The sequence below is a fragment of the Heterodontus francisci genome, chromosome 34 (genome assembly GCF_036365525.1).
Source record: "Heterodontus francisci isolate sHetFra1 chromosome 34, sHetFra1.hap1, whole genome shotgun sequence".
Lineage (NCBI taxonomy): Eukaryota > Metazoa > Chordata > Chondrichthyes > Heterodontiformes > Heterodontidae > Heterodontus > Heterodontus francisci.
In genome coordinates, this window is record NC_090404.1 from 40,106,016 (window position 1) to 40,178,104 (window position 72,089).

Genomic DNA, 72,089 nt, shown 5'->3' on the forward strand with positions numbered 1-72,089 from the left:
CCGCCCAATCACGAGGTAACTACTTTATAGCTCAACTTACCTTCCCGGCTGCCCCCTGGCTCGTGCTCTCACCACTCCCACTGCACAAATACCACAAAATGAAATACTTCACATTTGTTCTGGTAAATATACCACAGTCTAAGAAGCAATAATAAATTTCACCAAGGTAATGATTACTTCATGGTTAAAGTACCGTGTGCAGTTTTAGGCACTTCTATAGATACGATATTACAGAGATAGACAGCAGGCAAAGTAGATACATTAGATCAGTCCCTGGAATGGGAACTAATTCTTTATCAAGGAGGTTTTTTTTTCCAGTGGAGCAGAAAAGTCTAAGAGGAGATTTACAGAACATTTTACAATCATGAACGATTTTGTTAGCGTCAAGGGCGCAATCTATTTCCTATGCTTTGGGATTCAATAACAAGGGATCATCAATTTAAGATCATTATTACGTGAGACAGGAGAGAGGTTAGGAGAAATTTTGTGCAGATGGTTGTTGGAACATGCTTTTTACAGGAGATTTTATTGTGTCAGAGACCAGTCCATGCTTTATGGGGAAACATGACTCCTATTAGACAGAGTGGAAGGAACAGGCTACGGGGAAGAGCTGGATTGGCTTGTGATTAATATGCAGTTTGAGGAAGACAGTAGGACGGTGGATATGTTTTGAGTTAATACAGGACTATGGAGAGAGAGGGTACTTGCACTCGTTTGGAATTGATACAGGTCTGGTGGAGAAAACGCGAAAGTATAGTTAGTTTTGGACTGCTAACGAACTATGAGGCGTGAGCAGGGAAATGGGATCAATTTGTGATTCATAGTTCCGTACGGGGAGAGTGTGAGATAGAGGGATTAGTTTGGGATTGTGATATAGCTATGGGGAAGAGAGCTGGCCAGTGGGATTAGTTTTGGATTGATACACGGTAATGCAAACAGCGCGGCACAGTGGAATGAGTTTTGCATTGATACAGAGCTATGTGAAAGAGAGCAAGCAGTCAAATTAATTTTGGATTGCATGACTGTGGAGAAAACGGTGTATTGGTGTTAATTTGAGATTTAGGAAAAGCAATGAGGAAATAAATTGTATGTGGGATTAGTTTGCAATTGATGCCAATCTATGGAGAGAGAATGAGGCAGTAGGATTTTATGATTAATAATGGACTACGGGGGGAGCTAGAAATGATGTAGGTTTAGTTTGGATTTATTCAGAAATACTTGACGAGAGCAGGTCAGTGGGATTAGTATGCAATTGATGTAGAGCCATGCGGAGAGCGCTGTGCTGTGAGATTAGTATCAGATTGATATCAAACTATGGTGTAAAGGTGTGACTGTGGGACTCGTTTGTTATTAATACGTAGCTACAGGAGGGTGCAGAGCATGTGAATATATTTAGTTTTGGATTGATACAGGACAACGGAGAGAACAAGTCAGTGCGATGAGTACAGGATTGATAGAGGGCTGTGGGGTTAATTTTGGTCTGGATTGTTGCATAAGGACATAGGAGCAGAAGTAAGCTATTCAGCCCATCAAGCCTGTGCTGCTATTTACTGAGATCATGGATGATTTGCATCTTAATTCCATCCATCCACTTTGGCTCAATTTGTTTTGCAAAGTTTTGCATAAATGAATATATCTACCGATTTCAGATTTCAAATTATTAATTGAGTGAGCATCTTTTTTTTGTGGGAGAGAATTCTACACTTCTAACACGCTTTGTGTGAAGTGTTTTCTCACCTCTCTTCTGAATGACCTGTCTCTGAATTTTAAGATCCTGTCCCGTGTCGGAGACGCTCCTTCTGATGGAAATAGTTTTCTTCTACAACACTACCACTTCCTTTCAAAATACCAAAAAAAATCGCCACGTAAACTTTTATATTCAAGAGATTAAACACCTGATTTATTTAATTTCTTCATATAATGTAATCCTTGGAGCGTTGGTAAACGTTCTTGTGAATTTGTGCTTTACATCTTCAAAGGTCAGTATATTCTTTCTAAGTTGTGGTGCCAACGTCTGTACGCAGTGTTCCAGATGTATTGTAAACAGGGATTTATAACGCTGTAACAAAAAGTCCTATCCTTTATTTTCTAGCCCTCTAGTTAAAATATATATCATCCCATTAGCTTTTATGATTATTTTTGTACGTGACTACTATATGTAAGTGGACTGTGCATGCGAACCTTTAAAACTCAATAGACCTGCAATATTCCGAGATAAATAGGACTCAAATCTATCCGTCTTTGTTTGGAAATGAATGAACTCCCAGGTGCCTGTGTTGAACCCCATCTGCCACAGTTTCACTCTCTCACTGAACTTATCAATGTCTATATGTAACTGTATGCTCCTGTCTACACCACGTACTATATCACCAAACTTGGTGTCATCGTAAAACTTCCATATATGACTCTCACTTGTTTTATCCACATCATTAATAAATATAATGAACAGTTGAGGCCCCAGACAGAGACTTGTGGGATCTCATTGTCAGTTCTTTCCAATGAGAGGTGATACCCAGTGTCCCTACTTTCTGTGCTCCGCTTCCTAACTAACCTCCTAACCACATCGCCTTCCATTCCCTGTGCTTTATTTTGTATCCAACAGTCTCTTATGTGCAAGCTTATCAAATGTCTTATGGAAGTTGATAGTAACTACAATCCATAGCTGTTCTCCTGTTAATACTTTAATTCTTATAATTAGGTTCGTTATATATCGCCTACCTTTCACAGGCTTTTTTCTAATCAGCTCAAATTTCTCTATGACCTCAATCACTCTCCGAAATTATAGATGCGAATACCTTCCCACAATAGGTCTCTTTCTCTCACCTTTCAAAAATAATGGACATTATTTGCAATTTTCCAATTTAAATGGACAATTCCTGAATCAAGAGAGTTTTGGAAGGTTATAGTTGAAGCACCTATAATAATTTAAAACCATGGGATTAAAAACCATTCGGTCCTTGGGGATTTGTCAGTCTTTAACACTTTTTTGGGGAAACACTTTCAACTTGCTTACGTTAAATTTCATGAGTCCCATTCCCTTATTTATTATTAATGTCCCTGGAATGTCAGTTATATTATCCTTTTCCTGTTCTGTGAGGCTGTAAAAGGCAATTATTCAACAGGTATGCACTACCCTTATTTTCAGTTGCAATATTTATCCTGTTTTTTGAAACGCCCACATTTTTCACTGAAGAAATGTATGCAGTGTGGCTTTCAGGATTGCTACTATGACAATTGTTTTTCTTGTTTGTTGATAGCTCATAAGTCCTAAGTTAGGTACGAGCCAAAACAAAGCAAGGACACTAAAACCGAAACGATTCTCTAACAATGTAGAAAAAAAACATTTTCCAGGTCCCTTGGAAAAAATATGGATGTGTGCTTAAGGTTTATAATGTACTGAAGTTACTCAAAAGTAGACAAGAGATTACTGGAAAAGGAACAGGTGCAGTTTGATAAGCACAATGAATTCAATAGCCACCTTTCCTTTGTATGACAGACAAAAGCAATGCATGCTTACATTCAAGTGAATCCTACCTGTTAACAACACTTTGCTTGGAAATTGCTTTCATGCTGAAATTTTTTTTAAAAAGCAATTGAATCATCGACTGACTTCCACTACTCAATTGAACAATAAGAAGATTGATTATAGTAACATTGTGATATATAAGAGATCGAGACTTGATTATTGGGGGTCTAATTTGGAAACTTGACGACTAGGTGAAACTTGACAACATGGTAAATAGTGAGCATGGTGGTAGCAGACTTGAGTAGTGCCGAGACAGATTGGTGAAAGGAGCAGGTGCATGGGAGATGCAGTTTAATGCAGATAAATGTGAAGTTCTACAGTTTCGGAGTAGCCACATGGAGAGGCAGTAGAATCTGAATGTTGCTATTTTGAGAGGGGTGCAGGATCAGATGTACAAAGAACAAAGAACAGTACAGCACAGGAACAGGCCATTCGGCCCTCCAAGCCTGCGCTGATCTTGATGCCTGCCTAAACTAAAACCTTCTGCACTTCCAGGGCCCATATCCCTCGTTTCCCTTCCTATTCATATATTTGTCAAGATGTCTCTTAAACATCGCTATCGTATCTGTTTCCACCACCTCCCCTGGCAGCAGGTTCCAGGCACTCACCACCCTCTGTGGAAAGAGCTTGCCTCGCACATCCTGTCTAAACTTTGCCCCTCTCACCTTAAACCTATGTCCCCTAGTAACTGACTCTTCCACCCTGGGAAAAAGCTTCTGAATATCCACTCTGTCCATGCCGCTCATAACTTTGTAAACCTCTATCATGTTGCCCCTCCACCTCCGTCGTTCCAGTGAAAACAATCCGGGTTTCTCCAACCTCTCCTCATAGCTAATGCCATCCAGACCAGGCACCATCCTGGTAAACCTCCTCTGTACCGTCTCCAAAGCCTCCACGTCCTTCTGGTAGTGTGGCGATCAGAATTGCACGCAATATTCTAAGTGTGGCCTAACTAAGGTTCTGCACAGCTGCAACATGACTTGCCTATTTTTATACTCTATGCCCCGACCGATTAAGGCAAGCATGCCGTATGCCTTCTTGACTACCTTATCCACCTGCGTTGCCATTTTCAGTGACCTGTGGACCTGTACGCCCAGATCTCTCTGTCTGTCAATACTCCTAAGGGTTCTGCCATTTACTGTATACCTCCCACCTGCATTAGACCTTCCAAAATGCATTACCTCACATTTGTCTGGATTAAACTCCATCTGCCATTTCTCTACCCTAGTCGCCAACCGATCTATATTCTGCTGTATCCTCTGACAATCCTCATCATTATCCGCAACTCCACCAACCTTTGTGTCATCCGCAAACTTACTAATCAGACCAGCTACATTTTCCTCCAAATCATTTATATATACTACAAACAGCAAAGGTCCCAGCACTGATCCCTGCGGAATACCACTAGTCACATCCCTCCATTCAGAAAAACACCAAGCCACTGTTACCCTCTGTCTTCTATGAACGAGCCAGTTCTGTTACCATCTCGTCAGCTCATCTCTGATCCCGTGTGACTTCACCTTTTGCACCAGTCTGCCATGCGGGACCTTGTCAAAGGCTTTACTAAAGTCCATATAGATGACATCCACTGCCCATCCTTCATCAATCATCTTCGTCACTTCCTCAAAAAACTCAATCAAATTAGTAAGACACGACCTCCCCTTCACAAAACCATTCTGTGTCTCGGTAATAAGCTCTTTAGTTTCCAAATGGGAGTAAATCCTGTCCCGAATAATCCTCTCTAATAGTTTCCCTACCACTGACGAAAGGCTCACCGGCCTATAATTTCCTGGATTATCCTTGCCACCCTTCTTAAACAAAGGCACAACATTGGCTATTCTCCAGTCTTCTGGAACCTCACCTGTAGCCAATAGGGATGCAAAGATTTCTGTCAAGGCCCCAGCAATTTCTTCCCTTGCCTCCCTCAGTATTCTAGGGTAGATCCCATCAGGCCCTGGGGACTTATCTAGCTTAATGCTTTGCAAGACACCCAACACCTCTTCCTTTTTGATAATGATATGACTGAGACTCTCTGCACTCCCTTCCCTGGGCTCATCATCCACCAAGTCCTTCTCTTTGGTGAATACTGATGCAAAGTACTCATTTAGCACCTCGCCCATTTTCTTTGGCTCCATGCATAGATTCCCATCTCTGTCCTTGAGCGGATTACCCTCTTGCTCTTTATATATGTATAAAAAGCCTTCGGATTTTCCTTAATCCTGTTTACCAATGACTTTTCATGACCCCTTTTCGCCCTCCTAACTCCTTGCTTAAGTTCCTTCCTACTTTCTTTATATTCCTCAAGTGCTTCATCTGTTCCTAGCCTTCCAGCCCTTACAAATGTTTCCTTTTTCTTTTTGACTAGGCTCACAATATCCCGTGTTATCCAAGCTTCCCAAAACTTGCCAAACTTGTCTTTCTTCCTCACAGCAACACGCGGGTCCTGGATTCTAATCAGCTGACGTTTGAAAGACTCCCACATGTCAGATGTTGATTTACCCTCACACAGCCGCTCCCAATCGAAATTCTTCAGTTCCTGCCTAATATTGTTATAATTAGCCTTCCCCCAATTTAGCACCTTCACCCGAGGACTACTCTTATCCTTATCCACTAGCACCTTAAAACTTGTGGAATTATGGTCACTGCTCCAGAAATGCTCCCCCACTGAAACTTTGACCACCTGGCCGGGCTCATTCCCCAATACCAGATCCAGAATGGCCCCATCCCTCGTTGGACTGTGCATATAGTGTTTCAAGAAGCCCTCCTGGATGCTCCTCACAAATTCTGCCCCATCCAAGCCCCTAGCACTAAGTGAGTCCAGTCAATATTGGCGAAGTTAAAATCACCCACCACCACAACTCTGTTCCCTTTACATCTTTCCAAAATCTGTCTACATATCTGCTCCTCTACCTCCTGCTGGCTGTTGGGAGGCCTGTAGTAAACCCCCAACATCGTGACTGCACCCTGCATATTGCTGAGCTCCACCCATATTGCCTCGCTGCATGACCCCTCTGAGGTGTCCACCCGCAGTACAGCTGTGATATTCTCCTTAACCAGTCATGCAACTCCCCCACCCCTTTTACATCCCTCTCTATCCCGCCTGAAACTTCTAAAGCCTGGAACATCTAGATGCCAATCCTGCCCTTCCCTCAACCAGGTCTCTGTAATAGCAACATCATATTTCCAAGTACTAATCCAAGCTGTAAGTTCATCTGCCTTACCCGTTATTCTTCTCGCATTGAAACAAATGCACTTCAGACCACCAGTCCCGCTGTGCTCAGCAACATCTCCCTGCCTGCTCTTCCTCTTAGTCCGACTGGCCTTATTTACTATGTCCTCCTCATTTACTTCACTCGCTGTCCTACTGCTCTGGTTCCCACCCCCCTGCCACACTAGTTTAAACCCTCCCGAATGACGCTAGCAAACCTTGCAGCCAGGATATTAGTGCCCCTCCAGTTTAGATGCAACCCGTCCTTCTTGTACAGGTCCCATCTATCCCTGAAGAGAGCCCAATGGTCCAGATATCTGAAACCCTCCCTTCTGCACCAGCTGCTCAGCCACGTATTTAGCTACACTATCTTCCTATTTCTAGCCTCACTGGCACGTGGCACAGGGAGTAATCCAGAGATCTCAACCCTAGAGGTTCTGTTTTTAAACTTACTACCTAACTCCCTGAACTCCCCCTGCAGGACCTCATCACTCTTCCTGCCTATGTCATTGGTACCGATGTGTACCACAACCTCTGGCTGTTCACCCTCCCCCTTCAGAATGCCCCCTTTCCGTTCAGAGGCATCCTTGACCCTGGCACCAGGGAGGCAACATACCGTCCTGGTGTCTCTTTCACGTCCACAGAAGCGCCTAAGTGTGCCCCTGACTATAGAGTCCGCTTTTACTATTGCTCTTCTGCGCTTTGTCCCTCCCTGCTGAACAACAGTGCCAGCCGTGGTGCCACTGCTCTGGCTGCTGCTGTTTTCCCCTGATAGGCCATCCCCCCAACAGTATCCAAAACGGTATACTTGTTAGACAGGGGGATAGCCAGAGGGGATACCTGCACTGACTGCCTGCCCCTTCTAGCGGTCACCCATCTATCTGCCTGCACTTTGGGTGTAACCACTTCTCTAAAACTCCTGTTTATGACGCTTTCCACCACCTGCATGCTCCTAAGTGCATCCAGTTGCCGCTCCAACCGATCCATGCGGTCTGTGCGGAGCTGCAACTGAGTACACTTCCTGCAGATGTGGTCGCCCAGAACGCTGGAATCGTCACGGACTTCCCACATCTCACAGGTGAAGCATTTCACCCCTCTAACTGGCATTTCTAACCCTAATTAGTTAATTAATAAAAAATAAATAAATATTTATTAAATCCTTACTAAATTATGATACACTTAACTATATGGTCCCTAGTGCTAGATTTCTACAATGAATACAAAATGCAAACTAAATACAGTGATCTCCTCCCTCTGGTGTCGTTACTCTACTTATTAATTAGTTAATTAGTGTTTAAATCAATTTTTATCAGTTTTATTTTCAAATTCTATCCTATCTATGCCTCTCATGATTTTATATACCTCTATCACGTCCCCTCTCAGCCTTCTTCGCTCCAGGGAAAACAGACCCAGCCTATCTAATCTCTCTTTATAACTCAAGCCCTCGGTATACACATTTACAAATCTTTGTAGGCGGCAGGCAATGTTGGCAAAGTGGTTAAGAAAGTGAATAGGATACTTGGCATTGTTAATATAGATATTGAAATCAGAAACAAGGCAATCATATTACACGTTTCTAAATATTTAGTTAGGCCTCAGCTGGCGTATTGAGTACAATTCTCCGCATGGCACTGTTGGTAGGATGTCAAGGCCTTGGAGAGAGTAGAGAGGAGGTTTACCAGGATGATGCCAGGGATGAGGGAGTTTAGTTATGTGGGGAAATTGTAAAAGCTGTGATTGTTCACCGAGAGAGGAGAAGATTAAGGGGAGATGTAATATAGATATCCAAAATTATGAAGGTTTTGATCGAGCACATAGCGAAAAACTCCTTTCACCATCAAGAGGTTCAGTAGTCAAAAGTCATAACATCAATGTCAAAGGAGTACAGAAAAGATGTGATTAAGCTGGAGAGGGTGCAAAAAAGATTCACAAGGATGTTGCCTGGTTTGGAGGGCTTGCGTTATAAAGAGAGATTAGATAGGCTGGGTCTGTTTTCCCTGGAGCGAAGAAGACTGAGAGGGGACGTGATAGAGGTATATAAAATCATGAGAGGCATAGATAGGGTAGATAGCCAGAGTCTGTTTCCCATGGTAGGGGTGACTAAAGCTGGAGGGCATAGATTTAAGGTGAGAGGGAGGAGGGTTAAAGGGGATCAAAGGAGTAGATTTTTCACACAAAGAATAGTGGGTATCTGGAATGAGCTGCCTGAGGAGGTGGTGGAGGCAGGAACAGTAGCAACATTTAAGAGGCATCTGGACAGGTACTTGAATGAGCAAGGCACAGAGGGATATGGAATTAATGCAGGCAGGTGAGATTAGTATAGACCGGCATTATGGTCTGCATGGACGCGTTGAGCTGAAGGGCCTGTTTCTGTGCTGTACGACTCTTTGACTCAATGACTGTAAAAGGGGGACTGAGAAGAAATTTCTTCGTACTGAGGGTTAAGGTCTGGAATGCCCGACCTGAAAGAGTAGTGGAAGCAAATTCCACAAGAAAGTTAAAAGGCAATTGGGCATGTACTTGAAGATGACTAATTTTTAGGGTTAGGGAGACAAAGCTGGAATGTGGGATTCCACCGGACGACTGTTTCTAATCTGGTATAGGCATGAAGGGCCGAAAGGCCGAAACTGTGCTGTAATTTCTATTATTCGAGGATTCTATTCTACCGTTGACTACTCCTCTTCTTCTGATATAATTGTTAAACCTTTCTGTGTGCATATCTGTAACCCTCACAACTTTCTTTTGTATTCGCTTCCTGTTGTTCTGTTTTTTTTCTTCCTTTTCAGTTCTTTATATCTCGCCCAGTCCCCTTGAATTTTATTGTTCTTTTCATCTTGCAGGCTCTTTATCGGATTGATATAGGGCATTGATGGAAGATTGGTCAGCAGGAGAAGTTTTGGATTGATACAGGGATATGGGGTGAAAGTGAGGAGTTCAGTTACAGTTGGATTGCTACAGGGCAACGAGAAAGTAACCGGTCATTGGGAGAAGATTGGTATTGATGCAGGGCTCTGGGGAAAGCATAATTCAGTGGGATTAGTTTGGGATTGATGTGGGAATTTGGGGTGAATGTGGCACAGTGTGGCTCATGCCAAATTGATACAGGGCTGTTAGAAAATCGCGCGACCGTGGGAGCAGTTTGAGATTGATATAGGGCTTGGGGAGAGAGTGAGGCAATGAGAGTGATTTGGAGTATGGAGGGGACGGAAAGTGGCTTTATTTTGGGATTGTTATTGGGCTATAGGGGTTGCGGTGCCATAGGATTTGTTTATAAATGGCGACGAGCTCTTAGGAAGATCGTGGTTAGTAAGAATTGTTCTATATTGACACAGGACTATGGAGTGAGAGCATAGAAGTGATATTGGTATGGGATCGATACAGAGCCACAGTGGCAACGCATCCAGTTTTGGATATACAGAGGGCTAAAGGGATGCAGCGTGCCTCTGTTATTTGTTTAGGATTGACACAGAAATATGGCAAGATGGTGACAGCAAATTTAGTTTAACTTTGATAGAGGACTATGAGGCGAGAGAAGGTCAGTGGAATTGGCTTAGGATTGATTCCAGGCTTTGAGGAGAATGTAGGCAGTGTGATACATACTGGATTGTGGACAGTAAGCAGTGCAGTGGGGTTAGGTTAGGCCTCCCATTGGGCTATGGAAAGAGAGAGAGAGAGAGTGGTTATAAGATTAGTTTTTGGTTGAAACATGGCAATGGGAGAGATCTTGGTAATCTGTTTAGTTTGGTTCAGAACGGGACTATGGGTTTCTGTGTTGTTGATGCTGGACCATGAAGAAAGAATAGATCGTGGGATAGGATTGTGATTAATGCAGGATAATAGGGAGAGAGCGAGGCAGTGGCAATAGTTTGGGGAATGATACAGGACTATGCTAAATACTGGGACAGTGGGAACAGTAACAGGATGGTACAGGGCTATACAGTAAGTGCAGGGCACTTAGTATAATTTTGGATTCATGCAACGTTATGGGGAGAGGGTGGGGTAGGGGGATTGGTTTGGATTGATACAGATCTATAGTTATAACGGGGGGGCAGTGAATGTAGTTGAAGATAGGTGCAGGGCTATAATATAGTAAGAGTGGGGCACTGAGTCTGGTTCTAGATTCATACAGGACTATGGGGAAAGTTTGGGGCAGTGGGATTAATTTGGACTGATACAGGCCTATCGGGTAAGACCGGGGCAGTGGATTTAGTTTAGAATTGGTACGAGTCTATTGGGAGAATGCATGTCAGTGGAATAGAATGGGATTTGGTACCGAACTATGGAGTAAAACTGCGGCAGGGTGATTAGTTTCGGATTGTTGCAGAGCTGTGGAAGAGAGATAGCCTGCAGGATTAGTTTTGAGTTGATACATAGGGACATTGGAACAAGAGTCATTCAGCCTCTCGATCCCTTTCCACACTTCAATGAGATACTGGCTGATATATAACTAAACTCTGCACACCTGCCTTGGTTACATATCCTTTTATAACATCGCTAGAAAAAAAAATCAATCGGTTTCTGTATAAAATTATTAATTGAGCGAGCATGCGTTGTTGCTTGTGCGAGGGAGTTCCACACTTCTACTATATCTTGCATAAAGAAGTGTTTCCTAACTGCTCCTCTGAACAGATAGTGAATAGAGGAGGCTCCACCACAAATAACTGTGCAGAACCACTATCACTTCCCTACGTTGCATGTGCAGACATGTTATCTCTACTTTCTGTCTTCTACAACCTAACTAAGCTCCGAAACAGGTCAATAATTTCCCTTCAATTCCATGCACATTAACTTTAGCTCACAGTCGTTCTTGAGGAACTTATCAAATACATTGTGGAAGTCCATATAAGTAACATTCATAGACACGCCCTTACCCAATCCTTTAGTTGTTTCTTCAAATTTCAATTAGGCTCGTTAAACATGACTTATCTTTTGCAAATCCGTATTAGCTCCTTAGAATCAGTTTAACCTCCTTTGAGTTCTCAGTCACTCTTTCCTTCATTATAGAATACAGTAACTTCCCCACAGTAGATATTAAATGCAAAGATCTATAATTTACTGGTTTATCGCTCGCTCATATTCTGAAATAATAATTAAGCTTCAATTGCCCTACCTAAGGGAACAATTCTTCAATCGAGATAGCTTTGGAATTTTATGACCAACGAATTTTCAATTGTACCATCTTGACCTCCAGGTCTTGGAACTTGAGCAGCAGCTAGCGACACTGCGGTGCATTTGCAAGGATGAGAGCTACCTGTATAGCACGTTGATAGATCTTGTCACCCCGCAGCTTAAGAATATGCAGGAAGACAGTGAATGGGTGATCACCAGGCAGTCAAAAATAAGGAGGCAAGTGGTACAGGCGTCCCCTTACTGCATCTCACTCTCCAACAGCTATTCCGTTCTTAATATTGAGGAAAGTGATGCTTCACCTGGGGACTGCAGCCAGAGCCAGGTCCATGGCACCTCGGGTAGCTCAGCTGCACCGGGGTGGGGTGGTGGGGGTTACAGGAAAGACTGGAAGAGCTACAGTGATAGGTGCTGCAATAGCCAGAGGATCAAGCAGACGTTTCTGTGGACGCAGACATGAATGCAGGATGGTGTGCTGCCTCCCTGGTGCCAGGGTCAAGGATGCCACTGAGCAGCTGCATAGCATCGTGAAGGAGAAGGGTGAACAGCCAGCAGTCGTGGTCCATATCGGAACCAACGACATAGGTAGAAAGAGGGATGTGGTCCTGCAGTCAGAATTTAGGGAGCTAGGTAAGAAATTAGCAAGCAGGACCTCAAAAGTGGTATGCTCCAGATTACTCCCAGTGCCACACGCAAGTGAGTATAGAAATAGAAGGGTAAGACAAATTAATGCGTGACTGGAAAGATGGTGCATGAGGGAGGGCTTCAGATTCCTGGGATATTGGGACCGGCTCTAGGGGAGATGTACAGGCTGGATGGACTGCACCTGAACAGAGCCTGGACTGAGTTCCTTGTGGGACGATTTGCTAGTGCTGTTGGGGAGGGATTAAACTAGTTTGGCAGAGAGAAGGGGACATGAGGGTAGACTCAGTTTTGACCAAATCGGAAATGAAAATGGAAAGCAGAAAATAAATGGATGAGTCGGGAAGACAGTGGAAGCAAAGGTTAGAAAATAAGAATAAAGAGTTTGGCAGTGCTCAAGGGTATCCATTTCAATGCAAGGAGTATAGCAAATAAATCAGATAAACTGAGGGCAAATATAAACACGTGGCTACAGAAACGTGGCTTAAGGAGAGACAGGAATGGCAGCTCAATGTTCCTGGTTACAGGGTTTTCAGACACAACAGGGAGGGAGATAAGAAAGGAGAGGGAGGGTCAATTTTGGAAAAATAATCTATTACAGCTGTGAGAAGGGATGATGTGTTGGAAGATTCATCAGATGAGGCCATATGGATTGAACTAAGGAACGAAACTGGGCAATCACACTGCTGGGACTGTATTAAAGACCTCTAAACATTCAAAGGGAGATAGAAGAGCAGATATGTAGGCAAACCTCTGATACACGAACAATAGAGCAGTAATAGTTGTGGATTTTAACTACCCCAATATTAACTGCGATAGTTTTAATGTGAAAGGAATTGAGGGAGCAGAATTCTTGATGTGATTCAGGAGAGTCTTTTTGCCCAGTATGTAGCAAGTCCAACAAGAGAGAGTGCAGTTTTAGATTTAGTTTTAGGAAATGAAGATGGGCAAGTGGAAGGAGTGACAGTGGGAGAGCATTTTGGTGGTAGTGATCATAATTCAGTCAATTTTAACATTATTAGGGAAAAGGATAGGGATAGAACAGGAGTTAGACTTCTCAAAGTGAGAGGGGAAAAGTTTAGGGGGGTTATGCGTGGAAAGTTCTTTACACAGAGGGTGGTGGGTGCCTGGAATGCGTTGCCAGCAGAGGTGGTAGACGCGGGCATGATAGCGTCTTTTAAGATGTATCTAGACAGATACATGAATGGGCAGGAAACAAGGAGATACAGACCCTTAGAAAATAGGTGACATGTTTAGATAGAGGATCTGGATCGGCGCAGGCTTGGAGGGCCGAAGGGCCTGTTCCTGTGCTGTAATTTTCTTTGTTCTTTGTTCAATTGGGGCAAAGCCAATTTTACGAAACTGAGGAGTGATTTAGAGAAAATCGACTGGAAAAACCTACTTGGAACTAAATCAGTGTCAGATCAGTGCAAAGCATTCAAAGAGGAAAGTCAAGGGGTTCAGAGTAAACATGTTCCCACAAAGAAAAAGGGTAAGGCGGCCAAACCTAGAGCCCCATGGATATCAAGGGTCCTACAGGGTTAAGGCAAAAAAGGAAAACTTAAGTCCGACACTGAGAACGCAATACGAAGGAAGCTGAGAGGAGTATAGAAAGTGGGGAGGTGAAATCAAAAAGGAAATTAGGAAAGCAAAGAAAGGGCATGAAATAATATTGGCAAGCAAAATCAAGGTGCACCCAAAGATGTTTTATCAATACATTAAGAGGAAGAGGATAACTAAGGAGAGAGTGGGGCCCATTAAAGACCAACATGGCAACCTATGTATAAGGGTGGAAGATGTTGGTATTCTTATTAATGAATACTTTGCGTCTGTCTTCACAAAAGAGGGGATAATGCAGATATTGTAGTTAAGGAAGAGGGATGTGAAGTATTGGATGTGATAAAAGTAGGGAAAGAGGAAGTATTCATGGGATTAGCATCCTTGAAAGTGTAGACCCAGTAAAAACACTATAGCAAAAACACATAAGAAATTCGTTAAAAACAAAAGGGCTAGTCACACAACAATGAACAGTGTGTTGAAGCACAGGGAGGATGAGTAGAAAGGGGCACATCACACAGATAGCTGAGGAATCGTAGATAGCATAGAAAAGGTATTGAGGAGGATCCCAGAAACTGTCCTTGAACGTAGCAGACATAGGGAGTCATCGTGGACACCAGATATGATTAAACTCACAACAGACAATGGGAAACTGAAGTTTTGAACAGGTTCTCACTGAGCCAAATAAGGAATTATCATTATGTCATTATACCAGACCGCAATGAGTAAGTTAGAGGGGCCGGTCTTAGAAACAAGATTTAATCCCTGTCTGAAACTGAGGAAGGTACGAGAACCCCCGGGGAAGAACACTCGAGAAGATATCCTGAGCCAGGGGCTGAGAGAACAGAAGAGCAGCTACAAGTCCGAGACTGTTCATCCTGTGTCTTGACGGGTAGTATACTGTGCAAGTAGTGAGAGCTTGTACTTTGATGAGTTTTGATACTGTACAAGTAGTGAAAGCTTGTACTTGATGATTTAGTGTGTGAATAAAATATCGATATACCTTTCACCAATCGGATTCCGCAGATTCTTTAAAGGTAGAGTGCGTGTTAGGCACAACAAAAGTTGAAAAATCACTGGGGCCGGATATAATGCACCCAAAGCTGTTAAAGAAGCAAGAGAGGTTTGGCAGACGGTCTGACCATCATTTTCCAATCCTCACTGGATACAATGGGATACCAGATAATTGGAGAACTGCTAAGGTTGTATCTCTGTTTAAAAATGGAGTGAGGGATAGACTGAATAATTACAGGCCAGTTAGTCTAACCTCAGTAGTGAACAATTTTTTGGATAACCTGTCACTTAGAAAGGCATAGGATAATCAAGGATAGTCAGCATGGAGTTGTTAAGGGAAGATATTGTCTTTTTTGATCGAATTTTTTCAAGACATAACAAGGAAGAATGATAAGCGTAGTACAGTTGATGTGGTCTAACATGGATTTTAGCAAGGCGTTTGACAAGGTCCCACATGGCAGATTGGTTATAAAAAACATGGGATCCAGGGAAATGCAGCAAGGTGGATGCAAAATTGGCTCAGTGGCAGGAACCAAAGGGTAATATTTGACGGGTGTTTTAGCGCCTGGTGGGCTGTTTCCAGTGGCGTTCCGCAGTGTTCAGTATTGGATCCCCTGCTTTTTGTGGTATGCAGTAACTATTTGGACGTAAATATAGGGGTCATGATCACGAAGTTTGGAGATGAAACAAAGATTGGCCGATAGATAGATAGCGAGGAAGCTGTTGGCTGCAGGAAGATATTGACGGTCTGGTCAGATGGGCAGAAAAGTGGCAAATGGAAATCAAACTGGAGAAGTGTGAGGTGATGCATTTGGGCAGGTCAACCAAGGCAAAGGAACACACGATTAATGGGAAAATACTGAGAAGTGTAGTGGAAGTGGGAACTTAACGTGACTGTCCACAGATCCCTGAAGGTAGCAAGACTGGTCGATAGGGTGGTTAAGAAGGCATATGGAATCCTTTCCTTTTTTTAGCCGAGGTATAGAATATAAGATCAGGGAGGTTATGCTGGAACTGTATAACTCATTGATTAGGCCACTACTTGAGCACAGGGGCGGCACAGTGGCGCAGTGGTTAGCACCACAGCCTCACAGCTCCAGGGACACGGGTTCAATTCCAGGTACTGCCTGTGAGGAGTTTGCAAGTTCTCCCTGTGTCTGCGTGGGTTTCCTCCGGGTGCTCCGGTTTCCTCCCACATGCCAAAGACTTGCAGGTTGATAGGTTAATTGGCCATTATAAATTGCCCCTTGTATAGGTAGGTGGTAGGGAAATATATAGGGACAGGTGGGGATGTGGTAGGAATATGGGCTTAGTGTAGGATTAGTATAAATGGGTGGTTGATGGTCGGCACTGACTCGGTGGGCCGAAGGGCCTGTTTCAGTGCTGTATCTCTAAAACTAAAAAAAAACTAAAAAAACTCAAGTGCCGTAATCGGCAGGGCTTCAGATCAAATGCTGGAAGGTGGGTTTAATATGGGTGGATCGTTCTTCGGCCAGCACAGACACGATGGGCCAAGTGGCCTCTTTCTGTGCCTTAAACTTTCTATGATTCTACGATTCTCTTCTGCCTTTTAAGAATCATGTGTTGGAAACAATCAGGTCTTTCGAGCCATATTGTTTTTCAAATACTGTTTGCTTGCTTACGTTAACTTTAGTGACTTCTAGCCCATGATTCATTATTAATGCTCCTGGAATGTCAAGACTGCGAGAAAGATTGGAACGGTGGATCAGTTTGTGATTTATACAGGACTATGGGGAGAGAGTAGGGCAGCACGATTAGTGATGGATACAAACATACGAATTAGGAGCAGGAGTAGGCCACTCGACCCCTCGAGCCTGCTTTGCCATTCGATAGGTTCATGGCTGAACTGATTGCTCCACATTTCCACCTTCCCCCGATAACCATCCACCCCCTTGCTTATCAAGAATCTTACAAATATTCAAAGACTTTGCTTCCAGTACCTTTTGCGGAAGATAATTCCAAAGACTCACGACCCTCTGATTGAGCGTGGCAGTCAGATTAGTATGGGGTTGATACCAAACTATGGGAAAAGAACATGACAGTGGGATTAGCGTGTCATTGTTGCAGATCTAAGGGGTAGAGTGTGGTCATATTTTTCGTTTTAGATTCATTCATGGCTATGGGGCGAGAGATGGGCAGTGGATTACTTTGGGATTATTACAGAGCTGCAGGTAGAGAACTGGGGGTGGGATTTGTTTTTGATAGATGCTGCAATGGGAATTGCGTGGATTAGTGGGATTATTTTAGGAATGAGAACAAGCGGCATTCAGTTTGGAGTTGATACAAGACTACGAGGAGAGTCAGGGCCTGTGGGAGTACCTTTGGATTGATAAAGCACAATGGAAAGAGAATGGACCAATAGCGTTAGTTCTGGGTTTAAACACGACTATGGGGATTACGTAAAACAGGGAGATTCGTTGTAGATTCAAACAGCACAAGGGAAGAGAGTGGAAAGGTGCAATTAGATTGTATTTGGTGCAGGGTTATAGATAAGGATCGGGGAGATATAACATTTTGGGATTGTTATATGTCTCTGGAGAAAGTGGAGTAGTGGGATTATTTTAGGAATTTAACAGGGCTATGGGGATAGATTGGGGCTGTAGCTTTAGCTTTGAATTTACATAGGTCGATGGAGAGCGGCTGGAGCAGTGCAAATAGTTTGGTATTAACATCAGGCCATGAGATGAGAGCCGGATGGTGGGTTTAGCATTTAATATATGGCCATGGTAAGACAGCGGGTAATGGGGGTAATTTTCAGTTGAAACAGGGCTATGGGAGAGTATGAGGCCGTGCTTTTTTACATTGATATCGAGCTGCAGGCATGGAGTAATGCAGTGGGATTGGTGGGTTTCGATTAGTATTGATTCAGGGCTGGGAGAGAGTGAGGCAGTGGGATTAATTTGTGATTGTTGCCGGAATATGGAGAGGGAGTGAGGCCTTGGGTTTAGTTTGGGGTTGTTACAGGGCTAAAGGGAGACAGCAGACCAGTGGGATTGTATTGGAATTGTCACAGGCTATGGGAGAGAGCGGGGCAGTGGGACATATTTGGGATTAATGCAGGGCTATGGGGAGGGAGCAGGGCAGAGTGTAATGCACAAATATTTTTCGTTGTAGAGAATAACAGAAATAACACTTCTGGGCACCGTTGTGTTTCAGTGCTGGTTAGTGCTAATTAATGACTTCTCAGTCAGTTTCCTGTGAGTAGCCATGGAAACCGTTGACCGCCGCTATCAGCAGCAGACAGATTTCCTGGGCTTTCGACGGCTTTCTCAAAATCTCAGTATCAAAAAGGAAACGATAAAACATTCTCGGCAATTCCTTGGCATTTAACGGTCACAATGAGAACAACAACAGCGGGTCAATAAAAGGTTTCATAAAATCTGTCCTGAGGAATGTGGATGATGTGAACATAACTATGTATTATTACAAGATAGGTGGACTATATTCATTCCGATTGCGCTGTGCTATCCCCAATACAGTCTGATGCTGCATCTGGTACAGTCTGACTTTCCCTTTCCTAACTCATTGCTCCCTGGTCTAGTTGACTATCTTTACTCAGCATGGATTGTACTCTACACTGGGGAGAACAAAGGCACATCAGGCCACTGCTCGGCCCAACACATTCCTTCTGTCTGAAAATGTCACCCTGACTAACTGACTGTACCCTATATTAGTGGAGTCACAAAGACAGGCGTGTTCAAGATTGGAGTCTCATCATAATATTCAATTCAACCCACAGGGCAGGAGATCACACACTGCCTAAACTTTAAAGGAATTTATTTATTTGTGATTTAATAATCCAGATGATTTCTTCCCATTAGAAGGCACAATGTGTTTTTTTTACAGTTCCTCGAATCAATGCTACATCTTTTATAATCAAAAACAATTATTTTTATTATTATTGGTAATATTATTATAATATTTCCTATTATTGGTGCACAACACCAACCCAGGTCACAACAGGGAGGAACCGTAGCTCCACGGGCAATTTTATCTGCTTTAAACTTTACAAAGTAACATTTCATAATTAGCAGCAGTCAGACTGTGATTATCTATCCAGTGCACAAACATATGGAAGTTTTTTTTTTTTACCGTGTTTCTTGTTTTTCAGGACCGTAGTCATGGATCACTCACGGTTGCCCCACCTTTCCTGAGTGAATGGAGTGACGGTAGAACCTTTGGCTGGTGAAGACAAGCTGCTCTTTGTTTCCACCTGCTGGCACTGCCCTGTGATTCCAGTTGGAACAGATTGAAGCGCCTCGGCGGCTCTGACTGCGGTGCAGTAATCCAGAGGCCCAGACCAATGCCCGAGGCAATGGGCTCAAATCCCAGCACGGCAGTTGGCGGAATTTAAATTCAATTAATTAATAAATTCAGTTAATTAATTTAAAAAATTTGAATTGAAAGCGAGTCTCAGTAATAGTACCATGAAACTATCATCGATTGTCATAAAAACCCGTTTACTTCACTAATGTTCTTTCGGGTAGGAAATCTGCTGTTCTTACCTAGTCTGGCCTACATATAACTCCAGACCCACAACAATGTGGTTGACTCTTAACTGTCCTCTGAAATGGCCTAGCAACCCACTCAGATGTCAAGGGCAATTAGGGATGGGCAACAAATGGCGGCACAGTGGCGCAGTGGTTAGCACCGCAGTCTCACAGCTCCAGCGACCCGGGTTCAATACTGGGTACTGCATGTGTGGAGTTTGCAAGTTCTCCCTGTGTCTGCGTGGGTTTTCTCCGGGTGCTCCGGTTTCCTCCCACAAGCCAAAAGACTTGCAGGTTGGTAGGTAAATTGGCCATTATAAATTGCCACTAGTATAGATAGGTGGTAGGGAAATGTAGGGACAGGTGCGGATGTGGTAGGAATATGGGATTAGTGTAGGATTAGTATAAATGGGTGCTTGATGGTCGGCACAGACTCGGTGGGCCGAAGGGCCTGTTTCAGTGCTGTATCTCTAAATCATAGTAAGTTTATGGCACAGAAAGAGGTCACTTGTCCCATGCTGTCCTTTCCAACGACACCCATTTCCTATAAAAGAATATCACCAATCAGGAGGGAAGAATAGGCAATTCCTGAGTCCCTGACTCTTTGAGGCTTGTGAAAACGTCCCCCAGCAGGGTAAGATACCTTTAGCCAAAGACGAAAAGCAATAAGGGGACATTTGATAGGAACACACGCTATTACACTATTTACAGCACAGAAACAGGCCATCTGAGCCAACAAGTCGATGCCGGTGTTTATGCTCCCAAAGAGCTTCATCCTACTTCATCTCAGCCTTTCAACATATCCTTCTATTCCTTTCTCCCTCCTGTAATTGTCTAGCTTCCTCTGAAATTCACCTGTGTTATTCACCTTAATTACCCCTTGTGGTAGCAAGTTCCACATTCTCACCAATCTCTGAGTGTAGAGGTTCTCCTGAACTTGCTATTGGCTTCCACACACGTGGAACATTTTCTTTATTTCTACTTTCTCAAACCCCTCATAATAGGTCACCTCACATCATTCTCTTTACTAAAAAAAGTGTCCCACCCTTTTCATATTTGGTGTAAGATGGTGGTGAGTTTTAACAGTTGCCTTCAGTAACAGTAGAATAGAGGAAGAAAAATAAATACATAATCTGATGCAATGACTTCCAGGGCATATTGTAAAGTCAACGTGTACGACGTAGGAAATGGATTCTAACGAGGAGAAAGAGCTTTGCACCCAAATAGCAACTTGTCACGACCTCTGCACATCCCTGTACCTTCGCTGTGTCCACTTCTGTCATGACCATCATGCGGATTAAAACAAATTAGTTAGATGTTGTTCTCTATGATGATGGAAATCTCAGGAGTGACTTGAACCATCTATTCAGCAGCTTAGATTGAAAAGATTGGAAATCACATCGAATTTCATTGCTGCTAACAACGGAAAGTCTCTGCTATTTTTGAGAATGGCAATTTTATGCAGACTCCTCGTGCTGTTAGTTACCGAGTTGTCCACTACAATGTTTTGCTGCACAGAATTAAGCGACCGAGTTTTGCTCTGATCCTCTGGTTGTGGGACCACATAGCTGTGTTTCTTGCTGCTTTTTGTCTTTAACATGCAGGTAACATTGTTCGATACTTTCAGTAAGTTTGCATTTCAATTTAAGATGTGCCTGACTCTGTTCCAAGCACGTTCCTCTGCACTTCACACTGACCTCTAGGCTCAGTATGTCGGACCTAGTTTGGTTTGACGTCAATTTCCGCCTAGTATGTCTGCCGGTGGACCCCTTGTTAAATCCACTATATGGAGCAAGTTGCTGTGAAGTCAATAACTGACTGAATTCTTAATTGTATTGGTTATTTAAGTATTGTATTTCTTCCTCTCCTCAAGGTTTTGTCACTATCCGATGTTATTGTTCCATTTTATCATCTGTCTCTCTGAGAGAGTATCACAACCGAATCTACTTCAGCACTGACCCAATATCCACACGTCCAAGTAACTGGTTCATCCAGTCTCTGGTTTAAACACCCACACGACCCTTTCGCTGGTACATTCCAGCAGTGCTTTTCCAAACTGCCACTGGGGGCGTTGCTCACTCACTGCTGCTGACTCCGTCCTCCAATAGCCCACTCGGACTGACAGCCCGTTTTCTGATTTGCAATTGTTCCATCATCCTACCCTTATCATCTCCTCATCTTGTAAAGATAAAGTTCAAGGTCTTCCCTGATTTACAACAGTGAATGCAATTCAAAATTAATGTATTCGTTGTGATTAGAAAGGGCGAACATGACTTTGTAAAGTGTCGGTTATATCCAATGAACTTAATGATTTTTTTGAGGAATTACCTGAATTAATAGACACGGGAATATCTATGATTGCAGTTTATATAGTATTCTAGAAGGCATTCGATACGTTTCAACTTAATAAACTTTTAGCTAAAGTTAAAGCTCAGGGAATTGAGGGTAAATTATTAATCTGGTTCCAGGATTGGATAGGCGGTAGCAGGTGGAGAGTAGGGGTAATGGGCATTTATTAAAATTGGAAGGAAGTGTATATGGTGTCCCACAACGAACTGTGCCTGACTCTCAACTATCTACTGAAGTTAGTAATGTATTGAATAACGCAATCAAAAAGAAAGACTTGCATTCTTATAGCGCCTATCACTACCGTAAGATGTTGCAGAAAAGGGTATATATTTGTGTGGTTTAGAATCTCTTTCTTTTAGTTTCGGTGACTGCAGCGTTGATAGCAACGGAGGTGCGTGAACGGGCTTACAGCTGAGAAGTCAATTTCAGCGTAAGTTTAAAAGTGAATTCCCTTTTGTTTTCGGAGGACCAGGGGACTGCTGGGTAAGGAAAAGGGTATATATTTGTGTGGTTTAGAATCTCTTTCTTTTAGTTTCGGTAACTGCAGCGTTGATAGCAACGGAGGTGCGTGAACGGGCTTACAGCTGAGAAGTCAATTTCAGCGTAAGTTTAAAAGTGAATTCCCTTTTGTTTTCGGAGGACCAGGGGACTGCTGGGTAAGGAAAAAGGTATATATTTGTGTGGTGGCTGTACCCGAGACACTACACGTGTAGTGTCTCCCACCCACCCTCCTCCTCTAACCAAAAAAAAAAGGACTCTGGTGTGTTGATAAGGTAAACTTTTTATTTGGGAAGTTCTGTCCGTTGGATTGCTAACCTAACAAGTTTTGACTTTTTGTTTTTTTGGTTTTTCAGTAGATTTGTTGGGAATTTGGAATAGTGGGAATGGAGATTAAGGCAGTTGTATGTTCCTCCTGCAGAATGTGGGAGGTAAGGGTCGCCAAGAGTGTCCCTGCTGACTGCATCTGTGGGAAGTGCACCCAACTCCAGCTCCTCGAGAACCGCGTTAGGGAACTGGAGCTGGAGCTGGATGAACTTCGGATCATTCGGGAGGCGGAGGAGGTTATTGAGAGGAGTTATGGGGAGGTAGTCACACCTCAGGTAAAAAAAGTAGGTAGATGGGTTACCGTCAGGGGAAGGAGAGGGAACCAGCAGGCAGTGCAGGGATCCCCTGTGGCTGTTTCCCTCAACAACAGGTATACCGTTTTGGATACTGTTGCGGGGGACGACTTACCAGGGGTAAGCAATGGGGTACAGATATCTGGCACAGAGTCTGTCCCTGTTGCTCAGAAGGGAAGGGGGAAGAGGAGCAGAATATTAGTCATTGGGGACTCCATAGTTAGGGGAACAGATAGGAGGTTCTGTGGGAACGAGAGAGACTCACGGTTGGTATGTTGCCTCCCAGGTGCCAGGGTTCGTGATGTCTCGGATCGTGTTTTTGGGATCCTTAATGGGGAGGGGGAGCAGCCCCAAGTCGTGGTCCACATAGGCACCAACGACATAGGTAGGAAGAGAGATGGGGATTTAAGACAGAAATTTAGGGAGCTAGGGTGGAAGCTTAGAGCAAGAACAAACAGAATTGTTATCTCTGGGTTGTTGCCCGTGCCACGTGATAGCGAAGCGAGGAATAGGGAGAGAGAGGAGTTGAACACGTGGCTGCAGGGATGGTGCAGGAGGGAGGGATTTGGTTTCCTGGATAATTGGGGCTCTTTCTGGGGTAGGTGGGACCTCTACAAACAGGATGGTCTTCACCTGAACCAGAGGGGTACCAATATCCTGGGGGGGGGAGGTTTGCTAGTGCTCTTCGGGGGGGTTTAAACTAATTCAGCAGGGGAATGGGAACCCAAATTGTAGTGCCAGTGTACAGGATGTTGAGAGTAGTGAGGTCAGGGATATGGTTACAAGGAAGCAAGAGGGCGCTGGCAAGCAAGAACCTGGTTTAAAGTGTGTCTATTTCAACGCCAGGAGCATCCGGAATAAGGTGGGTGAGCTTGCAGCATGGGTTGGTACCTGGGATCTCGATGTAGTGGCCATTTCGGAGACATGGGTAGAGCAGGGGCAGGAATGGATGTTGCAGATTCCGGGATTTAGATGTTTCAGTAAGAACAGAGAAGATGGTAAAAGAGGGGGGGGGGGTGGCATTGTTAATCAAGGAGAGTATTACAGCGACAGAAAAGACGTTTGAGGACTCGTCTACTGAGGTAGTATGGGCTGAGGTTAGAAACAGGAGAGGTGAGGTTACCCTGTTGGGAGTCTTTTATAGACCTCCGAATAGTTCCAGAGATGTAGAGGAAAGGATAGCGAAGATGATTCTCGACAGGGGTGAGAGTAACAGGGTAGTTGTTATGGGGGACTTTAACTTTCCAAATATCGACTGGAAATACTATAGTTCGAGTACTTTAGATGGGTCAGTTTTTGTCCAGTGTGTGCAGGAGGGTTTTCTGACACAGTATGTAGACAGGCCAACCAGGGGCGATGCCACATTGGATTTGGTACTGGGAAATGAACCCGGCCAGGTGTTAGATTTAGATGTAGGTGAGCACTTTGGTGACAGTGATCACAATTCGGTTAGGTTTACCTTAGCGATGGGCAGGGACAGGTATATACCTCAGGGCAAGAATTATAACTGGGGGAAAGGAAATTATGATGCGATTAGGCAAGATTTAGGATGCGTAGGATGGGGAAGGAAACTGCAGGGGATGGGAACAATCGAAATGTGGAGCTTATTCAAGGAGCAGCTACTGCGTGTCCTTGATAAGTATGTACCTGTCAGGCAGGGAGGAAGTTGTCGAGCGAGGGAGCCGTGGTTTACTAAAGAAGTTGAAGCGCTTGTCAAGAGGAAGAAGAAGGCATATGTTAGGATGAGATGTGAAGGCTCAGTTAGGGCGCTTGAGAGCTACAAGATAGCCAGGAAGGATCTAAAGGGAGAGCTAAGAAGAGCAAGGAGAGGACACGAGAAGTCATTGGTGGATCGGATCAGGGAAAACCCTAAGGCTTTCTATAGGTATATCAGGAATAAAAGAATGACTAGAGTTAGATTAGGGCCAATCAAGGATAGTAGTGGGAAGTTGTGTGTGGAATCAGAGGAGATAGGGGAAGTGTTAAATGAATATTTTGCGTCAGTATTTACAGTAGAGAAAGAAAATGTTGTTGAGAATACTGAGATTCAGGCTACGAGGCTAGATGGGATTGAGGTTCACAAGGAGGAGATGTTAGCAATTTTGGAAAGTGTGAAAATAGATACGTCCCCTGGGCCAGATGGGATTTATCCTAGGATTCTCTGGGAAGCTAGGGAGGAGATTGCAGAGCCTTTGTCCTTGATCTTTATGTCGTCATTGTCGACAGGAATAGTGCTGGAAGACTGGAGGATTGCAAATGTTGTCCCCTTGTTCAAGAAGGGGAGTAGAGACAGCCCTGGTAATTATAGACCTGTGAGCCTCACTTCGGTTGTGGGTAAAATGTTGGAAAAGGTTATAAGAGACAGGATTTATAATCATCTTGAAAAGAATAAGTACATTAGAGATAGTCAGCACGGTTTTGTGACGGGTAGGTCGTGCCTCACAAACCTTATTGAGTTTTTCGAGAAGGTGACCAAACAGGTGGATGAGGGTAAAGCAGTGGATGTGGTGTATATGGATTTCAGTAAGGCGTTTGATAAGGTTCCCCACGGTAGGCTATTGCAGAAAATACGGAAGTATGGGGTTGAAGGTGATTTAGAGCTTTGGATCAGAAATTGGCTAGCTGAAAGAAGACAGAGGGTGGTGGTTGATGGCAAATGTTCATCCTGGAGTTTAGTTACTAGTGGTGTACCGCAAGGATCTGTTTTGGGGCCATTGCTGTTTGTCATTTTTATAAATGACCTGGAAGAGGGTGCAGAAGGGTGGGTTAGTAAATTTGCAGATGACACTAAGGTCGGTGGAGTTGTGGATAGTGCCGAAGGATGTTGTAGGGTACAGAGAGACATAGATAGGCTGCAGAGCTGGGCTGAGAGATGGCAAATGGAGTTTAATGCGGAAAAGTGTGAGGTGATACACTTTGGAAGGAGTAACAGGAATGCAGAGTACTGGGCTAATGGGAAGATTCTTGGTAGTGTAGATGAGCAGAGAGATCTTGGTGTCCAGGTGCATAAATCACTGAAGGTTGCTAACCAGGTTAATAGGGCTGTCAAGAAGGCATATGGTGTGTTAGCTTTTATTAGTAGGGGGGTCGAGTTTCGGAGCCACGAGGTCATGCTGCAGCTGTACAAGACTCTGGTGAGACCGCAGCTGGAGTATTGCGTGCAGTTCTGGTCACCACATTATAGAAAGGATGTGGAAGCTATGGAAAGGGTGCAGAGGAGATTTACTAGGATGTTGCCTGGTATGGAGGGAAGGTCTTACGAGGAAAGGCTGAGGGACTTGAGGTTGTTTTCGTTGGAGAGAAGGAGGAGGAGAGGTGACTTAATAGAGACATATAAGATAATCAGAGGGTTAGATAGGGTGGATAGTGAGCGTCTTTTTCTTCGGATGGTGATGGCAAACACGAGGGGACATAGCTTCAAGTTGAGGGGTGATAGATATAGGACAGATGTGAGAGGTAGTTTCTTTACTCAGAGAGTAGTAAGGGCGTGGAATGCCCTGCCTGCAGCAGTAGTAGATTCGCCAACTTTAAGGGCATTTAAGTGGACATTGGATAGACACATGGATGAAAATGGAATAGTGTAGGTCAGATGGTTTCACAGCTCGGCGCAACATCGAGGGCCGAAGGGCCTGTACTGCGCTGTAATATTCTAATTCTAATTCTAATTCTAAAAAAAAAGAACGTTTTACAACAACGCATTGCTTTTTGAAGTGTAGTTACTGTTGTAATGTAGGAAACTCGGCGACCAAATTGTGCACAACAATCTCCACCAACAGCAATGCGTTAATGACCGGATAACCTGCTCTTGTGTGATGGTGATTGAGCGATAAATATTGGATATGTATAAGGATAAACATTGGCAAGAATCATTGGCAATGGACACCCAAATATTCAAATTTACCAATGATTCAAAGATTGGTGGTAAGGTCGAAGCATAGAATTATAAATAAATATTGACAGCTTGAGTGAATAAACCTATGGCAGATGGATTTCAATGCAGTTGATTGGCGCACCAGACATTTTAACCAAAATAAGAGGTAGATCCGACTATCATTTACATAGTGAAAAGCTAGGAACAGTAGAGGTTAAAAGAGCTTTCGGGGTCCATGTACACAGATCACTAAAATATAATAGTTGAGCACACACAATAACTAAGCAAATAAAACTAATGGAATGTTACCCTTCATAACCAGAGAGCTAGAATATGGGAAGAAGTTTTGATGCAGCTTTAAAAAGGCCTGGTTGGACAACGCCTGGAGGTTTATGGACATTCCTGGGCACTGCATCTTAGTGAGAGTGTATTTGCCTTGGAAAGAGTGAAGTACAGATTCAACAGAATGGGACCATTGCACCACGGCTGAGATTATCAAGAGAGATTACACGAATTGGGCTTGCATTCCTTGGAATATAGAAGATTGAGGGATGAAATGGTCGAGTTTTTTTAGGACTTCGAAAGGAATTCACATGGGTAGATGAAGAAAACCCCTTTACGCTTGTGGGGGAGTCGAGGAAATTAACTTAAATTCAGAGTCAAGTCATTCAGGAGAGAATTTAGGAAACATATGCAAAGGATGGCAGAAGTGTAGAACATCACCCACTAAAAAAACAACAACAGTGGATTATTTAATAACGTTAAATCTGAGAATGGTAAGCAATTATATGGAGCCAAGGCAGGTAGATGGATTTAAGATACAGATCAACACGATCTCATTGAAAAACAGGCTCGAGGTGATGAATGGCCTCCTTATGTTCCAATTTTCCTAAGTGTTTTGGGAATTTCAGAGGTCATGAAAGACGCTATATAAATGCAAATGGAAATGAGGGAAATAAGCTTGCAGAGCTAGAGGGAGAGAAAGCGGGAGAATGGGACCGACTAGGTTGCTTTACAGAGAGCTGGCATGGAGTTGATAGGCCGATCGGCCTCCTTCTGGGTCGTATTGACACTATGAGTTTCTATAATTCTTTCTTAATTTTGATAAAAAGCCTATGATATTACACCAAGAGAACCATTTTAAAAATTGAGCCACTATGAGTTCAGACCAAATATGATTTTGAAAGAATCACGCACCTGCGCAGTTTGCAGTAAGGTCACAGGATAGTGATCAGGATTAGAAAGCCTGCGTTACTGTCCCTCCTAATCCAAAGTCATCGAGGAGATTGTAGCTTCCAAATGCCAACCCATTGCAGGCCGGGGATTGAAGCTGGGGACCTAGTGGATTTGGTTACCTGTTGGACCAGGACAATACTTTACTATAAACCCTCTCTCTAGCAGAAAGATCGTCACTGATAGAAAAAATAGATTCTGTCCATGGCTTCAATAATAACTTTGCACATTTCACCCAGATTTCTATCATTCTGCTGCTGTTGTTTTCATTACGAAGTTTCCTGTTTTACCTTCTTTACAATGAACTGAGTCCTGATGGTGATACTATCTCGAGGAATTTATGGTCTCTCTAAATGTGTCCCCACTACCTGACGTCCATGGAAGCAGCCTACCTCCTGGTCATTATCACTGATCTCATAATCTGGTATATTCCTATTCGTTATCTGGCTCTGTTTCAGTTCAGAAGGATCACTAAAGTGTATAATATCCACCCCGTCCTGTTTTACAGAGCCACAGACTTCTGTCTGGTTCGCAGTCACTTTCACCTTTGATCGGTCTGTGGCTATTTGTTGCCGTAAGTTGAAAAATATATTGCACTGAGAATATGGTGTCTGTGGTTCTAGAAACCGTGCATCTGCTGCTCTGTGTAAAGAACACTTTCTAGGACTTTCTGTATGGAAGTTTATACTTGATTAGCAATTTTCCTGTTTTTTGCTCTGTAACCCGATAAGTTCTTTATTCACTGGTGCGGACAGTAATTGAAATCCTTCATTATATTTGTATCCCATGTGTTATAATTCTGCAGCTCAATGCTTTACCATCAAACAGATTTTATTGTCAGTAAATGCCACAGGAGACTTTAGCCCCGCAGCAGTGGGGAGAATCCCAGTGACCCAAACAAGGAGAAGTGAAGGAAATCTATCAATTTACTATTTGTTATATCGGGGAATTTTACCCTGCTTTGGGCAGCGTTTCTGTTGCATTCTGCGTGCCAACTATTACATTTGTTAGACGTTATTCCTGTAGCTGTCCCTCAATTTGAACAGGAACTGCAATTTACGCTTCAGCTCCTGAGCTGCAGCACCAACACGTGTATCTATGCAGTGACCCAGACTAAATTCAGAAAGGAGTTGACGAACGTGGTGAAATACCCCTTTACTGCAATGGTTAAATTTATTAAATCATGAGAAAAAAATTCCAAGCTTGAGCGTGTTTACACAGTATTAGGCAGCTTAATCTGAAGACGAAACTTGCCCTTGACTTCCTGAGTCCAGTCTTCTCTCTACATATGTATAATGGACTAGTCTGGCATTCCAACATTGGAGCCAAGATTAAGTGTATTCCACAGATATGTAGAGACCAGGAGCAAAATTGGACAATGAGGCACAGAGAGAATTAAGTTCAATTTTAAGGTCCTGCATTCGGACCTTATCTTCATATATCTACACTGAATTACTCTGTCCACATTTATCATGGGAAACGCCTATGTAAAATTGGAATGTTGGACTTACACCCTCCTGCCTCGGATGGACGAATGCTTTGAGAATGGAACGCTGCCAGAGCAGGTGGATCAGCAGGTGAGAGAGAGAAACGGCAGGGGGCGGGATGGGGCGTCGCCGAGAAAAATGTGACAGGAGGCTGGGAAGGAGGGCAAGGAGAGGGAAGGAGGAAAAATGTCCAGGCCGTGGTCTGCAGAGCAGCTCTGTGATGTCACAAAACACAGGCAGAGCGTCATGAAAGTTTCATTTCTTTAATGCATTACTGATACTGCAGTACACGCCAACTAACCTAGGAAATACACAACCTAAGCACTATCCATTATGGCCTATGTTTAACGTGGAGATCTTCCAGACACTGAGGACAAATTGGCTTCAAAATATGTGGAGTGTGTGTGCTTGGATCACTTTCTAGCCCGTACATCATCACATTATTAAGATAGTTTTACATGAAGACAGGTTAAATGTGTAATATCAGGTTGATGAGGAAACGGGGAGCAGGAAGGATCGGAAAGAGGGAAGGGGAGGATAGAGAAAATGAAATGGAGTTTTAGAAAAACAGGTGACGATTAAGAATCTGGGATTTGTGAAAGTGAAGAAGTTTAAGGGAGATGAAAGGGAATGGAAGGAGGATGGGGAAGAGAATCAATGTGTGGTGGATGAAGAGAGTTGTGGATGAGATTGAAAGATGAGTGGAATCGAGAAGACAGATGAAGAGGAGCTCGGGAGCAGGCAGTGTTTTGCCCAGGGACGCTCAAAGCCTTTAGTTCATTCAATCCACATGCATTTGGTTCAATTCCAAAGTTATTTTAAGCCAGCTGAAAGTGCACAAACAGTTCTTGAAGAGTGTAATTGAATTTATTTTTATTTACAACGACTTTGTAAAGTAGACCTACATCGACAACCAATGCCTATAATGTTGGAAGGAGCCAATGGGACGAGGCGATATTCAGTGATTTAAATCCCGTTCTGCAAGACAATTTATCCTATTAATACACCTCCTCCCAGCAGTTAAAATACAATATGTATGAAGAGTCTATTACTTTACTTAAGATGAAACAACAAAGATTGGCCAATAAATGCCCAATTTAGACCCTATACTTGGAGCTTGGATTTTAATTCACCTCAGGTAAATTGGACGATTTACAATCGTTTATGACGAATATGGTACCATAGTGGTTATGTTGTTACACTCGTAATTCAGAGCTTCGGACTAATAATCTGGAGACGTGCGTTCAAAACCCAACATGGCAGTTGGGAAATTTATATTCAGCTAATTACAGAAACCTGGAATAAAAAGCTTGTCTCAGTAATGTTAAACATGAAACTACCGGCTTGTCATAAAATTCCATCCAGTTCACTGATGTCTTTCAGAAAAGGAAACCTGCAGTCTTTAGCAAGTCTTGTCTCTGTGACTCCAGCCTCTCAGCAATGCAGTTGTCTCTTAATCGCCCTCTGCAGGTAAGTCACACAGTTAACCAGAAGGCAGACAATCGCCACCGTTTCAAGGGAACTATTGATGGCAATGAATGCTGGTCTTTCCCGACGCCGGCATACCGTGATTGAATGAAATAAAAAGACAAAGGGGAGCATTTTGAATGCTGATTATAGTTGTGACCTGGCTGCTGGGATAGTAAATGAAGTGCAATCTTAAACAGATGAGCCGCACATTTATCCTGTGTTGAACATATTTGAAATGCCATTTCAGTCTTTTAATTGCTTATCTTGGTAATATATATGTGATATATTTGAAAATCAAAATGCTTCTTAAATATTGATTATTTTGAACATTTTTAAAGAACCTGAGTGCGATGCCAGATCAGCCCGTTGTAATATGGAAGTGCGGTAGGAAAGTTCTTTTGGTCCTTGATTAGAAAACCAGTAATAGTTCATTCAAATTCCACTTCAATAAACCTATAAATTTGTAGCGACCATTGAACACACTCCTCCCCAACATTAAGTGGCAAAGTGTCATCATCCCACAACCAGGTGTTTCAGCCATGATGGCGATGCAGTCATCTATAATATGTTCATGGATGGCAATCACATTGTTGACAAGTGAACAGGCATTCTAGATAGAGATGCGGAGAGTTGTGATGACAGCTGATGCACTGGCAGAGTCCACAGGATCCGCAGCACAGGGGTGAGTTCAATAGGAAGCATGTTGGCAAAATAAGGCCCCAGTGGGAGCACTGGGTGGGAAGTTGGGCAAGAGAGCAGGATGGGCAATTGGGGTTGCTGTTCATAATGAGCCAGCGCTGAGTTCTTCCATGAACACTTCAGAGGATGCCAAGAAAAAAACAGGGGGAAGCTGTAGCCTTATCTAAGAGGGAGCCCAGGCTGGGACGGTGGAAAGAGAACAGGAATGCTGAGGAATAATGAAAGGTTTGATAGGGAATTGGGGGGTTGAGTACCTGTGAGTGGAGAAATGAAAGGGTGCATGAGGATAGAAGAGAATGGTCTAGTTGGGGTAAACTGAAAAAGCTTTTTTTTAAAGAAAGAACATAAGTGGAAATAGATAGATGGACTTGGGTATGAAGCAATAGCTGACAGGCCCACACAAACAGACTCAAGGAGTGCTCAATTTATATTGGACTGGTTACATAAAAATAGGGTACATAAATACCTGATAGTGAACGTGTAATCGGAAATAGAGAGGAGATAATAGGTCATAATCCAGAATTATGTCAGAGGTCCCATGATGGGATAACATTAATATAGTTAATGTGGAGTCAGCATGGGACATTTATAAAACTTGTCCGAGTTCAGATACAGGTGTAACAAGTTAAGTCCTGATGTTATTTGAGGATGTAGTTACAGAAGACGCACAGAGATATTTTCTCAAGAATCAAGACCCACGCGATATACAGCATCAGTTGCAGAATTAGAAAGATGATGACAAAGTTGAAGGATATCATCAAATTCAAAAGCAGAAGATGTTAGTTATTCCTTACAGGGAAGTGATTTTCGGTCAAGGAAAAGAATGAAGCTGAAACACGATTATAACCAGTGGCCAATCACAGGTTGAGCAGGAGACTGAAGTCCCTCAGTCGCAGCAGTGGTGGGGGAAAGGGCGTAAACTCATCAACATTACTATAAAATATCACAAAAGATCCTCCGCTGGCACGGACACCGGAAAATGGTTGGCACATTTGGAGAGACCCCACCTTCCTCTAAACAGGATCACAATCATGTTCACTGTAAGGAAGAGGAAAACAGAACTTACATTTCAGACTGAGAGCAACTGCAGAAGTTTGATAGAATTCCAGATGAAATATGCAGCATACTTATTGAATCCAGAGACAGAATCCAATTACTTTGCCAAAGACAAATCTTTCTGCGGGAGAGAGAGGGTTGAGAATAAAGAACCGTCCTGGTGCAGCAGGAAACTAAATCCAGCATCTGGTCCCAGTTTCATTCACAGGCATCTACCTGATTGGCAGTTGGAAGCTGCATCCTTAATGGCCTTGAGGGACACCACTGTAAACTTGCTTCCTACAGGAGAAAAACCTTACACCACCACTACCACCCTCTCCATTATTTCAGCGATGAACGTCATCAATTTTGTCTGATACAATTTCTCTTTTTCAAAAGCTTGTTGCCTGTCACTTATTAATGCACGTTCTTCCAAATTGCAATTAATTGTGTTCCGGATTTTGTTCACCAGAAATTTTCCTACCACTGATATTAAGCTGAGTTGCCTCTGTTACCGTCTTTATATGTCTCCCCTTTTTTGAAAAGCAGTGAAACACTTGCAATCCTTCAGTCTTCTGGAACAGTGGTGGATAAGGTTTTAAAAACAATAATCAGGGACAAAAAATCAAAAGGCACTTGGAGAGTTTTGCGTTAATTGAGGCAGATCATGCTTGACTAAGCTAATTGATTTTTTGATGACGTAACAGAGAAGGTTGGTAAAGGGATTGTGGTGGATGTTGCTGATATAGATTTGAAGAAAACGTTTGATATAGTACCACATAAATGGCTAGTTACCAACATTAAGGCTCATGGAATAGGTGGGTGAGTGTCCAATTGAATTTAAAAAATAACTTAAGGACAGAAAACAGCTACTCATTAAAATTGTTGCTTTTGGACTGGAGAATGGTAGACGGTGGTGTTCCCTAAGGGTCAGTGCTGGGGTCGTTGTTTCTTGATATATACAAATGACTTGGATCTTGGACTGCAAAGTCGAATCTCAAAATTTGCCAATTATACCAAACTTGGAGGTGGAGCAAACAGTGAGGATGATATGAAATGGCTGCACAAGCCATAGATAGGCCAGCAGAATAGGCAGAGAGGTGGCAGATGTAATTTAATACTGACAAGTATGAAGTGATGCATTTTACAGAAGTAATAACGAGATACAGTATAGACTTAATGGCCCAGTTCTAAACAGTGTGCACGTACAGAGGGACCAGAGGGTACACGTAGATCGATCTTTGATGGTGGAAGATTAGAGTGAAAGAGTAGATAGAGAAGCATTTGGGACCTTGGCCTTTATAAATAGAGACATTGAGTATAAAAGCAACAAGGTTATGCTGAACTTTATAAAGCTCTGGTTAGGCCGCAAATGGCTATTTCATCTAGTTCTGATCACCACATTTCAGGAAGGATGTGACAGTCCTTGAGAGGGTGCAAAGGAGATTTACCAGTGTTTCCAGGGATGGGGGATTTTAGTTACAAGGTTAGGTTGGAAAAATTAATGTTGTTTTCCCTGGAGCAAAGGATAAATAGCACTTTGGTCTTTCTCATCTCTCTTCACTGACAGCAAAGACCCCGTGTGGGTTAATCCTGAGGCCTGTAAGAAATGTGTCCCAGCCGCTCTCTCCCATGTTCAGAGCTCTTGGGCACAGAACAGAATGCTCCTTTACAACTGTGTTTAGAGTCAGGAAGAACAACAGTGAATGCTGGAAACGTGCTGTCAAATCAGAGATTGGTGTAAAACTGGGATCTCTTCCTGACTGAAAGTGAAACGGCAGGTTTATGTTTTCAGTCTGAAAATGACTACAAAACTTTCATGTGTTTGTGTGATAGTCCTGAGTCTACCAATTTAAGACAGGTGTTAACTTATTTAAAATATATCTGTTTAAAATAAATTGGATAAAGTCTGCATTAAAATAGCAGACGGAAGAGTTCACAGGAACCTGTTAACTGCTGGTACAATTATACAACAGACATTCAATCTCCAGATAAAGAAGGAACTGTAGCGTGTTTCCAGGAATTCGCTGTTTTATTGATGTGTGAGTGTTAGACACCAGGATTAACTATAACTACACAACCTGGAATATCCATGGGGATGAGATCCTGACAGTTACTCTGTGATCACTCCTGCTGTAGAATTCCACCACTGACCCCGCTGAAGGTTGCAGGCTCAGGGAGTGGGGCCTCCAGGAATGGACTGTGAGAAAGCTGGGTTTCAGTATCCTGACAGATACATGGTGAGGAACCAGAGGAATCCTTCCTAGGGAACTGTCTGGGGTTTTACCTGTCAGTGTGGGTCTAGGGGTGAATGATGCCTCATTCCCCGAACTGTCTTACATTGAACCCAGTTTGGAACAAGATGAATTCAGTTTCCAGGAGATTAGGGACAAATATCACCCACCATTCAGGGAGACGGAAACAGCCATTAGAGAAGCTGAGAGATCTTTGGAAAAGAAGATGGTGCACCATTATGGTGAAAATAGTGAAATCCTTTCCAGCTACGTCAGGAGTCAGAGACATAGTCATATAGAGTTACAGAGAATTACAGTGAGTATATAGAGTCACATCGAATTGACAGCAGTGGTTCTCAAAGATTTTTGGTTGAAGGATCCCTTTTCAAATGGATTAGTAATCACAGACACCTCCCCACCTAAATTATACCATATCTCCTTGTACATTTACATTTCTGAATGTAAAGTTCATCAGTATCCTGTTAAAGGGACTTGCAGGAAAGTTTACCAGGGCTGTCTGATATAGTGAACATTGCTGTGATTGGTGATGTGGAAACTTTTATACTCCCTTCAGCTGAAAGGTAACCCGACAGGAAATATCCACTGAGTCTCATTGTAAAATTAATTAAATAATGAAAATGCTACATTTGAGTTTAATTCGGTTTTACATCACCTCCCAGTGGGCCTGCTGGGTCAGGACCTGTCCAGTTCTACCAGCCCTGATAACATGGACCATCTCAACATCCATGTGTGAGAAAGACAATCCCAGATCTGATTTTCTCCAAATTAAATGTCATGTTTCATCAATGGGCTTCATTTCACTCCTGGGAGTGGTTTATTTCTTGAGGTTAAGCTTATCAAAAAAAAAAACAACACACAATGTGTCCACCCATCATTCTCCCAAAAGCACCATCACCTCACAGTCAGGATCATGTGTCTATGAAGGGGAGGTTGTTGTCCTGTCTGGACCACCCTGAATGCATTTGCTCCATATCTATCAGGAATAGAAGCTCCCGGAATTATGAGAGGAGCCTCAGGGCATCAATCTCTGTGATTCTGTAAAATCGAGGAACACATGAGTGGGAGGAGGCCATTCAGCCCCTCGAGCCTGTTCTGCCATTCAATCACATCATGATTGATCTGTATCTCAGCTACATTTGCCCAGTTTAGTTCCATATCCCTTAATAACATTAAGCAACAAAAATAAATCAATCTCAAGCTTTAACATTCATTCTATCGGTCTGTCTATCACTGTCCATCGCTCACTCTCTCTCTCTCTGTCTATCGCTCACCCTGTTCCTCTCTGTCTCACACATTCTAACTCTCACTTACTCTGTCAGTCTCTCCCTGTCTTTCACTCTCTCTGTGTCTCTATCTCTCATACTCTTTCTGTCTCTCTGTCTATCTCGCTTCTTCTCATTTTCTATTCTGTTGACATTGATTCTCCGTCTCAGACACAGAGTAGCTGCCACTCCAAGATCAACACAACACCCAGGACTGTGACCTTATACAGAACACAATTGGACCAATGTTCCCAGTCATTTCCAATCAGGGTCCGTGAAGCTGACGGTGGATAAGATCAACATTAACCAGAGTGGAAGGAAATCGGACTCATCCTGGTGTGAGTCAGCTACTGACTTAAAGCCCAACTGATCTTCCATTTGTGTGATATCACTGTCTCTTTACTGTATTAGAGAAGGCTGGCTTGAGTGCAGCAGAAATGTTGATTTATCCAGATATGTATAAAATTGTCCCAATATAAATCTCAATTTAATTTTGAACATGTGAATTAAATGATTGGAACCAATTTCCTATAGGTTTCGCAGTGGGTTTATAATGTTGGCTCCTTCACAGAGTCTCATCGACCTAAAGGCTCCTGTTAAATACATTTCCTGCCAAGATTAACATTTAAAACCAGGTTTGCAGGTGTCACAGAGTGATCCAGCACTGAAACAGGCCCTTTGGCCCACCAAGTCTGTGCCAACAAACAACCACCAATTTATACTAATCCTACATTAGTCCCATATTCCCTACCTTCCCCTACCACCTACCTACAAGGGGCAATTTACAATGGCCAATTTACCTATCAACCTGTGGCAGGAAACAAGAGCACCCGACAGAAACCCAGGCGGTCACAGGGAGAACTTGAAAACTCCACACAGGTAGTACCCAGAACCGAACCTGGGTCACTGGAGTGCTAACCACTATGCCACTGTGCCGCCCTTTGAGATGTGATCCTCTATTCACCTATTGAAGGTGAGAGAGATGCTGTGGGAAACACATTAAGTTCAGTGGCTGAAAGTGATGAACAGATTAGGTTTTGCCAGGGTTTGAAAGTTGCAGCTATGTGGAAAGATTGGATTGGATAGGGTTGTTTTCCTTAGAAAAGAGGAAGCTAAGGGTGACTTAATTGAGGTGTACAAAATTATGAGGGCCCTAGATGGAGTAGACGGGAAGGATCTGTTTCCCCCGAGTGGAGAGGTTAATTACCAGGGGCACAGATTTAAGGTGATTGGCAGAAGGATTAGAAGGGACATAAGGAAAAGTTTTTTCACCCAGAGGGTGGTGGGTGTATGGAATACACTGCCAGGAGCGGTGGTGGAGGCAGAAACCCTCAATTCTTTTAAAAAGTACCTGGACATGCAGCTAAAGTGCTGTAACCTGTAAGGCTCCGGACCTGGTCCTGGAAGGTGGGATTAGATTGGGCGGTTAGTTTTTTGGCTGCTGCAGACACGAAATTACCTCCTTCTGTGCCGTAATTTTTCTATGGTTCTATTTAGTGATCCTGGGCATGTTACCAATACCTTCCCTGGATACCAAAGTTAGAAGAGGCTCTCTGGAAGGGATGGGGGGCTGGGACCTGTCTGTGAGAGTAACCGAAGATATAAGAACTGAACTAATCTACAGTGAGAAAGGAGAAAATACACAAAATTTAAACAGTTAGTAACAGGACATCAATCAGTCTCTTCTCCTGGGAATTTAAAGACCAGATAAAGTGTGTATTTGAAACAACATTGATTCATTTGACAGATATCAGAATGTTAAACTCCAGCCCAGATATAGAGTTATTATCAGCAGGGCAATTAACTCCGACTATCAGAATGAACAATTGTTCAGTCCTAGATGTGATTAACAGCAGCAATAACAGCAGAATCCAACCTGAGCAGTCACTTGTGAACTCGCTGGCAAATCAGTGTTTATTCACCACTTGTCTGGATGAGTGCAGCTCCAACAACATTCATGAAACTCGACACCATCCAGGACAAAGTAGCACGCTTGATTGGCACTACCTCCACCACATTAAGCATCGACTTCCTCCACCACCAGCACACGGTAGCAACAGTGTGAACCTTCTACAAGGTGCACTGTAGCAACTTGCTAAGTTCCTTCGACAGCACCTTCCAAACCTGCAACCTCTGCTACCTAGAATGACAAGGGTAGCAGACGAATGCGAACACCATCAACTGCAAGTCCCCTTTCAAGCCACTCAACACCCTGACTTAAAACCATATCACTGTTCCGTCACTGTCACTGTGTCAAAATCCTGGAACTCCCTTCCAAACAGCACTGTGGGTATCCTGCAACGATAAACAAGGTGGCTCAGCACCACCATCTCAAAGGCAATTAAGGATCGACAATAAATTCAAGTGATGTCCACATTATTAATAGGTCTGGAAATCTAGTGTCAGCAACTTTAATACTAATATAAGTTGTTCTGATTCTCTGTCCTTTACTGTATCTTATATTGATCCATCAATCAGAGTAAACATGCAAGTCCCGTGTGTCCACAGTCACTTACACAAGGTCAGCCCACTGGATGGAACCTCGGGGACCCTGAGTTTGTTCTCCAGTGTCTCCAGTCCAGACTGCCCCCTTACATCAGTATCTCCTCACTTTTATACCCTGTAGTGATCCAGTTCTGGCACCTGACTCTTCTTTGTCTTCTCTGCTGGGTTTTGTCAGGAAGTAAGGAAAAAATGGCAGGAATTTCTCTAATCTGTGATTTACAAGGACACATTCCCTGGTTTCCAGCAGTTACTTTTCTTCAGTAATTTCCTCATTAATGTTAATTCTGTTATTTCTTACAGTTTCACAATTATAGATATTAGCATCACATATTATAATCTAATTATTCTATTCCTCACTCTGGTTTAAGCTTATATTGTGTTCAATAACAGACAAACCCTGCCCTTTCTCCTAATCTGATTAGAGTTTCCAATGAGCTGATTCTGTGGAATGGAATATCTTGTTTGTGTTGCCATGGTGACCTGTCTGCAGTGACGTGCCTGTTTGAGTTTCTAAATCAGATTAAACGTCTCCATTCTGGAATACACATAATATCAGACATTTAATGTCAATGCATTTAGCCATGTTAGGTTAATATCTCTAAATCCTACAAGGGATTCAGAGACACAAACCTTTAAAAGTGGGAGGACAAGTTAATAACGTGGTTCAAAAGCACACAGGATCCTAGTTTTATAATTCGGGGTATAGAGTACAAAAGGAAAGCGGTCACGTAAACCTGTACAAATCATTGGTTAGGCTGCAGTTAGAATATTGGTTAAAGTTTTGGAATCTCACACCAGGAAAGATGTCAGGGCCATGGAGAGGTTGCAGAAGAGATTCACTGAGATATCACCAGGGAAGAGAGGCTTCAGTTATCAGGAGAGATGAGAGAAACTAGTGTTCTTTTCAATAGAACAAAGGGTCATTGGACATCTGAGGAATGGCTTCAAAATTTTATCTGGTAAATGAAGAAAAATACAGCCAGGGCAGGTAGAGCACGGGTTAGATGCAAAGTAAAGCTCCCTCTACACTGCCCCATCAACACTCCCAAGGCAGCTACAGAACGGGTTAGATACAGAGTAAAGCTGGCTTAACACTGTCCCATCAAACACTCCCAGAGCAGGCACAGCACTGGGGTTGGCTGCTGCCTGATTGGGACACCTGAGTGCATCAATGAGGTGCAGTTAACAGTGTTGCAGTGAGTTGCTGCTGGAGAAGGAGAGCTGAGGAGAGAGCTGCAACATTTTTGGACATTTGCTGCAGAGGAGGAAAAGACTTTGGAAAAATAAGGCTCTATTTGGAGGTGGGTGGTCGAGCACCAGATTTTTGTTTGATTTGGACTGTTGCAGGAGGTGGAATAGGCCAGAACAAGAAGGGGTGGGGACTGTACAATTCTGCAGGGAGCTGTGCAATTGCATTGAATACACAATGAAGCTCCCTCCCCACCCCAATTTCCCAGCCTGGGTCAGCTGACGATGCCTGGCTAAAGAGACAGAAGGATATAGCTCGTGCCTGGGCAGTTTTCGGCTGACCCAGGTGAAGATGCCTCCCATAACCAGGAGAACCAGAAGACCGGAAGACCAATAGTGTTAGTCAGGACTGTTCAGAGTGCGCTGTGTACCACCCTCAAAGCAAAAATCATCACTTACAGCCTGTCTTTTCCCTTTCCTGTGTACCCTCAGCCTCTTCCATAACCTACTATTTGTTTCTACGTTATTTCTTGCAATCTTTTGTTTGGTTGTTTTTGCAAGCCTACAACTTGGGGTGGGTTTTGCTCCTGAACCCATGGTGAGGCCATCATCACTAGTGGTGGGGCCCTGTCATACCTGTACAGCCGTAGCCTCTGCAGTCTTCCATATAGTCCCGTCACCTTTTAAATTAATAACGTCTAGCCACGGGGTAGAGCTATCCCCACCCAATATGTCTATAGAGGCTTGTGTAAAGGCAATGGCTGAGATTGTCAGCCCCTCGGCCACTGTGGCAGCATCGAAGATGTACAGGAGAGCTGTGTTTTTTTTCTGAACACCAAGGGGACAGTGTCCCTGGCTCTGAGCAGGGGGCCCACCATGGGCGGGACTCTCCTGCCAGTGGACCCCCTGGGGGCCACTGCACAGAGAGTAATACTATCCAACGTCCCACCCTTTATTCCCAGTGAGTTCCTCCTCCCCCACCTGCACCATCTGGGGGAGGTGAGGTCGGGAATCACCAAGTGTCCTGCTCGGTCTTCGGGAAATCAACCTCCAACATGTGTTGTCCTTCTGCCACCAACTATTTATCAAGCTGGCGTGGGAGGAGGTGTCAGAGGGCCACTTGAATGTGGAGTTTCAGGGGGTGGCCTACTGTGTCTTCTGGACCTCGGAAGGGGCATGGTGCCATGCCTGCAAGGCGGGGTGGGGATAATTCGTAAAAACAGCCCCAACATCCTGGCCGCCAATTCTATCTCAGCAAACAAGGGTGGTGCCGCTGCACCTCCCCCAATTCGCCCAGACACCAGCAACAACCATGTGTATGCGCCCAGGCTCGGCGTGTTGCAAGCGTGCTTCTTTAAAGAAGTGTCCAGTCTCTTGAGCTCTATCGATAGTGGTGATGCATCATCCTCAGGGGGATTTTAACTGTACCCTCGAGGTGAGAGGTCTCCAGCGTGGCCAAGCATCAGTGGAGAAGTTGGGGGAACTGATCAGCTACCTCAACTTAGTGGACCTCTGGTGGAATTTCCATCCCGACTCCAGCACCTTCACCTGGCGGTCAAACCGACCGCCTCTACATTTCGCAGGCATACATCTTCTGCATCTCGACAGCTTCCATGTAGCTGGTGCCGTGCCCAGACCACTACCTGGAGTGCGCGGTGTTCACTCCACTCCGTACATAGGCGGGGTCTGCATACTGGCACTTTGACAACCGGCTGCTGGAGGACAAGCGATTCCAGGACTCATTCCATTGATTCTGAACAAACTGGAGAAGGAAGCAGGGACGCTTCCCCTCCTTGAGGCTATGCTGGGACATGGACAAGTCTCACCTCCGTGTCTTCTGTCAGGAGTATGCGAAGGGGTCGCAGGAAGCTGAGATCGGGCACCTAAAGAGGGACGTGCTCAACTTGGGAGTCCTGATTTGGTCAGGCCATCATGGACCCAGCCCTGTGGCAGGCGTACAAAGAGAAGGAAGGTGCGCTGAGGGACATGTCGCTCAGAGGGTCCCGATGCACGTTGGTGAGGTCATGGATCCAGATCCTGGAAGATTTGGAATGCGCCTCACCCTTCTTCTACTCGCTGGAAACATGGCGGGGGTTGGGGGGGGGGGGGTCCGCCCTGATTGCATGCCCCTCTTCTGCGGTTACGTTCAAGCCTGAGTGTCCCTGGAGAAGGAGCATGCAGTGTCCGTCAGTTCGCTTGAGGGCTTCCGTGACCGGTGGGCACCGCAGAGTCTGGAGAGTATTGTCGATGCAGATGATGCCATTTTAATTTGTGTTTTTGTTTTATTTATCTGTTTTTAATAAAGTTACATTGAAACATAGAAAATAGGAGCAGGAATAGGCCATTCGGCCCTTCGAGCCTGCTCCACCATTCATTATGAACATCGCTGATCATCCAACTCAGTAACCTGTTCCTGCTATTGCCCCATATCATTTGATCCCTTTAGAACCAAGAACTATATCAAACTCCTTCTTGAAAACATACAATGTTTTGGCCTCAACTGCTTTCTTTGGCAGCGAATTCCACAGGCTCACCACCCTCTGGATGAAGAAATTTCTCCTCATCTCAGTCCTGATTTTAAAACAAAATGTATATAAAGGGGGTCTGAGAAATAAAGGCCCCCTCAACAAAAATATATAAAAGAGACCTGAATAAAACATGGAATAAAAGCAAAATACTGCGGATGCTGGAAATCTGAAACAAAATCCGAAGAAGGGACACTGGCCCGAAACGTTAACTCTGCTTCTCTTTCCACAGATGCTGCCAGACCTGCTGAGTGATTCCAGCATTTCCTGCTTTTGTTGTTGAATAAAATATGGGTAGGTACAGAGCAAAGCTCCCTCGACACTATCCCATCAAATACTCCCACAGCAGGTACAGCACGGAGCTAGATATAGAGTAAAGCTCCCTCTACAATGTCCCATCAAACACTCCCAGGACTGGTACGGGTGTGTTACCGATACCTTCCCTGGATACCAAGGTTGGAAGAGGAACTCTGGGGAGTTCAGACTTATCCATGAGAATTACAAAGATATGAGACCTGAAATAAAAGTGAGATCTAGACTAATGACGAGGTGTTAGTCGTAGCTCAGTGGTTACTTTCTCATTTGAGTCCGTGGGTTGTGGGTTCAAATCCACCTCCAGAGACTGGAGCATAAAATCAAGACTGACCTTCCACTGCAGTACTGAGGGAGTGCTGCACTGTCAGAGATGTCCCGTCTTTCAGATGACACCTTCAACTGAAGTGTATAAAAGATCCATTGACGTTATCCTGAGGAGCAGGGGATATCTCCCCAGAGTCTTGGCTAATATTTATCACCTAATCAACATCACTAATACAGATTATCTGGACATTATCACATTGCTGTCTGTGGGAGCTTGCTGTGTGCAAATGATCTGTCACATTTCCTGCATTACAACAGTGGTTGCAGTACAATAGAATTTCATTGGCTGTAAAGTGCTTGGAGACATCCTGATGTCATGAAAGACCCTAAAAAATACAAGACTTTCTTCAAGAAGGAGAAAAGGCCAAGAAATGGAACAGTTGAGAACAGGATATCATTTACTCTCCTCTTATCCTGGAGGAAACAAATACTCAACACACTGTGAGTTGGAAACAAAGCTGATTTCATTGACTTTGATCCAGAGAATAAAACCTCAGCCCAGCTAAAGGGTTATTAACAGCAGCAGAAACAAATTTAAACTATCAAAATGAACATGGTTCAGTTCTGGATGTGATTACCAGTAGCAATAACAGCAGAATCTAACCCCTGCAGTCACTTGTGAACTCGCTGGTGTGTCAGCAGGTTGGATGACTGAGTGAATCCCTTCCCACACACAGAGCAGGTGAACGGCCTCTCCCCAGTATGAACGTGTTTGTGTCTCAGCAGGTTCGATGACTGAGTGAATCCCTTCCCACACAGAGAGCAGGTGAACGGTCTCTCCCCAGTGTGAACTCGCTGGTGTCTCAGCAGCGTGGACGACTGAGTGAATCGCTTTCCACACTCTGAGCAGGTGAACGGCCTCTCCCCAGTGTGAACTAGCTGGTGTCTCAGCAGGTTGCATAACCGATTGAATCCCTCCCCACACACTGAGCAGGTGAACGGCCTCTCCCCGGTATGAATTCGCTGGTGTGTCAGCAGAGTGGAAGAGCAAGTGAATCCCTTCATGCACACGGAGCAGCTGAACAGCCTCTCTCCAGTGTGAACTCGCTGGTGTTTCAGCAGGTTGGATGACTTCGTGAATTCCTCCCCGCACACAGAACAGGTGAACGGCCTCTTCCCACTGTGAGTGCGTTGGTGTGCGAGCAGGTCATTTTTGCTTTTAAAGTTCTTCTCGCATTCAGAACATGTAAAACATCTCTCGATGCAGTGAACCAATTGGTGTTTCAGGAGATGGTTTGAATGAGTGAATCCCTTCCCACACACGGAGCAGGTGTACGGCCTGTCCCCAGTGTGTGCGTGTTGATGAATTTCTAGCCAGGATGGGTAATTAAATCCCTTCCCACAGTCGCCACAATTACATGGTTTCTCTATGGTACGGGTGTCCTTGTGTCTCTCCAGGTTGGATGATCAGTTGAAGCCTCATCCACACATAGAACACGTGTACAGCTTCTCCCCGCTGTGAATGGTGTGATGTTTTTTCAGGCTGTGTAACTGATGAAAGCTCTTTCCACAGTCAGTCACTGGAACACTCTCACTCGGGTGCGTGTGTGTCTAGGTGCTTTTCCAGTCACACTGATGTTTGAAAACTTTTCCCGCAGACAGAACAGACAAACATTTCTCCTTCCACATTCAAAGGCCGACGATATTCAAGTCCTGATGAATCGAGTCAGATCTTGATGTGAGGATTGGTTTGTGTTTCCCGTCTGCAAATCCTCCCGTTCTGATCTCCTGTAAAAGGATTTTACAAAAGTTAACACTGTCTGTCCAGAAACATTGTTTCTCTCTTGTTCCCCATATAGAATGGAATCATAGATTGGTTACAGCACAGAAAGAGGCCATTCAGCCCATCGTGACTGTGCCAGCTCTCTGCAAGAGCAACTCACTTCATCCCACTCCCTTTTCTCTGCTGCCCCAAAAATGTCTTCTCTTCCGAGAATTATCCAGTTCTCTTTTGAAGGCCTCAACTGAATCGATCTCACCACACTCTCAGGCAGTGCATTCCAGATCCTAACCACTCGCTGTGTACAAAGATTTTTCTTCATGTTGCCATTGCTTCTTTTAAAAATTACCTCCGATTCTGGATCATGATCTGGAACATGTGGTCCAATCAAACTAAAAGAAGCCAAACACACACTGGGCTCCTGTAGTCATTGATATGGGACTTTCTGACACTCGGGGGATCCTGGGTAATTAATCTGCCATTGATAGCTCCAATTGCTGAATGGATGATTCTTTACATGTCATCCCATTGAGATTGGGGCTGGAGAGGCAATGAACAAAATTATTACATAAATTATAGAGATACCCGAGTGCCCGGTTATTAACAATGGTTGAAATACAATCGGACTTCTGTTCATTACCCACATTTGGACTCAGGAATTAGAGGAGGTTTTCACAATTTGCAGAAGACACCAAACTGGGTGGTAGAACTAATAATGTGGAGAAGTGCACTGAAATCCAGGAAGACATAAACAGGCTGGCAGACTGGACAGATAAATGGGAAATGAAATTCAACATAGTGAACTGTGAGCTGGTTCATTTTGGGAGGAGGAATAAGGAGGCCAGTTATTGGTTAGAATGTAAGAAATTAAATGGAGCAGAGGAGCAAAGAGATCTGGGAACAGAGTCACATAAATCACTAAAAGGAGCAACACAAGTCAATAAGAAAGCAAAGAAAGAGCTGATGTTCTTTTCGAGAGGAATACAATGTAACAGCAGGGAGGGAATGTTAAATTTATAGAGAACCTCACTTAGAAGGACTGTGAGCAGTTCTGGTCTCCAGATTAAAAAAGGATATTGAAGAATGTGCAGAATAGATTTACAAAGATGTCACCAGAGAGGATATTACTATGCAGCAAGATTGAGCAGGCTGGGGCTCCTTTCTCTGGAAAAGAGAAGACTAGGAGGAGATCTGATAGAGGTCTTTAAAATTATCAGTCAGTCAGAACAAGGGGGCAGCAATATAAGACAGACATTAACAGGTCAAATAGAGAACTTAGGAGGAATTTCTCTACTCAGAGACTGGTGAGAATGTGGAACTCGCGGCCATGTGGAGTGGTTGAAGCTGAGAGCAATGATGTGTTTAATGAGAAGCTCAAAACATTTATGAGGAAGAAGAGAATACAGGGATATGGGGGAAGGGTGGGACAAGATAATTAGATTGGGAGGAGGCTCATGCTAACTATAAACATCAGCACAGACTAGTGGGACCAAAACTGCCTGTTTCTGGGCTGTTATTCTGTGTATGTACAGCATGGGTGGATTAATGCACAGGTTCACTGGGCCCAGGGGTGGATTAATGCTCGGGGTCAAAGGGCCAAGGGGTGGATTAATGCTCGGGTTTACAAGGCCCAGGGGTGGATTAATGCTCGGGTTTACAGGGACCAGGGGTGGATTAATGCTCGGGTTTACAGGGCCCAGTGTGGATTAATGCTCGGGTTTACAGGACCCACGGGTGGATTAATGCTCGGGTTTACAGGACCCAGGGGTGGATTAATGCTCGGGTTTACAGGACCCAGGGGTGGATTAATGCTCGGGTTTACAGGGCCCAGGGGTGGATTAATCTTCAACTTTACAGGGCCCAGTGTGGATTAATACTCGGGTTTACAGGGCCCAGGGGTGGATTAATCTTCAGGTTTACAGGGCCCAGGGGTGGATTAATGCTTGGGTTTACAAGACCCAGGGGTGGATTAATGCTCGGGTTTATAGGGCCCAGTGGTGGATTAATGCTCGGGTTTACAGAGCCCAGGTGTGGATTAATGCTCGGGTTTTCAGGGCCCAGGGGCGGATTAATACTCGGGTTTTCAGGGCCCAGGGGTGGATTAAGCTCGGGTTTACAGGGTCCAGGGGTGGATTAATGCTCAGGTTTACAGGGCCTAGGGGTGGATTAATGCTCAGGTTTACAGGGCCCAGGGGTGGATTAATGCTCGGGTTTACAAGGCCCAGGGGTGGATTAATGCTCGGGTTTACAGGGCCCAGGGGTGGATTAATGTCCAGGTTTACAGGACCCAGGGGTGGATTAATGTCCAGGTTTACAAGGCCCAGGGGTGGATTAATGCTCGGGTTTACAGGGCCCAGGGGTGGATTAATGTCCAGGTTTACAGGACCCAGGGGTGGATTAATGTCCAGGTTTACAAGGCCCAGGGGTGGATTAATGTCCAGGTTTACAGGACCACGGGGTGGATTAATGCTCGGGTTTCCAGGGCTCGGGGTGAATTAATGCTCATATTTACAAGACCTTGGTATCAATTAATGTTCAGGAATGTTCTTAATGTTCTTTGCTTATCTCAGTGCTTTTCCAGTCACACTGATACCTGAAATCTTCTCCCACAGACAGAACAGGCAAACCTTTTTTTCATGTTTCAAAGGCCGATGATATTCAGGTTCTGACGAATGGAATCAAATCTTTACGTCATGTTTGGTCTGTGTTTCGCCAACTGCAGATCCTCACCTTCTCATTGCCTGTAAAAGGAATTTACAAAAGGCATCACTGTCATTCCAGGATAGAAATTCGCAATATTCTCTCCTCCTGCTTCCTGGCCCGGGATGGTCACTCATGTGCTCTGCTGTGTACTGTCCTGAGGATACTTTTCTTAAAACCCACCTCTCTGATCAAACTTTTGGTCATCTCCCCTAATATCTGCTTATGTGGCTCAGTGTCAAATGTTGCTTTATAACACTCCTGTTGATTTCATTTCATCAAAGGTGCGACATAAATACAAGTTATGTTAACTTGGACATATAGCACCATTCCTTCATCATCACTGGGTGAAAATCCTGTAACTCCTTCCCTAACACCATTGTGGGAGCACCTTCACCACACAGACTGCAGTGGTTCAAGAAGAAGGCCCACCATCACCTTCTCAACGGGCAACAGGAGATTGATAAAATACACTCTTTTGCTATGACACCCATATCCAAGGAATGAAGTAAAAAAAACTGTATATGTAAAACGGATGAAAAACCTCTACAGAAATACTTATTAAAACAATACTCTTTCACATTGAATGGTTGGTTTCCATTTAGAAAACTCATCTAAACTGGAATCAACCTCCTTTGACTTTTTTTTATTCATTCATGGGATGTGGATGTCAGTGGCCAGCCAGCATTTATTGCCCATCCTTAATTGCCCTTGAGAAGATGGTGGTGAGTTTCCTTCTTGAACCGCTGCAGTCCATGTGGGGTAGGTACACCCACAGTGCTGTTAGGAAAGGAGTTCCAGGATTTTGCCCAGCGTCAGTGAAGGAACGGCGATATAGTTCCAAGTCAGGATCGTGTGTGACTTGGAGGGGAACTTGCAGGTGATGGTGTTCCCATGCATTTGCTGCCCTTGTCCTTCTAGTTGGTCGAGGTTGTGGGTTCGGAAGGTGCTGTCTCAGGAGCCTTGGTGCGTTACTGCAGTGCATCTTGTAAATGGTACAAACTGCTACCACTGTGCGCGTAATGGAGGGAGTGAATGTTTCTGGATTAGATGCCAATCAAGTGGGCTACTTTGTCCTGGATGGTGTTGAGCTTTTTGAGTGTTGTTGAAGCTGCACCCATCTAAGCAAGTGGAGAGTATTCTGTCACACTCCTGACTTGTGCCTTGTAGATGGTGGACTGGCTTTGGGGAGTCAGGAGGTGAGTTACTCGTTCCAGGTTTCCTAGCCTCTGACCTGCTCTTGTAGCCACAATATTTATATGCTACTCCAATTCAGTTTCTCGTCAATGATAGCCCCCAGGATGTTGATAGTGGGGGATTCAGCGATCATAATGCCATTGAACATCAAGGGGTGATGGTTAGATTCTCTTTTGTTTGAGATGGTCATTGCCTGACACTTGTGTGGTGTGAATGCTACTTGTCACTTAACAGCCCAAGCCTGGATATTGTCCAGGTCTTGCTGCATTTCTACACTGACTGCTTCAGTATCTGAGGAGTCGCGAATGGTGCTGAACATTGTGCAGTCATCAGTGAACATCCCCACTTCTGACCTTATGGTGGAAGGAAGGTCATTGATAAAGTAGCTGAAGATGGTTGGGTCTAGGACACTACCCTGAGGAACACCTGCAGTGATGTCCTGGAGCTGACATGATTGACCTCCAACAACCATCTTCCTTTGCGTTAGGTATGACTCCAACTAGCAGAGAGTTTTCCCCGATTCCCATTGACTTCATTTTTTTCTAGGCTCCTTGATGCCATACTTGGTCAAATGCTGCCTTGACATAAAGGGCAGTCACTCTCACCTCAGACAGTCTCACATTGGAAATTTTTGGGCCCGACTGGGCGCAACTGTACCCGGGGTTAAAGCCAGCAGCTTCTCCTGCATCTCAACAGTGATGCAACAATAAAGACCTATACAGGAGGTCAGGGACCAACCTCCACATCCAACACCCACCCCCATACAAACTGGCTCTAACTGGTCCGAAATAAAAACAAAGTGCTGAAAATACTCAGCAGGTCTCTCTGTGGAGAGAGAAGCAGAGTTAACGTTTCAGGCCAGTGACCTTTCATCAGAATAGATGCTGCCAGATCTGCTAAGTATTTCCAGCACATTGTTTTTATTTCAGATTTCCAGCATTCGCAGTATTTTGCTTTCATTTATCTTAATTGGTCTGTCTGTGTTTCTCGACTGAGGAGGTCATGTCTGACTAACTTGAATGAATTTTGTGAAGAAGTAACAAGGAGGATTGATGAGGTTAGTGCAGTTCATGTGGTCTGTATGTATTTTAGCAAGGCTTTTGACAAGGTCCCACATGGCAGACTGGTTAAAAAAAAGAGTCTGAGAGATCCAGGGAAATGCAGCAAGCTGGAAACAAAATTGGCTCAGTGGCAGGAAGCAAAGGGTAATTGTTGACAGCTGTTTTTGTAACTGGAGGGCTGTTTCCAGTGGCGTTCTTCAGGGCTCAGTACTGGGTCCCCTGCTTTTTGTGGTATATATTATTGGACGTAAATGTAGGGGGAAATGATCAAGAAATTTGCAGACGACACAAAAATTGTCCATGTGGTTGATTGCGAGGAGGACAGTTGCAGACTGCAGGAAGATATCAATGGACTGGTCAGGTGGGAAGAAAAGTGCCAAATGGAATTTAACCCAGAGAAGTGTGAGGTGATGCGCTTGGTAAGGTCAAAGAAGGCAAAGAGATGAACAATTAATGGGAGAATACTGAGAAGTGTAGAGGATGTAAAGGACATGGTTGAGGGAGGGGCAGGACTGGCAGCTCAATATTCCAGGGTACAGAATCGTCAGGTGTGACAGGGGAGGGTGTAAAAGAGGAGGTGGCAATGCACTGTTGATCAAGGAATCAATTACTGCAGTAAGGAGGGATGATATCTTTAGAAGGTTCCTCAAATGAGGCCATATGGGTAGAACTTAAAAACAAAAAAGGGGCAATCAGTTGGCTGGGAGTGTACTACAGGCCTCCAAACAGTCAGGGAGAGATAGAGGAGCAGATCTATCGGCAAATCTCAGAGAAGTGTAAAAATAATAGGGTAATAATAGTAGGGGATTTCAACTTCCCCAATATTAACTGGAATAGTCTTAGTGCAAAAGGCTTAAAGGGATCGGAATTCTTAAAATGCATCGAGAGCTTTTTGAGCCAGCACGTATAAAGTCCTACAAGAGAAACATAGAAAACAGGAGCAGGAGAAGGCCATTTGGCCCTTTGAGCCTGCTCCAGCATTCGTTATGATCATAGCTGATCATCCAACTCAGTAACCTGTTCCGACTTTCGCCCAATACCCTTTGATCCCTGCAGACCCGAGAACGATATCTAACTCCTTTTTGAAAACATTCAATGTTTTGGCCTCAACTGCTTTCTGTGGTAATGAATTCCACAGGCTGACCACTCTGGTCGAAGAATTTTCTCCTCATCTCAGTCCTGAAAAGGTTTACTGCGTATCCTTGGACGACGACCCCTAATTCTGGACTCCCCCATCATCGGGAACATCCTTCCTGCATCTACCAGGGCAGATGGGGCAGTACCGGATCTAATCCTAGGGAATGAAGCTGGACAAGTGGTAGAAGTGTCAGTGGGGGAGTATTTCAGGGATAGTGATCATAACTCTAAGATTTAAGGTAGTTATGGAAAAGGACAAAGACGGGCCGGAAATAAAGGTACTGAATTGGGGGAAGACCGATTTCAATATGATAAAACAGGATCTGACCAAAGTGGATTGATTGCAGCTACCTGTAGGAAAGTCGACATCAGACCAGTAGGATCAAAGAGGGAATAGTGAGTGTTCAGAGACAACATGTACCCGATAAGGTGAAGGGTAGAACTAACAAGTCCAGGGAACCTGCACAGTATAGGGTGGCACAGTGGTTAGCACCGCAGCCTCACAGCTCCAGCGATGCGGGTTCGGTTCTGGGTACTGCCTCAGCGGAATTTGTAAATTCTCCCTGTGACCGCGTGGGTTTCCGCCGGGTGCTCTGGTTTCCTCCCACAGCCAAAGACTTGCAGGTTGATAGGTAAATTGTCCATTATAAATTGCCCCTAGTGTAGGTAGGTGGTGGGGATGTGGTAGGAAATATGGTATTAATGGTATAATCCCATATACCAGAATAAATGGGTGGTTGTTGGTCGGCATAGACTCGATGGGCCGAAGGGCCTGTTTCAGTGCTGTATCTCTCCATGACTCTATAACCCTGGATGTCAACAGATATAGAGGAGTGGATAAGGGAAAAAAATAGGAGGTATACAGCAGATTCGGACTGCTGAAAACAGTGGAGGCACCGGAGAAGTAGAGGAAAGTGGAGACAGGTACTTCAAAAAGTAATTAGAAGAGCAAAGAGGGGGAATGAAAAAACACTGGCGGGAAAGATAAAGGAAAATCCTAAGCCATTTTATCACTTATATTAAGGGCAAGAGGATAAGCAGGGAAAGGGTAGGGACCAAAGTGGTAATCTGTGTGTGGAGCCTGAGGATATAGGTGAGGTTTTAAATAATTACTTGTCATCTGTGTTCACTATGGAGAAGGACAATGTAGGTGTAGACATCAGGGAGGGGGATTGAACTATACATGAACATAGTAGTATTGAAAGGGAGGAAGTATTAGCTGTTTTAGCGGGCTTAAAAGTGGATAAATCCCCGAGCCCAGATGAGATGTATCCCAGGCTGTTATGTGAGGCAACGGAGGAGATAGCATGGGCTCTGACACAAATTTTCAGATCCTCTCTGGCCACAGGAGAGGTACCAGAAGACTGGAGGACAGCGAATGTGGTACCATTATTCAAGAAGGGTAGCAGGGATGAACCAGGTAATTACAGGCCAGTGAGTCTAACATCAGTGGTAGGGAAACTATTGGAAAACATTCTGAGGGACAGGATTACACTCCACTTGGAGAGGCAGGGATTAATCAGGGATAGTCAGCATGGCTTTGTCAGGGGGAAATCGTGTCTAACTAACTTCATTGAATTTTTCAAGGAGGTGACTAGCTGTGTAGATGAGGGTAAAGCAGTTCATGTAGTCCACATGGACTTCAGTAAGGCTTTTGATAAGGTCCCGCATGGGAGATTGGTTAAGAAAGTAAAAGCCCATGGGATCCAGGGTAATTTGGCAAATTGGATCCAAAATTGGTTTAGTGGCAGGAGGCAGAGGGTGATGGCTGAGCATTGTTTTTGCGAGTGGAAGCCTGTGACCAGTGGTGTACCGCAGGGATCGGTGCTGTGACCCTTGCTGTTTGTAGCAAACATTAATGAGTTAGACGTGAATATAGGAGGCATGATCAATAAGTTCACAGATGACATTAAAATTGATGGTGTCGTAAATAGTGAGGAGGAAAGCCTTAGATTACAGGACGATATAGATGGGCTGGTAAGATGGGCAGAGCAGTGGCAAATGGAATTTAATCCTGAGAAGTGTGAGGTGATGCATTTTGGGAGAACTAACAAGGCAAGGGAATATGCAATGGATGGTAGGACCCTAGGAAGTACAGAAGGTCAGAGGGACCTTGGTGTACTTGTCCATAGATCACTGACGGCAGTAGCACAGGTAGATAAGGTAGTTAGGAAGGCATATGGGATACTTGCCTTTATTAACCGAGGCATAGAATATAAGAGCAGGGAGGTTATGATGGAGCTGTATAAAACGCTATTTAGGCCACAGCTGGAGTACTGTGTACAGTTCTGGGCACCACACTATAGAAAGGATGTGATTGCACTGGACAGGGTGCAGAGGAGATTCACCAGGATGTTGCCTGGGCTGGAGCATTTCAGCTACGAAGAGAGATTGAAAATGCTAGGTTTGTTTTCCTTAGAGCAGAGAAGGCTGAGGGGCGACATTATTGAGGTATACAAAATTATGAGGGGGCATTGATAGGTTAGATAGGAAGAATCTTTTTCCCTTAGCAGAGGGGCATAGATTTAAGATAAGGGGCAAGAGGTTTAGAGGGGATTTGAGGATTTTTTTTTAACCCAGAGGGTGGTTGGAATGTGGAAGGCACTGTCTGAAGAGGTGGTAGAGGCAGGAACCATCATAACATTTAAGAAGTATTTAGATGAGCACTTAAAATGCCATAGCATACAAGACTATGGGCCAAGTGCTGGAAAATGGGATTAGAATAGGTAGGTGCTTGATGGCCAGCACAGACACGATGGGCCAAAGGGCCTGTTTCTGTGCTGTATGTGCTATGACCTTGGAGTGAATGTCCACAGATCCATCAAAGTAGCTGGACAGGTCAATAAGGTGGTTAAGATGGCATATGGAATCCTTTCCTTGATTAGCCGAGGTATAGAACATAAGAGTTATGCTTGAACTATAAAAAACACTAGTTAGACCACAAGTTGAGAACTGTGTGCAGTTCTGGTCACCTCATTACAGAAAGGATATAACTGCACTGGAGCGGATATAGAGGAGAATTACGAGGATGTTGCCAAGACTGAAAAAATGCAGCCATGAGAAAAGATTGGACAGGCTGAGGTTGTTCTCCTTGGAGCAGAGGAGGCTGAGGGGAGATCTGATTGAAATGTACAAAATTTTGAGGAGGCCTGGTTAGAGTGGAGGTGAAAGGTCTATTTACCTTAGCAAAGAGGTCAGTGACTTGGGGGCATAGATTTCAAGTGATTGGTAGAAGGATTAGAGGGGAGATAAGGATTTATTTTTCACCCAGAGGGTGGTGGGGTCTGGAACTCACTGCATGAAAGAGTGGTAGAGGCAGAAAACCTCATCTCATTTCAAGGTATCTGGATGTGCATCTGAAGTGCCATAATCTGTAGGACTACAGACCGAATGCTGGAAAATGGGATTCGCCTGGGCGGGTCTTATTTTTCTGGCCAAACAGCCTCTTTCTGTACCTCAGACATTCGACCATTCTCTGAGCAACTCCTGCAATAAAACGATAGCGAAATACTGCAAATGCAGGAAATCTGAAATAAAAGAAGAAAATGCTGGAAATACCCAGAGCAAAGAGCATCTGTAGAGAGAGAAACAGAGTTAACATTTCAGGTGCATCGAGCCACCGGATTCTGCAGCCTGGAACTCGGAGTGGCAGCAGGAGGAAGAATTAAAGACTGGCTCAGGTCTGCAAATGAAACCTGACCCGGGCCTGACTGAACCACATCCGATCCCGAGCCATCCAGAGTCCTTCCATTTTTTTCACTCACTCGACCCAACCCAATCGACCTTCCGTTTTTTCACTTTGTGGCTGATCTGCACAAAGCTTAAAAAAACTGTTACAAAACCACCACAAAATTACATCAACATTGGAGCCACTAACCTTAGGTTGTGATAGGGCGCGTCCGAGACGGTCTGACAAGACTCGAGCCCGAATTCCAGACCCGGAAGTGCGACTCAACCCGACCCGAATCCGACATGTCGTCAGGTCCGGGACGGGGAGCCGGCCTTTAGGAAGAATGAGGAGAGACAATATAGTCCAACACTCACAGCAACCTACAATCCACCGACATTACCGGGATAGGGAGACAGAGTTTAGAAACACTCAGCAACACGACTCCAGTAAAAGATCCCAGGAGGAAAAGGGGGAGTGCTGATATCCCCCACCCCAGGCCTGTCAGTCAAACCCCCCACTCCTCCCAGTCCACAGCTCAGCCTAGCAGCTTCCTGCACCTTGAGCCAGCCCTGCCCAGGTGTGGCCCAATCCAAGGGGACTCTTTGTGGAACCAGGGAGTGGGGGAGGGGGGACCTCCTGCCCTGCGCTGTGTCCCAAATGGTTCCTCCCTCCCCTCCCCCAGGCCCCTTTATAACTGAGCTCAGTTTCCTTTAAACTTTTCTCCTTTGATGTTACACTTTATTCATCTTTATTTCCTCCAAAAGAGCTGGAAATCTGGCGGCCGTTAACCCCGGGCCTGTCACCGGGAGAAGCCCCGCTCGGTACAAACGCTGGACCTGGAGCTTCTTATTGAGGGTGCTGAGGCCTACACCGGGTGTTTCTGAAGCCTCCCCACCGGCTCCATTCCTCCCGACGCCAATTACTTAACTACACTCACCTGAAACACTGTGGCACAAAGCTCCTGCGCACTCGGTACCTTAAGCTCTCACCAGCGACCTCAGACCTGACAACTCACAATGTCCGGTTGATTGGTGGCAGCTCTAAACCAATAGGAAGAGGGGCGGCCCCTCGCTCACTCCGATTGGTTGGAGGTCCCACAGCCAGTCCGATCCTCCAGTCCTGCCCGCTCTCTTCCTATTGGTTCGCAGTCGCCGTCAATCAGCCAGGTGGGAGGGCGGTGTGAGTGGAGCCGGGAGATAAACTAAACAGCGAGATCACAACAAACAACAAGATCAATCCCCAGCCGCAGTTTCCAGTGCTTCTCTCCGGCCCGAATCTCAACAAAGAGCCGAGAGCAGAGACTGTCCCAAAATCCAGGAGAGACAGGGAGCGTCTCTAAATGGAGGATAAATGGAGACTAGTCAGGGAACGTCTCTAAATGGAGGAAAAATGGAGACTAGTCCGGGAGCGTCTGTAAATGGAGGATAAATGGAGACTAGTCAGGGAGCGTCTCTAAATGGAGGAAAAATGGAGACTGGTCAGGGAGCGTCTCTAAATGGAGGAAAAATGGAGACTGGTCAGGGAGCGTCTCTAAATGGAGGAGAACGAGGGACTGGTCAGTGTGCGTCTCTAAATGGTGAATACATGGGGATTGGTCAGGGAGCGTCTCTAAATGGAGGAGAAATGGGGGCTGGTCAGTGAGCGTCACTAAATGGATGCATGGGGATTGGTCAGGGAGCGTCTCGAAATGGAGGAGAAAGTGGGAACTGGTCAGGGAGCGTCTCTAAATGGAGGAGAACTGGAGACTAGTCAGAGCATCATAGTGGCGCAGTGGTTAGCACGGCAGCCTCACAGCTCCAGCGACCCGGGTTCAATTCTGGGTACTGCCTGTGTGGAATTTGCAAGTTCTCCCTGTGTCTGCGTGGCATTTCTCTGGGTGCTCCGGTTTCCACCCAGAAGCCAAAAGACTTGCAGGTTGGTAGGTAAATTGGCCATTATAAATTGCCACTAGTATAGGGACAGGTGGAGATGTGGTAGGAATATGGGATTAGTGTCTTCTTCTTCTTTGGCCTCCTCATCTCGAGAGACAATGGATACGCGCCTGGAGGTGGTCAGTGGTGTGTGAAGCAGCGCCTGGAGTGGCTATAAAGGCTAATTCTGGAGTGACAGGCTCTTCCACAGGTGCTGCAGAAAAATTTGTTTGTCGGGGCTATTACACAGTTGGCTCTCCCCTTGCGCCTCTGTCTTTTTTCCTGCCAACTACTAAGTCTCTTCGACTCGCCACATTTTAGCCCTGTCTTTATGGCTGCCCACCAGCTCTGGCGATCGCTGGCAACTGTCTCCCATGACTTGTGATCAATGTCACAGGATTTCATGTCGCGTTTGCAGACGTCTTTATAGCGGAGACATGGACGGCCGGTGGGTCTGATACCAGTGGTGAGCTCGCTGTACAATGTGTCTTTGGAGATCCTGCCATCTTCCATGCGGCTCACATGGCCAAGCCATCTCAAGCGCCGCTGACTGAGTAGTGTGTATAAGCTGGGGATGTTGGCCGCCTCGAGGACTTCTGTGTTGGAGATATGGTCCTGCCAAGTATTCTCTGGAGGCAGCGAAGATGGAATGAATTGAGACGTCGCTCTTGGCTGACATACGTTGTCCAGGCCTCGCTTCCATCGAGCAAGGTACTGAGGACACAGGCTTGATACACTCGGACTCGGTGTGCCATTTTGCCACACTCTCTTGGCCAGTCTGGACATAGCAGTGGAAGCCTTTCCCATACGCTTGTTGATTTCTGCATCTAGAGACAGGTTACTGGTGATAGTTGAGCCTAGGTAGGTGAACTCTTGGACCAATTCCAGAGCGTGGTCATATTGATGGATGGAGCATTTCTGACTTCCTGCCCCATGACGTTCGTTTTCTTGAGGCTGACGGTTAGGCCAAATTCATTGCAGGCAGCCGCAAACCTGTCGATGACAGGCACTCTTCAGTGTGAGGTGTTGAAGCAGCATCGTCAGCAAAGAGGAGTTCCCTGAGGACTTTCCGTACTTTGGACTTCGCTCTTAGATGGGCAAGGTTGAACAACCTGCCCCCTGATCTTGTGTGGAGGAAAATTCCTTCTTCAGAGGACTTGAACGCATGTGAAAGCAGCAGGGAGAAGAAAATCCCAAAAAGGGGGGGGTGCGAGAACACAGCCCTGTTTCATGCCACTTAGAATAGGAAAGGGCTCTGATGAGGAGCCACCATGTTGAATTGTGCCTTTCATATTGTCATGGAATGAGGTGATGATACTTCGTAGCTTTGGTGGGCATCCAATCTTTTCTAGTAGTCTGAAGAGACCACGTCTGCTGACGAGGTCAAAGGCTTTGGTGAGATCAATGAAAGCAATGTAGAGGGGCATCTGTTGTTCACGGCATTTCTCCTGTGTCTGACGAACAGAGAACAGCATGTCAACGGTCGATCTCACTGCATGAAAGCCACACTGTGCCTCAGGGTAGACGCGCTCGGCCAGCTTCTGGAGCCTGTTTAGAGCAACTCGAGCAAAGACTTTCCACGCTATTCTGAGCAGGGAGATTCCACGGTAGTTGTTGCAGTCACCGCGGTCACCTTTGTCTTTAGAGAGGGTGATGATATTGGAATCGCGCGTGTCCTGGGGTACTGCTCCCTCGTCCCAGCACAGGCATAGCAGCTCATGTAGTGCTGAGAGTATAGCAGGCTTGGCACTCTTGATTATTTCAGGGGTAATGCTGTCCTTCCCAGGGGCTTTCCCGCTGGCTAGAGAATCAATGGCATCACTGAGTGCCGATTTTGTTGGCTGTATGTCCAGCTCATCCATGACTGGTAGAGGCTGGGCTTGGTACAAGTAGTGTCGGATTATTTTTAATGGGTGGTTGATGGTCGGCACAGACTCAGTGGGCCGAAGGGCCTGTTTCAGTGCTGTATCTCTAAACTAAACTGAACTAAACTAAATAGAGATCCATCTGTGAGCATCACTAAATGGAGGAGAAAGAAGGACTGGTCAGTGTGCGTCTCTAAATGGTGAATACATGGGGATTGGTCAGGGAGCGTCTCTAAATGGAGGACAACTGGAGACTGGTCAGTGCATCAGTAAATGGGGGGATATGGGGACTAGTCAGGGAACGTCTCCAGATGGACGAGAAATGGGGACTGGATTGTGGGGAAGCTTCAGAGACACACAGTATCGGCCGGAAATCCATTTAAAAAAACTCCAGGTACCACATTTGCAGCTGCTGGTTTTCTCCCGATAACAGGCCCGGTTTAACGGCCGCAAGCTTCCCTGCTCTTTTGGAGGATACTAGCATTAATAAACTGTAAGGTCAAACACTATATTGCCTTTGCTCAGGACTATTTGCAGCAGGGAGCAGGGCGCATATGCAGCCATCCTGGGCTAGGAAGCAGGAGGAGAGAATATTGTGAATTTCTATCCTGAACTAACAGTGATGGCTTTTGTAAACTCCTTTTACAGAGGCTTAGAAGAGTAGGATTTATACACAGCAAACTCAAACCAAGAGAAATGTTCGTCTCTTTTGAATTTCTATCCTGGACTGACAGTGATGGCTTTTATAAGCTCCTTTTACAGGGGCTCAGCAGGGGAGGGTTTACAGATGGGAAACTGAAACCAAACACCAAATCAAGATCTGACAGAGTCACTCGATTCATCAGGACCTGAAGAACATCAGGCTTTGAATGTGGAAGGAGAAATTGTTGTTCGTTCTGTCTGTAGGGAATGATTTCAAACATCAGTATAACTGGAAAAGCACTGAGACACACACACACCCAAGTGAGAATTTTCCAGTGCACTGACTGTGGAAACCAGTTACACAGCCTGAAAAAAATCACACATTCATCGCGAGGAGAAACTGCACACATGTTCTGTGTGTGGATCAGACTTGAACTGATCACCCAACCTGGAGAGACACAAGGACACTCGCACCACGGAGAAACATTGGAAATGTGGGGACTGTGGGAGGGATTCAATTCCCCATCCCGGCTAGAAACTCATCAACACAGTCACACTAGGGAGAGGTCATTCACCTGGTATGTATGTGGGTAGGGATTGACATGTTCATCCAACCTCTCTTTACATCAGTGAGTTCATACTGGGGAGCTACCATTTAAATGTTCTGAGTGTGAGAAAAGCTTTAAACACACAAGGGGTCCACAGACACACCAATGCACTCACGCTGGGGAGAGGCCGTTTAAATGTTCGGACTGTGAGCAGAGATTTAAAAGTATACGGGATCTACAGACACACCAGCGAACTCACACTGGAGAGAGGCTGTTCACCTGCTCCGTGTATGGGAAGAGATTTGCTCACTAATCTGCCCTGCAGAGACACCAGCGAGTTCACACTGGGAAGACACCATTTACCTGCTCCATGTGTGGGAAGGGATTCACTCAGTCATCCCGCTTCAATGAACGCCAACGTATTCACATTTATAACAGACCTTTTCACTGTTCTGACTGAGACGAGATTTAAAAGTAAAAAGGATTTACTGACACACCAATGAGCTCAAACTGGGAAGAGGCCGTTCACCAGCTCAGTGTGTGGGAAGGGATTCACTCAGTCATCCCACCTGCTGGGACACCAGTGATTTCACATATAACTGTAGAGGGTGGATTCTGCTGTTAATTACATCCGGAACTGAACCATGACTGGAAGCCTGTGTCCAGTGGGGTTCCACAGGGCTCAGTACCAGGTCCCTTGTTTTTTGTGGTACAGTAAAAGCTTTGTTATCCATCATGTGCTGGACCTGAGAGGTGCCGGATAATCAAATTCCGGTTAATCAAGAGTCATGTTACCAAGGCAATACAATGTAATCGTTTTAATTTTAATAGAAATGATTACATGAAAGAAGAAGCTGTGCAATGCAGAAATCATGAGGCAATAATGGTGCACAGAATTCTTGAGGAACAGTAAACGTAATGTATAAATTACACTAAAACATTAGATGTAGAAGGTGATGGGACTGAATCTCGACTGAGCCTCGGGCAAACCCTGGAAGCTTTCTTGAAAAGATTTCAGATATCAGTTTGCCTACTTGCCTCATGTCTTTTTTGCATGAAAGTAGAACAAAATATGTAGCTGCATAAACTCGTGTGCAGAATAACAAGTCTGCCTTTCAGCAAATTTGATTCATGTATCAAATGCTGATGCAGCATTAGCCCAAGTTATTTTCTGTTCCTCATTAGAATCTTCTGCCGAGTCTTCTTCAGGTTCCTTCGACTTCTCAGGATTCCGGACACTGTTATTTCCACATCACTAACAACATGTGTCACTTCAACCTCCTTGTCAGCTTCAACCCAATCTTCGACATCATTTTCACTAAGCTGCTTGATTGAGTTTGTTGAAGGAACATCCCTCAGCATGTCGAGAATTTGTGATTTTTTTATATATATGTTGAACATTAAAGCCTCCAAATTCCTCTTCATCAGAAGACACTTCTGCAAACATAACACTGGGCCACAGTTTTCTCCGAGCTCTCTTAATGTTTCACCTTTAACTGAGTTCCATGTACAAACCACATTGGAAATTACATCTTTAATGTTCTAATTTGATTGAAAGTTTTGGATTGTGCTTTAATGATTGATTAACTTTCTTAGGAAGTCTCTCCTGTAAAAACATTTCATATTCTGGATGATATCCTGGACCATTGGTTGAATCAATGAGGCAACATTGGCAGACAGGAAGATGGTAAATATATTACAGGCACTAAGTTCGATTCACGAGTGTGCGCTCGACAGTTGTCGAAGAAAAGAATAGTTTTGTTATCTTCAGGTTTTCTTATTTTTCTAAAATGTTCTTTCACTGAAGGTATAAAAACATAGTGAAGCCAATCATTAAAAGTTTATTTGTCCATCCATGCATCACTTTATACTTTGTAATCAACAGGTAAATGTTTTACACCTTTAAATACTCTAGGACGATTATATATACCCATCGCCAAAAGCTTCACTCAGTCCGTTCCTGTGGCATTTGCTCATGCAATCACAGTTATTCTGGCTTTATTTTGCTTCAAACCTGCAGCACTGGATTCAGTCGCACCAGCTAGGGTAGAATTAGACAAACAGCACCAAAAATAGGTATGTTTTATCTGTGTTATAAATGTGTTCTGGGGATAGATCATTTTCAGCAATTAATTTGTTGAAGAAATCACAATATTTTTCTGCAGCCTCATGGTCAGCTGATTTTTGTTACCAGTTACATCCAGCCTTCTTATGCCATTCTGCTGTTCAATGCAAGAAAGCCATCTATTGGAAAATGCACATGGTTCAGTCAATTCCAATTGCTTATGAAAGTCTTTTGCCTTTGCAATGAGCATTGGGCCTGAGACTGGGGCGTTTCAATGTAAATCATGCCTACAATACATTGTCTGGCTGCTCTCATTTAGGTTGATGTAGAGGACGGTGTTGTGCAACAGCTATATTAGTCTCAGAACGTGCAACGAATTTCAACAACTGGTCTTTTTGACCTTTGATGTCATATATAGTTGATGAACTAACATTATATTCATTCATTAACACATTACAATTTCCACTTTTTTCAAGAAACCTGCAAATATCTATTTTCTGCTGTAGCATCAACACAACCTTTTCCCACTTTCCCCCTTTTCCTATCAATACATATTGGATGCTATAATGGGTGGATGGGGAAATAAATCACCAAACTGCAGAAGCACAGTGACACAACAAGATGAACTGCCAGCAGCGTCACTAAGATGACTATCAGCAGCATCACTAACTGCAGGACAGTAATACCCAGAACAATCAACTGCACTTGAAAAAACTCAGTATTGGGAGACGAGCCTCCGAGGTTTTCAGAAATTCCAGATAATAGAACTTTTGACTTGGTAAATTGCCGGATAACAACATTTTTACTGTGTACACCAATGCTTTACACATTAGAGTCATAGAGTTATACAGCACAGAAACAGGCCCTTCAGCCCATCATGTCTGTGCTGGCCATCAAGCACCTATCTATTCCAATCCCATTTTCCAGCACTTGGCCCATAGTCTTGTATGCTATGGCATTTCAAGTGCTCATCTAAATGTCTTAAAGGTTGTGAGGGTTCCTGCCTCCACCACTCCTTCAGGTAGTGTGTTCTAGATTCCAACCACCCTCTGGGTGATATTTTTCCCCTCAAATCCCCTTGAAGTCTCCTGCCCCTTACTTTAAATATATACCTCCTGGTTATTGACACGTCCACTAAGGGGAAAAGGTTTCTTCAATCTAACCTATCAATGCCCCTCATAATTTTATAGACCTCAATCATGTCCCCCCTCAGCCTTCTCTGCTCTAAGTAAAGCAACCATAGCCTATTCAGACTCTCTTCATAACTGAAATGCTCCAGCCCAGGCAACATCCTGGGGAATCCCCTCTGCACCCTCTCCAGTGCAGTCACATCCTTCCTGTAGTGTGGTGACCAGAACTGTACACAGTACTCCAGTCTAACTAGTGTTTTATACAGCTCCATCATAACCTCCCTGCTCTTATATTCTATGCCTCGGCTAATAAAGGCAAGTATCCTTTCTGCCTTCCTAACTACCTTATCTACCCGTGCTACTGCCGTCAGTGATCTATGGACAAGTACACCAAGGTCCCTCTGACCCTCTGTACTTCCTAGGGTCCTACCATCCATTGTATATTCCCTTCCCTTGTTAGTCCTCCCAAAATGCATCACCTCACAATTCTCAGGATTAAATTCCATTTGCCACTGCACCACCCATCTTACCAGCCCATCTATGTTGTCCTGTCATCTAAGGCTTTCCTCCTCACTATTTACGATACCACCAATTTTTGTGTCACCTGCGAACTTACTGATCATACATCCTACATTCATGTCTAAATCATTAATGTACACTCCAAACAGCAAGGGTCGCAGCACCGATCCCTGTGGTATACCACTGGGCACAGGGCTCCACTCGCGAAAACAACACTCGACCATTACTCTCTGCCTCCTGCCACTAAGCCAATTTTGGATCCAATTTGCCAAATTGCCCTGGATCCCATGGGCTCTTATCTTCTTAACCAATCTCCCATGCAGGACCTTATCAAAACCTTACCAAAGCCCATGCACACTACATTAACTGCCTTACCCTCATCTACACATCTAGTTGCCTCCTTGAAAAATTCAATCAAGTTATTTAGACACGATCTCCCCCTGTCAAAACCATGCTGACTATCCCTGATTAATCCCTGCCTCTCCAAGTGGAGAGTAATCCTGACCCTCAGAATCTTTTCAAATATTTTACCTACCACTGATGTTAGACTCACTGGCCTGTGAATACCTGATTTATCCCTGCTACCCTTCTTGAATAATGGTACCACATTCGTTGTCCTCCAGTCCTCTGGTACCTCTCCTGTGGCCAGAGAGGATTTGAAAATTTCAGTCAGAGCCCCTGCTATCTCCTCCGTTGCCTCACATAACAGCCTGGGATACATCTCATCTGGGACTGGGGATTTATCCACTTTTAAGCCCGATAAAACAGCTAATATCTCCTCTCTTTCAATGCTAATTTCTTCGAGTACATCACAGTCCCCCTCCCTGATCTCTACACCTGCATCGTCCTTCTCGATAGTGAACACAGATGAAAAGTAATCATTTAAAACCTCACCTATGTCCTCCAACTCCACACACAGATTGGCACTTTGGTCCCTAATGGGCCCCACTCTTTCCCTGGTTATCCTCTTGCCCTTAATATACTAATAAAATGCCTTGGGATTTTCCTTTGTCTTGCCTGCCAGTGTTTTTTCATACCCCTTCTTCGCTCTCCTAATTACTTTTTTTACGTACCCCCGCTACACTTTTATACTGTTCTTGGGCCTCCGCTGTTTTCAGTGCTTTGAATCTGCCATAGGCCTCTTTTTTCCCTTATCCAATCTTCTATATCCCTTGACTTCCAGGGTTCCCTGGACTTGTTGGTCCTACCCTTCACCTTTACGGGAACATGTTGGCTCTGAAGTCTCACTATTTCCTTTTTTAATGACTCACACTGGTCTGATGTAGACTTTCCTTCAAGTAGCTGCTCCCAGTCCACTTTGGCCAGATCCTGTTTTATCATATTGAAATCGGCCTTCCCCCAATTCAGTACCGTCATTTCTGGTCCACCATTGTCCTTTTCCACAACTACCTTAAATCGTACATTGTTATGGTCACTATCCCAGAAATGTTCCCCCACTGACATCTCTTCCACTTCTCCAGCTTCATTCGCTAGGATTAGGTCCAGTACCACCCCTTCTCTTGTAGGACTTTCTCCGTGCTGGCTCCAAAAGCTCTCCTGAATGCACTTGAAGAATTCCGACCCATTTAAGCCTTTTGCACTAAGACTATCCCAGTTGATATTAGGTAAGTTGAAATCCCCTACTATTATTACCCTATCATTTTTACACCTCTCTGAGATTTGCCTACTATCTGCTCCTCTATCTCTCCCTAACTGTTTGGAGGCCTGTGGCACTTTCCCAGCTAAGTGATTGCCCCCTTTTTGTTTTTAGGTTCCACCCATATGGCCTCATTTGAGGAACCTTCTAAGATATCATCCCACGTAACTGCAGTAATTGACTCCTTGATCAACGGTGCATTGCCACCTCCTCTTTTATACCCTCCCCTGTCATGCCTGAAGATTCTATGCTCAGCAGTATTGAGTTGCCAGACCTGCTCCTCCCTCAACCATGTCTCTGTGATAGCAATAATATCATATTCCCATGTGCTAATCAATGCCCTCAATTCATCTGCTTTATGCGTCAGACTCCTTGCTTTAAAATAGATGCAATGCAGCCTTGCATTATTCGCCTGTGCCTTAACATGTAGGGAACGTGATTAAGAAGTTTACAGATGAGACAAATAGAGGCTGTGTGATTTCCAGTGAGGAAGAAAGCAATAGACTGCAGGAAGATATCAATGGACTGGTCAGGTGGCCAGAAAATGGCAAATGGAGTTCAATGCAGAGAAGTGTGAGGTAATATGTTTGGGGAGGACAAACAAAGCAAGAGAATACACAATAAATGGTAGAATACTGGGGTGTGTAGTGGAACTGAGGGACCTTGGAGTGCATGTCCACAAATGTGAACAATTCTAAAGGGGGTGCAGGAGCAGAGGGAGCTAGGTGTATATGTGCATATGTCATTAAAGGTGTCAGGACAGGTTGAGAGAGGGGTTAAAAAAGCATACAATATCCTGGGCTTTATTAATAGGGACATAAGAGTACAAGAGCAAGGAGGTTATGTTAAACTTGCATAAGACCTCAGCTGGAGTATTGCATAAAGTTCTGAACACCAGACTTTGGGAAAGATATGCGGCACTGGAGAAAGTATGGAAAAGATTTATGAAAATGGTTCCAGAGATGAGAATGTTTTCCTTGGAGAAGAGAAGGGGTCATGACAGAACAGATAGAGATAAACTGTTCCCACTCGTGAAAGGATTCAGCATGAGTGGGCACAAATTCAAAGTAATTGATAACTGCAGCAGAAGTGACATGAGGAAAAACTTTTTCACACAGCAAGTGGTTACAATTTGGAATGCACTGCCTGAGAGTGTGGTGGAGGCAGGTTCAATTGAACAATTCAAAAGGGAATTAGACTATTATATGAACAGGAAGAATATGAAGGGTTATGGGGAGAAGGCAGGGGAATGGCATTCAGTGAATTGCTCTTTCTGAAAGCCAGTGCAGGCATGATGGACTGAATGGCCTCCTTGTGAGCTGTAACAATTCTGTGATTCTGTGAAATGACAAATGGAATTCAATGTGGAAAAGTGTGAGGTAATGCATTTTGTGAGGCCAAAAAAAGGCAATGAAATCCACTATAAATGGTAGGATACTGAGAAGTGTCGAGGACCAGAGGGGCCTTGGAGTGCATGTCCACAAATTCCTGAAGGTGACTGGACAGGTAGGTAAGGTGGTTAAAAAGGCAAATGCGAAGCTTACTTTTATTGGGATAGGATATAAGAGCTGGGAGGATTGACTGGAATTGTATAATACTGGTTAGGCCACTGCTGGAATACTGTCTGCAGTTCTGGTCACCGCATTACATGAAGTACACGATTGCATTGGAGAGGGGACAGAGGATATTTACAAGGATGTTGCCAGGATTGGAGAATTTTAGCTGTGAGGAAAGATTGGTTATGCCAGGATTGTTTTTCTTTGGAACAGAGTAGTCTGGGGTGTATAAAATTATGAGGGGCTGAGATAGAGTGGATAGGAAGGAGATATTTCCATTATCAAAGAGGTCAATAACCAGGGGACATAGATTTAATGTAATTGGAGAAGGATTGGAAGACAGTTGAGAAATCTTTTCATCCAGAGGGTTGGGGAGTTGGTGTCTGGAACTCACTGCCTGAAAGGGTGATAGAGGCAGCAACCCTCATCACATTTAAAAAGTACTTGGATGTGCAGCTGAAGAGCCGTAACCGATGAGGCTACAGACCAAGAGCTGGAAAATGTGATTAGGCTGGATAATACTTAACAGCCAGCGTGAACATGATGGGCTGAATGGCCTCCTTCTGCACTATAACTTTTCTAAGTTTCTATTCTGACATTTGGGGTTTGTTTCTGCTGATGTGAATAATCCCTGTAACTTGGCTGGAGTTTAAAATTCTGGATAAATGTAAAAAAATATAGGTTTCTTTTAAACACACTGTTGTAGATTTGTTGTCTTTCCCACCTGAGTGTTTAGCTTCACCTGGCTGAAGCTCAGAAAAGACAATCTGGGGGAGGATCGTACGGCAGGAACAGAACTTCAACCTGAACACAGTCCTTCAGGATCACACTGAGAGGGACAAATGGCAATTTGGACTTTCCTGTCTCTCTTCACTGACAGCAAAGTCCCCTTGTGGGTTAACCCTGAATCCTGTAAGAAATGTGTCCCAGCCGCTCTCTTCCATGTTCAGAGCTCTTGGGCACCGAACAGAAGGCTCCTTTACAACTGTGTTTAGAGTCAGGAAGAACAACAGTGAATGCTGGAAACGTGCTGTCTAATCAGAGATTGGTGTAAAACTGGGATCTGTTCCTGACTGAAAGTGTTTAAGTTTCCAGTCTGAAAATGACTAATAATTATTCTACAAAACGTTAATGTGTTTCTGTGACAGTCCCGAGTCTACCATTTTAAAGCAGGTGTTAACTCTTCAAAATATATCTGTTTAAAATAAATTGGTTAAAGTCTGCAATAAAATAGCAGATGGAGGAGCTCACAGGAGCCTGTTAACTGCTGGTACAATTATATAACAGACATTCAATCTCCAGATAAAGAAGGAACTGTAGCGTATTTCCATGAATTCCCTGTTTCATTGATGTTTGAGTGTTAGACAACAGGATAACTAAAAATACATGATCCGGAATATCCAGGATAACTAAAAATACATGATCCAGAATATCCAGGATATCTAAAAATACATGATCCAGAATATCCAGGATATCTAAAAATACATGATCCAGAATATCCAGGATAACTAAAAAATACATGATCCAGAATATCCAGGATATCTAAAAATACATGATCCAGAATATCCAGGATATCTAAAAATACATGATCCAGAATATCCAGGATATCTAAAAATACATGATCCAGAATATCCAGGATATCTAAAAATACATGATCCAGAATATCCAGGATAACTAAAAATACATGATCCAGAATATCCAGGATATCTAAAAATACATGATCCAGAATATCCAGGATATCTAAAAATACATGATCCAGAATATCCAGGATATCTAAAAATACATGATCCAGAATATCCAGGATAACTATAAATACAAGATCCAGAATATCCAGGATATCTAAAAATACATGATCCAGAATATCCAGGATATCTAAAATTACATGATCCAGAATATCCAGGATAATTAAAAATACAAGATCCAGAATATCCAGGATATCTAAAAATACATGATCCAGAATATCCAGGATATCTAAAAATACATGATCCATAATATCCAGGATATCTAAAAATACATGATCCAGAATATCCAGGATAACTATAAATACATGATCCAGAATATCCAGGATATCTAAAAATACATGATCCAGAATATCCAGGATAACTAAAACTACATGATCCAGAATATCCAGGATATCGAAAAATACATGATCCAGAATATCCAGGATAACTATAAATACATGATCCAGAATATCCAGGATATCTAAAAATACATGATCCAGAATATCCAGGATAACTATAAATACATGATCCAGAATAACCAGAATAACTAAAAATACATGATCCAGAATATCCAGGATAACTATAAATACATGATCCAGAATATCCAGGATATCTAAAAATACATGATCCAGAATATCCAGGATAACTATAAATACATGATTCAGAATATCCAGGATATCTAAAAATACATGATCCAGAATAACCAGGAGAACTAAAAATACATGATCCAGAATAACCAGGATAACTAAAAATACATGATCCAGAATATCCAGGATAACTATAAATACATGATCCAGAATAACCAGGATAACTAAAAATACATGATCCAGAATATCCAGGATAACTATAAATACATGATCCAGAATATCCAGGATATCTAAAACTACATGATCCAGAATATCCAGGATATCTAAAAATACATGATCCAGAATATCCAGGATAACTATAAATACATGATCCAGAATATCCAGGATATCTAAAAATACATGATCCAGAATATCCAGGATAACTATAAATACATGATCCAGAATATTTAGGATATCGAAAAATACATGATCCAGAATATCCAGGATATCTAAAAATACATGATCCAGAATATCCAGGATAACTATAAATACATGATCCAGAATATCCAGGATAACTATAAATACATGATCCAGAATATCCAGGATATCTAAAAATACATGATCCAGAATATCCAGGATAACTATAAATACATGATCCAGAATATCCAGGATATCTAAAAATACATGATCCAGAATAACCAGGATAACTAAAAATACATGATCCAGAATATCCAGGATAACTATAAATACATGATCCAGAATATCCAGGATATCTAAAAATACATGATCCAGAATATCCAGGATATCTAAAAATACATGATCCAGAATATCCAGGATAACTATAAATACAAGATCCAGAATATCCAGGATATCTAAAAATACATGATCCAGAATATCCAGGATAATTAAAAATACAAGATCCAGAATATCCAGGATATCTAAAAATACATGATCCAGAATATCCAGGATATCTAAAAATACATGATCCAGAATATCCAGGATAACTATAAATACAAGATCCAGAATATCCAGGATATCTAAAAATACATGATCCAGAATATCCAGGATATCTAAAAATACATGATCCAGAATATCCAGGATAATTAAAAATACAAGATCCAGAATATCCAGGATATCTAAAAATACATGATCCAGAATATCCAGGATAACTATAAATACATGATCCAGAATATCCAGGATATCTAAAAATACATGTTCCAGAATAACCAGGATAACTAAAAATACATGATCCAGAATATCCAGGATAACTATAAATACATGATCCAGAATATCCAGGATATCTAAAAATACATGATCCAGAATATCCAGGATAACTATAAATACATGATCCAGAATATCCAGGATATCTAAAAATACATGATCCAGAATATCCAGGATATCTAAAAATACATGATCCAGAATAACCAGGATAACTAAAAATACATGATCCAGAATATCCAGGATAACTAAAAATACATGATCCAGAATATCCAGGATATCGAAAAATACATGATCCAGAATATCCAGGATATCTAAAAATACATGATCCATAATATCCAGGCTATCTAAAAATACATGATCCAGAATATCCAGGATATCTAAAAATACATGATCCAGAATATCCAGGATAACTATAAATACAAGATCCAGAATATCCAGGATATCTAAAAATACATGATCCAGAATATCCAGGATATCTAAAAATACATGATCCAGAATATCCAGGATAATTAAAAATACAAGATCCAGAATATCCAGGATATCTAAAAATACATGATCCAGAATATCCAGGATAACTATAAATACATGATCCAGAATATCCAGGATATCTAAAAATACATGATCCAGAATAACCAGGATAACTAAAAATACATGATCCAGAATATCCAGGATAACTATAAATACATGATCCAGAATATCCAGGATATCTAAAAATACATGATCCAGAATATCCAGGATAACTATAAATACATGATCCAGAATATCCAGGATATCTAAAAATACATGATCCAGAATATCCAGGATATCTAAAAATACATGATCCAGAATAACCAGGATAACTAAAAATACATGATCCAGAATATCCAGGATAACTAAAAATACATGATCCAGAATATCCAGGATATCGAAAAATACATGATCCAGAATATCCAGGATATCTAAAAATACATGATCCATAATATCCAGGCTATCTAAAAATACATGATCCATAATATCCAGGATATCTAAAAATGCATGACCCAAAATGTCCAGGATAACTAAAACTACATGATCCAGAATATCCAGGATATCTAAAAATACATGATCCATAATATCCAGGCTATCTAAAAATACATGATCCATAATATCCAGGATATCTAAAAATACATGACCCAAAATGTCCAGGATATCTATAAATACATGATCCAGAATATCCAGGACAACTAGAAATGCATGATCCAGAATATCCAGGATATCTAAAAATACATGATCCAGAATATCCAGGATATCTAAAAATACATGATCCAGAATATCCAGGATATCTAAAAATACATGATCCAGAATATCCAGGATACCTATAAATACAAGATCCAGAATATCCAGGATATCTAAAAATACATGATCCAGAATATCCAGGATAACTAAAAATACATGATCCAGAATATCCAGGATATCTAAAAATACATGATCCAGAATATCCAGGATACCTATAAATACAAGATCCAGAATATCCAGGATATCTAAAAATACATGATCCAGAATATCCAGGATATCTAAAAATACATGATCCAGAATATCCAGGATAACTATAAATACATGAACCAGAATATCCAGGATATCTAAAAATACATGATCCAGAATATCCAGGATATCTAAAAATACATGATCCAGAATATCCAGGATATCTAAAAATACATGATCCAGAATAACCAGGATAACTAAAAATACATGATCCAGAATATCCAGGATAACTAAAAATACATGATCCAGAATATCCAGGATATCGAAAAATACATGATCCAGAATATCCAGGATATCTAAAAATACATGATCCATAATATCCAGGATATCTAAAAATACCTGATCCAGAATATCCAAGATATCTAAAAATACATGATCCAGAATATCCAGGATATCTAAAAATACATGATCCATAATATCCAAGATATCTAAAAATACCTGATCCAGAATATCCAAGATATCTAAAAATACATGATCCAGAAT